Here is a 72,089-nt window from a genome sequence, read left to right on the forward strand (position 1 = left end):
ATCTTCATCTCTAGGATGTAAGATGCTTCTCCCAAATCCTTCATGGCAAATTGAGATGATAGCCAAACCTTTATTCCTTGTAATGCAGGAATGTCATTCCCGATTAAAAGAATGTCATCCACATACAAAACAAGAAATATGATAACTGAACCATTTGCCCATCTATAAATCCAAGGTTCCTCTTCATTCTTAATGAAGCCATATGATTTGATCACCTTATCAAATCGTATGTTCCAACTCCGTGAAGCTTGCTTTAATCCATAAATGAATTTTTGAAGCTTGCACACCTTAGACTCATCTGCAGATATAAAACCTTCAGGTTGCATCATATACACCTCCTCTTCTAAATCTCCATTTAGAAAAGCGATTTTAACATCTATCTGCCAGATCTCATAATCTAAGTGTACTGCTATCGCAAGCATAATTCGAATGGATTTGAGCATTGCCACAGGAGAAAACGTCTCGTTATAGTCAATACCATAACGTTGACGATATCCTTTGGCAACCAGGCGGGCTTTATAAGTCTCTACTTTTCCGTCTGCGCCCCATTTTCTTTTGAAAATCCACTTACACCCTACGGGTTTAATCCCTTCGGGTGGGTCAACTAATGTCCATACATCATTGACCTTCATGGATTTCATTTCGGATTGCATGGCTCCAAGCCATGCATTAGAGTCATGCCTCTGCATAGCATCCATATAGGTGATCAGATCCTCATCATTTTCATCAAGTTCGACAGGATCCCCGTCCCGGACCAAGAAACCGTAGTATCTGTCCGGCTGACGTGGTACTCTACCTGATCGTCTTAATGGTGCATCTAAGATGGGTTCTGGATCTGATCTAATCAAATCCGACTCAATTGGTTCAGTGGATGGTGTCAGGTCTTCTACATGTTGAACTTTTCTAAGCTCAATATTAGAGTTTTTAGTTTCTTCACTAAGGAATTCTTTCTCTAAGAAAACAGCTCTATTGCTTACGAACAACTTTTGTTCTTCAGCAAAGTAGAAGTAATATCCTTTAGTTTCTTTAGGATAACCAACAAAGAAACATCTGTCAGACTTGGGTTCAAGTTTGTCTGTTTTCAAACATTTGACATATGTCGGAAACCCCCAAACCCTAAGGTGAGAGAGCATTGGCTTACGTCCAGTCCACATCTCATGTGGTGTTTTATTTACAGACTTACTTGGAACCTTATTTAGAATGTAGCAGGCTGACTCAAGTGCATATCCCCAAAAGGATATGGGCAGACTCGCAAACCCCATCATGGATCGAACCATGTCTAACAGAGTTAGATTTCTTCTTTCTGATACACCGTTATACTGTGATGTACCAGGAGGAGTCCATTGGGAGAGAATCCCATTCTCTCCTAAATATGTCAAAAACTCATTGGAAAGGTATTCGCCTCCTCGATCTGATCGAAGAGTTTTAATACTCTTTCCAGTTTGTTTTTCTACTTCATTATGATACAATTTGAACATTTCAAATGCTTCAGATTTATGTCTCATTAAATAGACATAACCATACCTAGAAAGGTCGTCTGTAAACGTAATAAAATATGAATACCCACCTCTAGCATCTGTGCTCATTGGCCCACATACATCAGAATGTACAAGGGTCAATAAATCACTGGCTCGTTCACCTTTTCCGGTAAAAGGTGATTTGGTCATCTTACCAAGAAGACATGACTCACAGGTTGTCAATGATTCACAATCATTAACATTGAGGATTTCCTCTTTACTTAACCTGTTCATCCTGTTCTTGTTAATATGACCTAGCCTATGATGCCAAAGGTAGACATCCATGACATTATCTATTCTAGGACGCTTACTTGATATGTACATTATATTAACAGGTTGTGATAATAAGTAGATGCCATTGCTCAATCGTCCATTCATTACAGTAACACCATTCATTATGATATCACAAGAACATTTTTTTATTGAAATTTCATAACCGTTCATGACCAAAAGACCTACGGAAATTACATTCAATAAGAATGTAGGACAATAGTGACAATCACTCAAGACAACTACATGAGAATTGAAAACAAGTTTGAGAGTTTCTAAAGCTAGAACTGGAACAGATCTTCCATCTCCAACATTTAGGAATCTCTCGCTGTTTTCAAATTTCTCATTGACCTGAAGTCCTTGCAATGAATTGCATATATTAAACGGACTTCCAGTATCTAATACCCAGGTCGAATTATCACATATAGAGAAATTACAAGGTGTTATCATATAAATACCTTGATCAGCAACTGATTGCCCTTTTCTCTTGCTTGGCCTGTTCGGGTCAAGTGAGGTAAGGTACCGAGGATAATTCCTCTTCCAATACCCCTGCTTCTTACAATAGAAGCATTCTGCCTGACTTTGGTCATCCTTAATCTTTTTGGTCTGACTATGCTGAGTTTTCAGCTTTCTATACCAATTATTGAAGTTGGGACCAGTCAACTTGTCATTATCCAATAATGAGCGAAGTGACAAACTTGTGGCCATTTCTACATAAAAGAAAATTTGGCTATTAGTATATGAATTGATTAAACACAGTAGACTTGGACTTTAGTCTAAAGATACTTTCACTATTTTATACAAATTGGTAGCTTTTACCTCCAATTCAAAAAATTACTCCTAATTCTTTAGTGGGCACTAGAATCCAATAGATCGCATATAGGCCCGAGTGTGGTTCGGCTAACCCATATGCACCTATTGGTAGGTTCTAAACCAGTTGCTTCACCAAGCAACTTCTAGTGATAATTTTGCCCTAGGTTCTTCGGCAGGCATGTGGCGCCTCCACCGAATACCCTAGTCAGGTCCAACCATTAAATGATAGGGTTAAGTCTAATCAACTAATAAACGACCAAGCCCGAGTGTGGCTCGGCTCACCTGACCGCCTATTGAAGGTACACTTAACTCATCATATATTGAATGACAATTCCAATGCTTAATAAGTATCAGGCGTGAGGCGTGTCGCACCTCCAATAATTATCAAAACATTGGACCCATTATCACCCAACTTAATGGGAGGCTATGACCTAGTTATCTTCATAACCATTTTATTTTAAGGATCTAATAATTTAAGAGGATTTCATAATTAGGATAGATAAGAAGATCCGATTAGTCTAATTTCTCTCACTGACTTCACCAAATCAGATTAGACTCAAACCGGTTAAGGAGGCACCTAAATCAGTTAAACTGATTTTTCTTATAGGCATGGGCTAACTCGAATCATTAAGTGATCCAATCAAAATGTGATTGACCATGTCGGCCAGGTAAGTGAGATCGGTGGAAGGGATATGCCATTAACTCGACAAAGACGAATCAGTGCGAGTAGCTCCCAATTAAAAACCACCGGTCAAAACTGCCAAACTTACCTTAGACACCGACTGGTTAATCAACTTCGATTTGATTACTCAAATGACTCGGACTATACCTCTGAGTCTAAATCAAGTTCCATCTTGGTCTAATCAAAGACATGGACTTGATCCATCTACAACTATTATAAATTGACCTAGAATTTTCTTGACCTAATCTAGTTACTACTTAATTAGATTTGATCAATTAATTCTATTTGTCCATGTATGATTCTAACCTTAGGTCTAACCCAATCCTAGGAACTTGATTCAAGCTAACTCATATGCCCAAAGAATTATGCAATGTCAATTAATTGAGTTACAATTCTATTTCATAACACTTAATTCTCAATTAAGTTTAGACTTATGAAAGTTTTGATCATTGCATATTTCTTTTTAATTACATATTAATTACAATCTTTCAGTTCTTAAAACATATTTTCAGATCTGAGTTTTTGTAATTAATCACATGTAATAAGATTTAATTCATGTTTAAGTCATTATATTTAATGTTCATGCATCATATATACATAACAACATGAATTAATACAAATAACATACATCTTATGTATTTGTTTTTTCACTTTTATTTTCAGATCTGATTTATTCATTAAAATCAGAGATCATATGAATCATAAATTTTATTTAGATCTAATCTAAACAATATTATGATTTCAGACTTATTTATGTTACAAATCTTAACACAAACATGCATCATATGCATTCAAAATTTCAGATCTAGTTAATCATGCATAATCAGCAATTAAATCAATCATAAAAAAATACTTTAGATCTAATCTAAGTATGCTCATGATTTCAGATTTAATTGCAAAAATTAAAACATAAAAGTTTAAACATGAACCTGGCTCTGATACCACTGAAAGAGGGAGTCTCCACTCCGATATGGGTTCGGTCCAATTAAAAATAGGGTGACACCTATGTATACCTATCAGAGCACGCATCTCTATACGCCTCCAGACGGAGAGCCATGCTTCGTCACATGATCACGTGTGAGAGTTTCCGGAGATCGGTCACAACTCTTGGACCTTTGCTCTGATACCACTGTAAGTAAATCCTAGGTTCTTCGGTGTTAAGCATGCTGATTTTTTTTTTTAAACTATGGCTGAACCTGATCGGGTTGCCTACGTACCCCTTCATAAGGAGGATCAAGCCATACGTAGTTCTTTTTAAGTTTCAAAAATGCAGCGGAAAAATGAATCAAACAATTTAATTCATGCATGCTTACAAGATCAAATCTAGAAATCAGCACATTAAGAACACATAGGATTATGCCGAAATCGTTTAAACAATTATGCAAAAACTTTCATGCATAACTAACTATCAGATCTGAAAATTAAAAACTCTATTCCAATTAATCTCCGAATATCCATTGAATGGATTCTGGAGATATCTCCGTGAGGAGCCCCAAAAGAGGGTAAAACCTCGGGGAATCGGACCTAGATCTTGACACCATAATAAAAGATTAATATAGGATTAATACCTTTTATGATGGATGAAACTTGTGGATCTGATCCTCTACTTCGCAACCACGCACACGAATGGCCTCTACGAGAAGTCCACGCGAAGTTTCTGAAGAGATCCAATCCTGCGGAAGTGCTAGCTTGCGCAGAATTTCTTGAGGCTGAAATTTAATCTTCCCAACGCTATCAACTTTTGATCCGTCTTCTTGGAAGAACTTGGAGGAAAGGTTTAAAGGGATTGAAGAGGACTTAGATCTGATCTAAAGACTCTTATCAGAGACCCCTAAAACTAATGGCACGATGGACTTAGAGGAGGAAGAAGTCAGCTAGATTGAATGCAGAATTTTTTTTCATGCATGAACTAGGGTTCCTCTCTTTTCTTTTCCCTTTTTTCTTCTTCTTTTTCTCTCTTTTTTCCTTGAATTCGACCACCAGCTGATGGAGGTCCTTTTAATGTTGCTCTCCTCTCTAACTTCATGCCAACCATCCCATATTTGTGGAGGATTTTGTGGGGTTTTGAATTTTAAATTCAAAATTCAGGTTCATGTGCCATTACATGATGAAGCTTGATCTAATCTAAACCATTCATCATGTTGCCGCTTTCCTCTTTCAATTTTGAAATTCCCATGCTCCCAATCAGATTAGAGGGTCACGTGGTGATTTTGTGGTGATTAAATTCGAAATTCAACCTTAATTAGAAGTGAGATAAAGATAAGGATGATATATGCCATGAAGAGAGAGAATTTGATCTTATTCAATTCTTTTCATGAATTGAACTCTCCATTTCGACCCATCTAATGATGAAAGAGGTCTCTGATGTTGCCAAGTATCCCATGGCACCATTAAATAAATTAAATTAATTTTTAATCATATTAAAATCAATTTATGGCGCCATGCATGGATATGTGACAAGTGGATTTCAAGATTCGAACAGTTTCAGATCAAACCCATTTAATTTAATTAAATCCTAACAATTAGAATGATCCAATTACCATGAGTTGAACCTAATCCAATTAGGTCAATCCCTAATTAAGCACAAATTTAATCTAATTTAATTTGGTCAACCTAAGTCCTCTTGATTCAGACCTAATCTAATCAGGTCAAAAATCCTGATTGAGCCCAGAATTGAATCTAATTCAATTTGGCTCATCCTTAGTCTAATTACTCAATCCAATTAAGTTCATTAGCAATCTAATTACTAATTAATCCTCTGATAATTACTTTAATTATTTTATAAGATAATTTGCCAATCGAATTGACCAAATTACCTCTGAATGATTCTTAATCATTTATCAGCCTTCTTGATCAATCAGGAATCTTCTATGCGTGTGACCTCATAGGTTCGAACCTAAGCTGGTAGTATAGGAACTGTTGGGGACCCACCCATGCCGCTGATATTTCAAAATAAAATCAGATGGCAGCGGAAGAGGCATGTGCGGGATCGACGTTCATCGCATGAACGTGTTTCACGAACCGTTCGTAGATAGATAAGGATTAAAAACTTTTAAACTAATTTGAAGATCAGATCTTCACCTTGTGCGGGTAGATGATCACCGCAAATCTGAGTTCGTGATTTTAGGAAGAGGGTTCGCTTGAAGCCGTTCAAGTGTCCGGCCTCTACGGGTATCCACACGAAGCAGAGATCCGATCAAAGCTCTCTAGTCTTCCCGGGGTGCTAGCTCCCTTGCAAAGACTTCTTTTGATGGCTGATCTCCTCTCTTTCTTTCAACTCTTGAATGTGCTTGAAAGGAGGAAGAAGAAGGAGGGATAGAGGAAGAGGAACGAAGGCCTTGCAGCCTTTCTTTTCTTCCCTGCGTTGGAACCAAGGAAGGAGGCCAAGGAGAGGTGCACGCTGTTGGAATTTGTATCCTAAATGTCAATCGTCAGCATATTGATGATTGAATTTTGTAAATGAATTGACAAATTAATACAGTGTTATTTGGCATTATTCATCATTTCATCTTCAAATGAACTCTTATATGATGAAGTCCTTAGGACTTATGTTATGATAAAGGAGGATTTATCTTTGAGTCCTTAAACTTGTTTGCGACGAAATGATATGTTATTACTAGGACGACAACATTATCGAGATTAGGTCGTTGTGTGACATATACGTTGGTTGTCCTCTTAACCAAGGAGTGTGGAGACACTGGTATGCCACACAAGTGAAGTGTAGAAGTACATTTCACTAAACGTGACCAATTCCGGAACGCTCTACTGTCGAGAGATGTTCCGAGTGGATATGGGTATAAGTTTGGCCCTCTGACTTGAGACCGCAACCTGTGACTAGCAAGCAACTCACTGTACTTTGTTACCGGACTACCTGAATTTCTAATTCAGTGACGGAAGGTCACTGGGTGCAGTCAAGTACTTGCGTAGTCAGTTGTGAGTCATTCAGGGGTAATTTGGTCAATTTGATTGGCAAATTATCTTATAAAATAATTAAAGTAATTATTGAAGGATTAATTAGTAATTAAATTACTAATAAACTCAATTTGATTGAGTAATTGTGCTAAGGATGAGCCAAATTGAATTGGATTCAAGTTTGGGCTCAATCAGGGTTTTGACCTGATTGGATTAGGTCAGAACCAAAAAGGACTTAAGCTGATCAAATTAATTTTAAATTAATTTGTTCTTAATTGGGGATTGACCTAATTGAATTAGGTCCAACACAAAGTAATAATTCAATTTGATTGAGTTTGCATGAGCCAAAATTGAATTGGATTCAATTTGAGCTCAATCAGGGTCTGACCTGATTAGATTGGGTTCAACCAAATTGCTTTGTTTTAATTCGGGTTTGACCAAATTTGATTAGGTGCAACCCAAGGGGATTAGGCTCAGATGATGTGGCAATTATTGGTGACATGGAATTGGATTTCATGAATTTTAAATAAACCAAAATTATTGCATGGCACATGGACCCATTGCTTGACACATGGCGACATTGTTTGTTATTTGAATTTAAATTCAAACATTAAGCAATGTGTTAAATGATTTTAATCACTCAAACCATCAGCCAAGGTGGCGTCTGAGTTTTTGAATGGATTAAATTCGAATTTCAAGAGGTGATTTCGAAATTATGAAGTGTTTTACCTTGCCGCATGGATTTCAAATTCCTTCCCTCTTGCACATGTGTTTAAAATTTGAATTTAAATCAGATTTGGTTGAGATCTGATTTGGCTTGTTCCTATTCCTTTGCATGTGCCAACTAAAAGAGGTTTTCTGAAAATAAATTTCGAATTTTGAATGAAAATTCGGAGGCCATTAAAAGGGGTCAAACATGGGCACCAAAAACATATCCATTGCAGCCTTCTTCCTCACCCGCCTCCTCCTCCTCTTCTTCTCCATTTTAGATAGGGTTTTCAGGGTGAATATCTAGAAGATTCAAGATCAGATCTGAGTCCTCTACTTTTCTTACAAACCTCATCTCTATCTGCTTCAAGACGATTGATCAAGAGTTGATTGAATCCCGGCGGGCAGATTTCAGCTTTCAAGTGTTCTGCAGCTGCTAGCACTGTTGCGGAAGAAGATCCTTCAGAACTTCGCGTGTACTTCTCGTAGAGGCCATTCGTATGCGTGGCTGCGAAGTCAAGAATCAGATTCACAACTTTCATCCATCATAAAAGGTATTAATCTAGCATTAATCATTTATTATGGTGTCAAGGTCTAGGTCCAATTCTCCGAGGTTTTACCCTCTTTTGGGGCTCCTCACGGAGATATCTCCAGAATCCATTCGATGGATATTCGGAGATTAATTGGAATAGAGTTCTTAAGTTTCAGATCTGATAGTTAATCATGCATAAAAGTTTTAGCATAATTGTTTAAACGATTCCGGCATAATCCTATATGTTCTTAAGGTGCTGATTTCTAGATTTGATCTTGTAAGCATGCATGAATTAAATTGTTTGATTCGGTTTTTCCACTGCGTTTTAAAACTTAAAAAGAACTACATATGGCTTGATCCCCCTTATGAAAGGGTGCAACCCGATCAGGTTCAGCCATGGTTTTCAAAAAAAAAAAATTCAGCATGCTAAACACCGAAGAACCTAGGATTCACTTTCAGTGGTATCAGAGCCAGGTTTATGTTTAAACTTTTATGTTTTAATTCTTGCAATTAAATCTCAAATCATTAACATGTTTAGATTAGATCTAAAGTGCTTTTTATGATTGATTTAATTGCTGATTATGCATGATTAAGTAGATCTGAAATTTTGGATGCATATGATGCATGTTTGTGTTAGGATTAGTAACATGAATAAATCTGAAATCATAATATTGTTTAGATTAGATCTAAATAAAGTTTATGATTCATATGATCTCTGATTTTAATGAATAAATCAGATCTTAAAATAAAAGTGAAAAAACAAATACATAAGATGTATGTTGTTTGTATTAATTCATGTTGTTATGTATATGTGATGCATGAACATAAAACATAATGACTTAAACATGAATTAAATCTGATTACATGTGATTAATTACAAAAACTCAGATCTGAAAATGTGTTTTAAGAACTGAAAGATTGTAATTAATATGTAATTAAAAAGAAATATGCAATGATCAAAACTTTCATAAGTCTAAACTTAATTGAGAATTAAGTGTTATGAAATAGAATTGTAACTCAATTAATTGACATTGTATAATTCTTTGGGCATATGGGTTAGCTTGAATCAAGTTCTTAGGATTGGGTTAGACCTAAGGTTAGAATCAAACATGGTCTAATTAGAGTTAATTGATCAAATTTAATTAAGTAGTAACTAGATTAGGTCAAGGAAACTCTAGGTTAAATACAATAGTTGTAGATTGATCAATTCCATGTCTTTGATTAGACCAAGATGGAACTTGATTTAGGCTCAGAGGTGTAGCCCGAGTCATTTGAGTAATCAAATCGAAATTGATTAACCAGTCGGTATCTAAGGTAAGTTTGGCAGTTTTGACCGGTGGTTTTTAATTGGGAGCTACTCGCACTGATTCGTCTTTGTCGAGTTAATGGCATATCCCTTCCACCGATCTCACTTACCTGGCCGACATGGTCAATCACATTTTGATTGGATCACTTAATGATTCGAGTTAGCCCATGCCTTAAGAAAAATCAGTATGACTGATTTAGGTGTCTCCTTAACCGGTTTGAGTCTAATCTGATTTGGTGAAGTCAGTGGGAGAAATTAGACTAACCGGATCTTCTCATCTATCCTAATTATGAAATCCTCTAAAATTATTAGGTCCTTAAAATGAAATGGTTATGGAGATAACTAGTCATAGCCTCCCATTAAGTTGGATGATAATGGGTCAAATGTTTTGATAATTATTGGAGGCGCCACATGCCTGGTACTTATCAAGCATTGGAATTGTCATTCAATATATGATGAGTTAAGTGTACCTTTAATAGGCGGTCAGGTGAGCCGAGCCACACTCGGGCTTGGTCGTCTATTAGTTGATTAGACTTAACCCTATTATTTAATGGTTGGATCTGACTAGGGTATTCGGTGGAGGCGCCACATGCCTGCCGGAAAACCTAGGACAAAATCATCACTAGAAGTTGCTTGGTGAAGCAATTGGTTAAGAACCTACCAATAGGTGCATATGGGTTGGCCGAGCCACACTCGGGCCTATATGGGATCTATTGGGTTTTAGTGCCCACTAAAGAATTAGGAGTAATTTTTCGAATTAGAGGTAGAGGCTACCAATTTGTATAAAATAGTGGGAATATCTTTAGACTAAAGTCCAAGTCTACTGTGTTTAGTCAATTCATATACTAATAGCCAAATTTTCTTTTTATGCAGAAATGGCCACTAATTTATGACTTCGCTCATTGTTGGACAATGACAAGTTGACTGGTCCAAATTTTAATAATTAGCATAGAAAACTGAAAATAGTGCTAGAGCATGAGAGGATCCTTTATGTGATAACGGATCAAGCACCTGAGTAGCCCGCTGCTAATGCATCAAGATCGGCCAGAGACACTTATCAGAAGTGGCTCAGTGACCGGATCACTGTTCGATGCATCATGTTGGCAGCAATGAGTGATGAGTTTAGTAGGCGTTTTGAGAATACGCAGCCGGAAGATATCATTCAAGTGTTGAATGAATCATTCGGCGTTCCTGACGACGTTGAGAGGCACAAAACTAGTTGTGCCATCTTCAGCGCCCGAATGAAAGATGGGACCTCGGTAACTGATCATGTACTGTACATGATTGAGTTGATCGAGCGTCTAAGCTCTCTTGGCTTTCCCCTTCATGATCAATTGGGGAAGGATGCCATACTAAACTCATTGCCTGGATCATACCGTCCTTTTCTCACTCATTTTCGTATGACGAAACCTGTAGTGAATTATCACCAATTGTTGGGGTTACTACAGACGTTTGAGAATGATCACCAACTTCTTAAGAAGACGGTGAATTTAGTGGGAGGTTCATCCAAGGGTCGCTCCTTTAAGAAAGGGAAAAAGAAAAATAAAATCCAAAAGAAACAGGTGCACCATGCTCAGCCTAGTCAGAAAAAGAATAAAAAGGCTGATCAGAGCAAGGCGGAGTGCTTCTTCTGCAAGAAGCAAGGACATTGGAAGAGGAACTGTCCTCTTTACATTGCATCCCTCGATCCGAACCGGCCTAAGAAAAGTGGGCAATCAGTTGCCAATCAAGGTACTTATATGATAACACCTTGCAATTTTTCTATTTGTGATAATTCGACCTGGGTATTGGATACCGGTAGTCCTTTTAATATTTGCAATTCGTTGCAGGGGCTACAAGTCAGTAAGAGGTTTGAAGAAGGAGAAAGGTTCCTGAATGTTGGAGATGGAAGACCAGTTCCAGTTCTAGCTTTAGGAATTCTTAAACTTGAATTCAGCTCTCATGTAAATGTCCTTAGTGATTGTCACTATTGTCCAAGTTTTCTATTGAATATCATTTCTGTAGGCCTTTTGGCCAAAAATGGTTATGAAATATCAATAAAAAAGGATTATTGCAATGTCATTTGGAATGGTGTTGTTGTAATGAATGGAATTTTGAGTAATGGCATTTACATTTTGTCACAGCCTGTTCATGTAATGTATAAATCCAATAAACGCCCTAGAATAGATAATGTCACGGATGTCTACCTTTGGCATCATAGGCTAGGTCATATTAACAAGAATAGGATGAACAGGTTAAGTAAAGAGGGAATCCTTGATGTTAATGATTGTGAATCATTGACAACCTGTGAATCATGTCTTCTTGGTAAAATGACCAAATCACCTTTTACCGAAAAAGGTGAACGAGCCAGTGATTTATTGACCCTTGTACATTCTGATGTATGTGGGCCAATGAGCACAGATGCTAGAGGTGGGTATTCATATTTCATTACGTTTACAGACGACCTTTCTAGGTATGGTTATGTCTATTTAATGAGACATAAATCTGAATCATTTGAAATGTTCAAATTATATCATAATGAAGTAGAAAAACAAACTGGAAAGAGTATTAAAACTCTTCGATCAGATCGAGGAGGTGAATACCTCTCCAGTGAATTTTTGACATATCTAGAAGAAAATGGGATTCTCTCCCAATGGACTCCTCCTGGTACACCACAATATAATGGTGTGTCAGAAAGGAGAAATCGAACTCTGTTAGACATGGTTCGATCCATGATGGAGTTTGCTAATCTGCCCATATCCTTTTGGGGATATGCTCTTGAGTCAGCCTGCTATATTCTAAATAAGGTTCCAAGTAAGTCTGTAAATAAAACACCACATGAGATGTGGACTGGACGTAAGCCGATGCTCTCTCACCTTAGGATTTGGGGGTGTCCGGCGTACGTCAAACATTTGAAGACAGACAAACTTAAACCCAAGTCTGACAAATGTTTCTTTGTTGGTTATCCTAAAGAAACTAAAGGATATTACTTCTACTTTGCTGAAGAACAAAAGTTGTTCGTAAGCAATAGAGCAATTTTCTTAGAAAAGGAATTCCTTGGTGAAGGAACAAATAGCTCTAATGTTGAGCTTAGAGAAGTTCAACATGTAGAAGATCCGACACCATCTACTGAACCAGTTGAGTCGGATTTGATTAGATCAGATCCAGAACCCATATTAGATGCACCATTAAGGCGATCGGGTAGAGTACCACATCAGTCGGATAGATACTACGGTTTCTTGGTCCGGGATGGGGATCCTATCGAACTTGATGAAAACGATGAGGATCCGATCACATATATGGATGCAATGCAGAGGTATGACTCTGATAAATGGCTTGGAGCCATGCAATCCGAAATGGAATCCATGAAGGTCAATGATGTTTGGACATTAGTTGACCCACCCGATGGAATTAAATCCATAGGGTGTAAGTGGATATTCAAAAGGAAACGGGGCGCAGACGGAAAGGTAGAGACCTATAAAGCCCGTTTGGTTGCCAAGGGTTATCGTCAACGTTATGGTATTGACTATGACGAGACGTTTTCTGCTGTGGCAATGTTCAAGTCCATTCGGATTGTGCTTGCGATAGCAGCACATTTAGACTATGAAATCTGGCAAATGGATGTAAAGACCGCATTTCTAAATGGAGATTTAGAAGAGGAAGTGTATATGATACAACCTGAAGGTTTTACATCTGCAGATGAGTCTAAAGTGTGCAAGCTTCAAAAATCCATTTATGGATTAAAGCAAGCTTCACGGAGTTAGAATATACGTTTTGATAAGGTAATCAAAACATATGGCTTCATTAAGAATGAAGAGGAACCTTGCATTTATAAATGGGCAAATGGTTCAGTTATTATATTCCTTATTTTGTATGTGGATGACATTCTTTTAATCGGGAATGACATTCCTGCATTACAAGGAATAAAGGTTTGGCTATCATCTCAATTTGCCATAAAGGATTTGGGAGAAGCATCTTACATCCTAGGGATGAAGATCTATAGAGATAGATCTAGAAGATTGCTTGGATTATCCCAATCCACATACATTGATACTATACTGAAGAGGTTCAGTATGATTAATTCCAAGAAAGGCTATCTTTCGATGGGCCATGGAATTAACCTCTCTAAAAGGGATTGTCCGACAACCCCTCAAGAAAGAGAGAGTATGGATAGAATTCCATATGCTTCGGCAGTGGGATCTATAATGTATGCCATGACATGTACTAGACCAGACGTGGCATACTCACTAGGAGTAGTGAGCAGATACCAGTCTGATCCAGGTAGCAACCACTGGAAGGTTGTAAAAACCATCCTTAAGTATTTGAGAAATACTAAAGATTAGTGGCTTGTCTATGGTGATTCTGACTTAAAACTTGAGGGATATACTGATTCAAGTTTTCAGTCAGCTCAAGATGATAGCAAGAGCGTGTCAGGATATATCTTCACTCTTAAGGGTGGGGCCATCTGCTGGAAGAGTTCCAAGCAGCATACAGTGGCAGATTCTACATGTGAAGTAGAATATATCGCAGCATCTGATGCCACCAAGGAAGCTGTATGGTTGCGGAAGTTCATTACCGAGCTTGGAGTGACACCCTCCATTGATGGTCCAGTGCCTGTATTTTGTGACAATACTGGGGCCATAGCTCAAGCAAGAGAACCCAAAGCACATTAGCGGACCAAGCATATTCTACGTCGCTACCACCTGGTTCGAGAGATCATCGATCGAGGTGATATTGATCTTCAGAAGATTGACACAAAAGAAAATCTGGCTGACCCATTTACCAAAGTCCTCGGCATTAAAGAGTTCGACGAACGCAAGTCGAAGATGGGTATTAGATACTGTGCCGATTGGCATTAGGCTAAGTGGGAGTTGTTGGAATTTGTATCCTAAATGTCAATCGTCAGCATATTGATGATTGAATTTTGTAAATGAATTGACAAATTAATAAAGTGTTATTTGGCATTATTCATCATTTCATCTTCAAATGAACTCTTATATGATGAAGTCCTTAGGACTTATGTTATGATAAAGGAGGATTTATCTTTGAGTCCTTAAACTTGTTTGCGACGAAATGATATGTTGTTACTAGGATGACAACATTATCGAGATTAGGTCGTTGTGTGACATATACGTTGGTTGTCCTCTTAACCAAGGAGTGTGGAGACACTGGTATGCCACACAAGTGAAGTGTAGAAGTACATTTCACTAAACGTGACCAATTCCGGAACGCTCTACTGTCGAGAGATGTTCCGAGTGGATATGGGTATAAGTTTGGCCCTCTGACCTGAGACCGCAACCTGTGACTAGCAAGCAACTCACTGTACTTTGGTACCGGACTACCTGAATTTCTAATTCAGTGACGAAAGGTCACTGGGTGCAGTCAAGTACTTGCGTAGTCAGTTGTGAGTCAAGATGGAATTCACCCCTCCTGAAAACAGGAGATAATGTCTTGTGATTAATTTAGCAAAACCTTGGCCAGGGTAATCCCAGTGAGGAGTCACGGGATATCTAAAGTTAATCACATAATGGATGTACTAATTATAGGGTTGACAGTGAGCTCTAAGTCATCCTGGCATTAGGAGTCAAAGGGATTGAATTATACAGTAACCATAGTTCAGGGTTCCAGAATATTTGCTTCGCATATATTCGACCTATCCGGACGTCGGGTACCATTGCTAGATGGTCACATCGATTAGTGTAGAAAATTGTTCCTATACTACCGGCTTAGGTTCGAACCTATGAGGTCACACGAATAGAAGATTCCTGATTGATCAAGAAAGCTGATGAATGATTAAGAATCATTCAGGAATAATTTGGTCAATTTGATTGGCAAATTATCTTATAAAATAATTAAAGTAATTATTGAAGGATTAATTAGTAATTAAATTACTAATAAACTCAATTTGATTGAGTAATTGTGCTAAGGATGAGCCAAATTGAATTGGATTCAAGTTTGGGCTCAATCAGGGTTTTGAGAAAGACGCAGGATTTCAGGAATATCCTGAGAAAGTATAGTATAACGCCCGAACCTAACTAGAGAGTCTTAGTTGACCCAAAGTCAACCAATGGGACTTCAAAAAAAAATGTTTTTTGACCTGATTGGATTAGGTCAGAACCAAAAAGGACTTAAGCTGATCAAATTAATTTTAAATTAATTTGTTCTTAATTGGGGATTGACCTAATTGAATTAGGTCCAACACAAAGTAATAATTCAATTTGATTGAGTTTGCATGAGCCAAAATTGAATTGGATTCAATTTGAGCTCAATCAGGGTCTGACCTGATTAGATTGGGTTCAACCAAATTGCTTTGTTTTAATTCGGGTTTGACCAAATTTGATTAGGTGCAACCCAAGGGGATTAGGCTCAGATGATGTGGCAATTATTGGTGACATGGAATTGGATTTCATGAATTTTAAATAAACCAAAATTATTGCATGGCACATGGACCCATTGCTTGACACATGGCGACATTGTTTGTTATTTGAATTTAAATTCAAACATTAAGCAATGTGTTAAATGATTTTAATCACTCAAACCATCAGCCAAGGTGGCGTCTGAGTTTTTGAATGGATTAAATTCAAATTTCAAGAGGTGATTTCGAAATTATGAAGTGTTTTACCTTGCCGCATGGATTTCAAATTCCTTCCCTCTTGCACATGTGTTTAAAATTTGAATTTAAATCAGATTTGGTTGAGATCTGATTTGAGTTGTTCCTATTCCTTTGCATGTGCCAACTAAAAGAGGTTTTCTGAAAATAAATTTTGAATTTTGAATGAAAATTCGGAGGCCATTAAAAGGGGTCAAACATGGGCACCAAAAACATATCCATTGCAGCCTTCTTCCTCACCCGCCTCCTCCTCCTCTTCTTCTCCATTTTAGATAGGGTTTTCAGGGTGAATATCTAGAAGATTCAAGATCAGATCTGAGTCCTCTACTTTTCTTACAAACCTCATCTCTATCTGCTTCAAGACGATTGATCAAGAGTTGATTGAATCCCGGCGGGCAGATTTCAGCTTTCAAGTGTTCTGCAGCTGCTAGCACTGTTGCGGAAGAAGATCCTTCAGGACTTCGCGTGTACTTCTCGTAGAGGCCATTCGTGTGCGTGGCTGCGAAGTCAAGAATTAGATTCACAATTTTCATCCATTATAAAAGGTATTAATCTAGCATTAATCATTTATTATGGTGTCAAGGTCTAGGTCCAATTCTCCGAAGTTTTATCCTCTTTTGGGGCTCCTCACGGAGATATCTCCAGAATCCATTCGATGGATATTCGGAGATTAATTGGAATAGAGTTCTTAAGTTTCAGATCTGATAGTTAATCATGCATAAAAGTTTTAGCATAATTGTTTAAACGATTCCGGCATAATCCTATATATTCTTAAGGTGCTGATTTCTAGATTTGATCTTGTAAGCATGCATGAATTAAATTGTTTGATTCGGTTTTTTCGCTGCGTTTTAAAACTTAAAAAGAACTACGTATGGCTTGATCCCCCTTATGAAGGGGTACGTAGGCAACCCGATCAGGTTCAGCCATGGTTTTCAAAAAAAAAAAATTCAGCATGCTAAACACCGAAGAACCTAGGATTCACTTTCACACGCCTCTTCTTCTTTTCCCTTTGCTGATGGCGGCTGAACCAAGGAAGGGAGAGGGGTGGCCACGGCTTGGAGGAGGAGGAATTCACTTCTACTTAGGGCGCCGGCCCTTGCTCCCCTTTTAAAGCCATCTAGGGCTCCTACAATCTAGGAGCCCTAGAGTTATTTCCTAAGAGGGGGCGCCGGCCCCCTCTCTTCATCCCTCACCACATGGAAAGGGGAGGGGCGTACGCCCCTCCTCATGGTAAACTCTAATCCACATTAAGTAGGGTTTGCAATGCCCTAATGTGGTCAAGTCCTAATCCAATTAGGCTTAGCCCAAGGGTGAACCAATTTGGATCCAATCTAGGTAAGTCCTAATCCAATTAGAACTTAAATCAATTTTGACTCAATTGAACTCTTCAATCCTAATCCAATTAGGAGTCTTATTGATTCATTAGATTAATAATTAATTGTGACTTAAGAAACCCTAATCCAAATTAGGACATATTTAATTTTAGTCCTAATCCAATTAGGACTCTAATTGAATCCGAAGTCCTAATCCAATTAGGATTTCTAGGAATCCTATTCTAAGTAGGAATCCAAAAATGAATTCAAAATCCTAATCTAATTAGGATTGTAGGAATTCTACTCCAAGTAGGAATCCCAGTCCTACTCCAAATAGGATTTCCAGTCCTAATCCAATTAGGACTCTAGGAATCCTACTCTAAGTAGGATTTGTGTTTTAAGTCCAATTAATCAATTTCCATTGTTCCTTCTTCAACTTATTATCAATCGAATTGATTACTCGTGATTCATAATTACTTTTCAACCATCGGATCGGTCAATACTTCTAGTGTGTGTGACCCCATAGGTTCTATTCTGACTGGTAGTGAGATATATTGTGATTTCTATCACAATATCATTGAAAACTCCTTTCAATGGATTGGAACGATTCCAACTCTACTTATTAGGGTTTATCGATCATCAAGATAATCCCTATGAGTCCCACCATCCACCAGTGACACCTAGCAGCATGTAGTGGCTACCCAGTTTATATTATAGTTGTCACATATTGTACTACTATATGTGATAGGATGATGTGTTCAATCATCAGAATAGAGATTCTTAGTAAATATGTGGGTATTTGTAAGATGACAAATACTGAACAAAAAAACCAAATATTAGAACACTCTTGGATCATAAAATATGTTAGAATGAAAGAGTGGTTCTAGTCACATATTCATAATTCCTTAACGATCTAAGGATGTTATATAATCTAATGTGGAGTTTATGTAGCTTTGATATTATCAACCGTTGATGTGAAGTAAAAGACTATATACAGACATGTTGGGTTGCATAAAAATATGGAGATTTGTGAAGAGTCATGAACATCAAAAAGGGGATTCAAAATTTCTTAGGAAGGAAAGAATATTCAAGACTGTGTTCCTTAGAATTGAATTTGAAACCCGACTGGTATAATTTTGAGAAATTGTCTTATTCAAATTAAATAAAAGAACACACATGTGAATTACTAATAGACAGTCTCGTGGTGGTCCATATCAATTCAGTAGTTCATATGGAATATTAATTGATGAAGAGAATTATGTGGACATATAATGTGATAAAGGGATACTCACTACATGTTCTATTTTTTGGGTGAGACTGTAGTTTGCAAATAGGCATAATTGCAGTTGCCAAACCAAATTAGATTTTGGCTTACCAGAGAAAAGAATATCCCTAATGGGTCCCACGCAATATGTTCATTCTCTTACTAATTGGCATCCAAAAGGTCGTAATATGAACGATCATATTACGAATAGTTTATTACTATTCATTAGATGAATGTTACTAAATTTGATTAATTTTTCATTCATTATAATGGAATGAATATGGTAGACTAAACGTTGGTATATGAAGAGACATGAATAAGAGAGGTTTCATTATAATGAATGTCAGTGAATGAGATTTCTATTATGAATAGTCTATTACTATTCATTAGATGAATGTTACTAATTTTTCATTCATTACAATGAAATGAATATAATAGACTAAACGTTAATATATAAAGAGACATGAATAAGAGAGGTTTCATTATAATGAATGTCATTGAATGAGATTTCAATATGCCTCCTCTATAAAAGGAGAGAGAAAGTATGATGAAATACGAGAAATTTTTCTCACCAAAAAAAAGGGATAGCCAAAGTTGTAGAAGAGGCATCGCGTGTGAACTTAGGAGGACTTTGCATTTGTGAAGTCTTTTGTGAGTAATATCATCACTAAGGTATGTCCGATGACATGAATCTATGTACATCAAACAATGATCTAGACTTCACCAAATTTTCATATTATGAATATGGAGAAATGAAATTATTTTGGAATAAAATTCAAAATTCTGCTGCAATCTTTTAGCCCACACCTCCGGTGCAGCCTCCCCCGCCAATACTACCATCGAAGTTTATCTTGAGAAAGCTAGGAGGTGGGGGCTCCCATGAAACCTGCATGGTCCTGGGCGCTGCATGAGCAAGAGGGGAGCCCCAAATTTTCCCGGCCAACCCTAGGGACGACAGCATAGCGCAGTGGATAATCTCCTCTATATGAAGAAGAGCTCTCTTCGCTGTTGACCTCAGGTGCACACTACTGTCCTTGAAAATCCGAACATTCTTTTCTATCCAACAGTGGTAAGCTAGGTAGGCAGCCCTAATCCCAGGACCCTCCAGGCCTGACCTCCTCCCTGAAGTTTCCTAAAAGAGCATGAAGTCCTCGGCCGTCGACCATCCCAGCCATGGATCATAGGGACCCCAAGTGCACCCCAAGATTTGGGCAGCCCTTGAGCATCCTCTAATGACATGAAAAATAGACTCCCTTGTCTCCGAGCATTCTAGGCACACCGGAGAAATCTGCATCCCTCACTAGGTCAACATACCTCTAGTAGGTAAGCACCCCCAAGCCACATTCCAGCGATTTGTAGGTGAATGCAGTGCCTCCAGATCCAACCCCCTTCCATCTAACGAGCTAGAAACATCCTGATCGCCTGGACTAAATCCTGAGCCCTCACCTCAAGCCTTCTGGTCGTGCTCCACACCCTTCTATCCGTAGCCTCCATAGCCGGAATCAGTAGAGATAGGACACGCTCGGCTAGCCACTCTTCGAAAGCCCATCGCACTAGATACTCGTTCTATGCCCACCCACTAGAGATGAACAGGTCATAGACTCTACGCCCCTCCACGCATCCAGCATCGATCAAGGTGGTTCAGCCATGGAGAGGCCTCTTAAAGAGCCAGTTGTCCTCCATAACATCGATAGCCCGACCGTCTCCGATTTTCCATCTAATCTCCGATAGGATTACCAGTACGCGAGCACAGATCTTCCTTCATATAAAGAAACTGCGGTGGCCAGTACGGAAGACGGCTGGGTCAGCTGGATCTCCATACTAAGCCTCATCAGGGTGCCTTAAAGAGAACTCAGTTCCAAGATAAATCTAACTGCTAATTTGGTTGCGAGAATCTTCTGTCGCTCAACCAGACCCCAATCTACCACTCCTGATCAGCTGACAAATGGTCTCCTAGGCCAACAGATGTACTCCGCTCCTCACCCGCCCCCACAAGGAGTTGCTGAACTGTCGCTCCGGGATGACTCTGCCCATGGTGGATAAGGCGATGGCTTGCGAACTTTCTAGTCTGCGCTCTTCTGCCGGGACCTCTAGATAAACTAATGAGCCATTTCTTGTTACGTGGTCGGAAATTCTTTGTATCCTTCTATTCCTCTTCGAAGCTGACCCATCTAATTCATTTTGTTAAAATACGTGAGCAGATCTGCTACGAAAATGGCATGCCGGGCGATCGAGAGCTGGACCTTGTGCTCTCTGGTGGGTTCCTACCTCGATCTCGCCCTCGCCTACCTTTTCCTCTGCGCCTCCACCCTCGCCTTTCTTGCCTCCAAGTTCTTGTCTGTGTTCGGGCTCGCGCTGCCCTGCTCCTGCAACGGTCTCTTCGGGCGGCAGCCCCGGTGCCTTCAGGGCCTTCTCATCGACTACCCTGCCAACAAAATCGCGGCCGTCCACATGTCCCTGCGCAGCCGATTTCCCTTTGATTGCCTCCGCAGACCCAGCAGCTGCCTTCGCTACGATGTCAAGTTCATGACCGATGACGGCGGCGGCGGCGGCGGCGGGGGACAGCGCCTCTCGGAGATGGGCGGAGGGGAGGAGGAGTCGTGGGCCTCCGCCTCTTATGATCCTCGCAGCTCCAAGGATTTGAGCCTGCTAAGCCCTACGCCGGCGGGTGGACTGGAGTCGGTGCCCTCTCCGAGAAGAGCCTCCCTGGATGTCAAGGGTAAAGGGGTCCTCCTCGGGAAGAGGCCACCGTTCGTCACCCGCCGGCGTTGCCGCCGGAGACCTCCTCCCAGTCGCCGAGGGAAGTCCCCATCCGCCGCGTCCCCTTCTCCGCCTCTGCAGTTGTGTTGGAAAGGGGAGGGCACTCCCCGCACGCCCTTCAACATCAACGGCCAAGTGCAGATGTTTGAAGAAAAAGGAGATGGTCGTTACCTTTTTGGTGGGTATTTAAACATGTATTCTTTTTTTCAACTTCCATATACGGTCACTGCAGAATTTCCATAACAAAAGCCGATAACTTGCTGTGATTTTGTCTACAAGTTTGGAATAAGAAGGCCATACGGCACAGTTTAAATGTATTATGTCAAAAAGTCAAGTATTCCTTGATATAAATGCCATGACAGTTGGTATTTTGTTATGTACTATTATTTCAGATGAATGCCTTGGATTGGTTGAAGGAGCTGCTTCTGCTAATGAATGTAATTTTATGGAGAAGAATGTATCAGCTAGTGCTAAAGAGGTTGGCGGATCTGAGGAAAATGTCACTAGTGTTATAAGAAATTTGCAGCGGGCACTTAAAGAAGAGCAGTCCACTCACGTGGCTCTCTCTCTTGAATTGGAGAAAGAGAGGAATGCTGCTGCTACTGCTGCTGATGAAGCCATGGCGATGATACTACGTCTCCAGAGGGAGAAGGCAAAGATTGAGATGGAAGCTCGGCAGTACCGAAATATTGTTGAAGAGAAGTCTGCATATTATGAAGAAGAGATGATGATTCTAAAGGAGATCATTGTTAGGCGGGAAAGAGAGAAACATGTCTTGGAGAAAGAAGTTAAAGCTTATTGGCAAATGATGCTTGATGGTGGCGAGCAGCAATCTGACAGCGATCTGCATGATATGACACAGCTGATGGGTCAGAGGTCTTGTTCTTCATTTGATCCACTTGATGACCCTATCCCGATATTACAACAGATCTATGAATCCATTGAAAAGAAGGAAAAGGTGAACACTATGTTCCAACAAGTTGGTGATAGTGGGCCTTTAGTTGCTGAGAGACATAGTTGTGCTACTGGTTTTGGCAGTGAATCAGTGTTACTGTCCTTGGATGAAAATGCTGGCTATTCAATTCATGGGTATGTTAAGAAGGATGATAGTATTGAGAGGCATCAGGAAGAAGTTTCAAATATTGAAGGTGAAGGGAACATCCAGTTTCAGGAGAAGGGCATGGTCACAATGCAAAACCTATGTAAGCTAAATAGATCCCAAGAGTGTGGATCTGATGAAGTTACCTCACATTTGATTGATGAAGATTGTACAAGGGTCAGCGAAATTGAGATGAGTCTTCCTTTGGATAAATCATATAGGGCCGGTGGTCAAACATCCGATCAAAGAGATGATGGTTTATCTCAGTTTGAGACTGAAGAACGCACATATGATGTACATGTCATTGATGACAAAATTAATTGGGATGGTGAGGGAGATGAAAAGGAAATAGACCTTTCTAAGAAAGGATGTGCTTCAGGCACATTTGGGGATAGTAATATGAAAAATAAATTATATGGAGCTAACTCAGTTTACTGTACAACTAGTAATTCAGTTTCAAGATGGACAAATGGGGAACTAAACATTCACAGAAGTTGCTCAGACATGACAAATGGGGGGAAATTGATGGGCAGTTCATTTGACAAAGCTTCATGGTTTGATTTGAGGAGGCATTCGGTGTCTGCAGCTGACTATGAAAGGTATATACTAGAAAATGAAGTTGAGCGATTAAGGAAAAGACTAAAGATCATTCAACAAGGAAGAGAACAGTTGAGTTCTTCTGTAGAGCGCAAGGAGAAGGAATCTGACAGCTTGCTGCTCTTAGAGGAAATATCACATCAACTTCAAGAGATCAGGCAAGTAACAGAACCTGAGAAAAATGTTCACCAGGCCTCTTTGATACCTATATCATCCAAGGTATGGCACTACAATTCAAGCTGGATTTTTCTGAAGATTCATTTGAATAATTTGCGACAACTGCATTTATTTTGATGGTTTCTTTCGTCTATCTTTTTGTATTTGGTGTTATTCTGGCAACATCTATGTACATGCTATCTTTTGTCTTGGCTTATTAGTAAGGGATTATCATATGTTGATAGTTGATGCAGCTAATTAACATAAGATCTCTTTAAAATAGAAACCTTTGCTGTGTTTGTCCGTTTTGAACCATCCATCTAAGCATCACTGCCATTTAAGAGCTGTTCATGTGGCTTTTGAATTTCATGATATTTGGCACAATGTGTGCCTGTTCAATTGGTAAAGTATTCATATAGTGCTTGCCCTTCATGGTCATCCTTTTATGTAGGGCTCCGAATTAAGCAAGCTGTTCATGAAGATCTCATGTTTGGCTTACGGTGGGCATGATTAGGACTTGTTTCAGCCTGAGATATTGGAATAATAAAATTTTTAGCTGAACATGTAAATTGGCTAGCTCATAGTTTTGAGCTGAGCTTGCAAGTTGCCTAGTTCACTCATGTTTGGCTCAATAAGGCTTAGAATTTGCCTTTACACATACGTGCACATGTTTGTGGGGCCATGTAGGTAAATGTATAAACCTCTATAAATTTTTATACATACATACATACATATATATATATATATATATATATATATATATATATATATATATATATATATATATATATATATATATATATATATATATATATGTCCATACTGGAATATAAGGATTTTTGTTTCTGGTTGTATGTTTTCATATATGTGTATGTATGCATATAATAGGTAGTTGTGCATAATGTAAGGTTGAAATTAATAAGCAAGATCAAGCTGCATTTGAGGATCCACCAATAAGAAAAACAAACGTAAACTGCATTCAGTTTATAAAAATTTGTATTGGCTTGGGTTAGGCTTGAGAATCAGCTTGCTTGAATAGCTCAAGAGCCTAGACTGAAAAGCTCTAATGGAGCTCAAGTCAAGCTCAATCAGCTCTCTGATGTATGACTGAGCTGAGTCCTTAAAGCCCAAGGAGTTGGCTTTATTTTGTTTTCTGAAGCACGAACAAATATGTCTGTTGGCGCATTTAGTTATGTATTTACCACAAGCACCTTGCTGTGAATGAGGCCACTTGTACACCTCCTTGCATGGTTGTCAAATAGACTAGGCAACCCTAGGCAACAGACCCTCCTATAGCCTAGGTGATTGGGCGATCTCCTATGCGATAGAATTTGTACAATAATTTATACCTTCAATTATTCTACTAGTGATTCAAACTTGCTTTGTTCTAACTTTTCTATTTATGACCCATTAACTAAGGAAAACAAGAAAATTTGTAAAAACCAAAGCACCTAACCACTTCCTAAACTGAAATAAATTGAAATAATGAGTTAAATACTAAAAGTGGCCCATCAAACTCTTGGAAAATCTTGGACTGCTGCAATTTTTAGAATCTGAGAAGAATATGTACTTGGATGAAGCTTGGAGCTTTGATGCATGTTGATTTTCCATCCATGGTTGAAAAGACCAAACTAAAGGTACCCTTCTTTGATTTTTATGCTCCCAATTGACTGCAATGATATTTTAAATATTTGTGTCCTTCTATCTGTTGATCCACCTTTAGGCTTTAGAAGACTTTCTTCAATAGTGATATTATTGGTTCCCTACCTTTCATGAGGATGCTACATGTTGAAGAGAAAAAGTACTAGCTATCTTTTAGAGCTTCATCATCGGCAAATCTCAAGCAAGTACATACTGCATCAAGAGTTGTCCATGTTGAAGAGATTAAGTGTTGGTTTGGCCATGAATTTTGTACTTAATGACAAAAAAATCTATAGCCATCCAATAATACGTGACACATTCGCAGGCTGCTATACTGTATCCAAAAAAATCTATGGGTTCAATTGATTAGGTAATGTGTCGCTTCCTCTAGGTTCAAATGGTCCAGACAACTCTTCATATACCTCTATCACTTGACTGGGTGCACCATGAATGTTAGGATTGTTCATTTCATAAAGTTGGAAATTTTTATCAATTTGAACCCTACTTGGAAAGTCATTCTCCAAGAATGTGACATCTCGTGTTTTATTTTTAATCACACTGCCATTTGCATGTTTACCAATGAATACATATCTTTTAGATCATAGTCGGTGGAACCGTTCCGAATCGGACGGTTCGGAGAGTACTGAGCCGTACCGGTGGCAGATCGGGATGTTTCCCACAATTGAAACAAAAAGCCATTGGAGGGGAAGGAGAAGGAAAGAGAGGAAAAGAGAGCGAGCGGGGGGGGGGGAGGGAGGGAGAGAGAGAGTGAGGATGATAGTGGTATTTTGATGATTAACTCAACCATTGAAGGAATATCTAATTAAATTTTACAAGGTAATATGATGCATCATTACTAAGTTCGTCACTCTCGGTACATTAGTAGAATGAGATCAAGATGTATTTCAATGATTAATAATAAGATAAAATTTGCTTGAAGAATGATAGTGAATTCTAAATTCTAATTCGGCAAAGTTTCAAGTAAAACGTACTCTCAAGGAGATGATAGTAATTTTCATTGTTAAGAGTATATAGCACCACCATGACATATATTCAAAATTGCTTGAAGAATATTTCATTGATTATATGGATGAATTTAACCCTAAGTTGCAGCAAAGTGTGGAATGAGTCGACCCCGGCACATCAAGAAACCATCTGGCACACTTCTGCAAAAATGGCACGGATGAACAGTACTTGGGTCGACCCAAGTAAAGGCTGAGTCGACCCCATCTTCAAGCCTCAAGAAAACAGTTCTCTGGAATCCCTGAGAGGGTCGACCCAAATGGAATTTGAGTCGACCCAACTTTGAGTCGACCCCAACTGAACATGAGTCGACCCAAAGGCTATGTCATTCAAAAATCGGTTCTCTGGAATCCCTGAGAGGGTCGACCCAAGTGGAAATTGAGTCGACCCAACTGATTCTGGACTCGACCCAAAAAGAGTTGAGTCGACCCAAGTGAAGGAAGGCTGAAATACAAGGTTCTGTGTTTCCTGAGAGGGTCGACCCCAATATTGCATGAGTCGACCCAAGTGAAAGTTGGGTCGACCCCAGTGAAAGTTGAGTCGACCCCAAGTCTGATGAACAGTGGTTTGAGTCGACCCCAGAAAAGTTTGGGTCGACCCAAGCACGGGCAGAAGCATAACGGCTAGTTCTGCAGAAGTACCTTTTGTCCTCCCAACAGCAAGTAACTCTGTAATTGGAAATAAAGCTTGACTTGTAGCTAGGGGATACAATCAAGAAGAAGGGATAGATTTTGAGGAAACATTTGCTCCCGTGGCTAGATTAGAAGCAATTAGATTACTTCTAGCTTTTGCATGTTTCATGGATTTCAAATTGTATCAAATGGATGTAAAAAGTGCCTTCTTAAACGGTTTTATAGAGGAAGAAGTATATATAAAGCAACCTCCTGGTTTTGAGAATCATGAATTGCCAAATCATGTGTTTAGATTACATAAGGCATTATATGGATTAAAACAAGCACCTAGGGCTTGGTATAATCGACTAAGCAAATTTCTACTGAATAATGATTTCAGTAGAGGAAATGTAGATAAAATACTTTTTCTCAAAAGGAAAGACAAAAATCTGCTAGTGGTACAAATATATGTAGATGACATAATCTTTGGTGCTACAAATGATAATCTTTGCAAAGAGTTTGCTAATCTAATGCAAGGAAAATTCGAGATGACTATGATGGGAGAACTAAACTTCTTTCTTGGATTACAAATCAAGCAAACTAAGGAAGGTATCTTCATTTATCAAACTAAATACACAAAGAAAATATTAAAGAAGTTTGGGAATGAAAATCACAAGGGAATAGGCACCCCAATGAATCCCACTAATAAACTAGACAAAGATGAAAAAGGGAAAAGTATAGATATGAAGCTTTATAGAGGCTTAATTGGATCCTTGCTTTACCTTACTGCTAGTAGGCCAGACATAGTGTTTAGTGTGTGAATTTGTGCCAGATACCAATCAGATCCTAAGGAGTCACATCTAAGTGCTCTTAAAAGAATCCTTAGATATTTGAGAGAAACTGCAAACATAGGATTATGGTACTCGAGAGACTCATGTTTAGATTTGCTTGCATATTCTGATGCAGATTTTGCTGGTTGCAAATTAAATAGGAAGAGCACTAGGGGAACATGTCAATTTTTAGGAAATAACTTAGTATCTTAGTTTAGCAAAAAGCAGAATTCAGTAGCATTGTCAACAGCTGAAGCCGAATATATAGCTGCCGGCAGTTGCTGTGCTCAAGTAATTTGGCTCAAGCAACAACTAGAGGACTATAGACTTAAACTAGATAACATTCCTATAAAGTGGGATAACACTAGTGCCATTAACCTTACCAAGAATCCAGTTCAGCACTTTAAAGCCAAACATATTGAAATAAGGTATCATTTTATTAGAGATCATTGTTCAAAATGGAAATATATGTATTGAGCATGTGTGTACCGAGAAATAATTGGCTGACATATTCACAAAACCTTTGAGTGAAGACAGATTTTGCATGCTTAGGAGGGAATTAGGTATATGTGATCCCTTTGATTGAGGAGATATAAGAAGGAGCAAGTAGTCTCATGATACTCTCCTTCCATTTCGAAAAACCCATGAAACATTAGTCAAACTAGTCATCTATAGATTCCTTACTTATGTATCATTGTCCCAGTAAGAATTTGTAAGGATTGGAGGAAAGGAAGAATTTTAAAAAGAAAAGGAAGAGAAAGAAAATTTTCTGAACTAGGGTCGACCCAAACCAGAATGGGGTCGACCCAACGACGGGACCCCACTTTTAAAAGGGGGACCCGTGAGCGACATTAGGGCACTGTTTCATCTTGTCCTCTTCCTAAAATCCTATTTTCCACTCTCCAATCTCTTCCAATCATCTCCAAACAGTAGAAGGAAGTTTTCCCAAGCCGTTAGATCAAGATCTTGAAGGAATGGGACCCAAGCGAGCCGTAGCCAAGCGATCCGGGAGAGTTTCACGGACCACCCGTGTTGAAAGAATGCTAGAGAGTCTTCTACAGTGCCTCCACAAGGTGAGACACGTGTAGAGCCTCTTCCTCCTCCCTCCCCTTCAGTCCAACTTGCAAAATATGCGGGGAGACCGGTTACCATGGGAAGAAGGATCCACTCCGAGTTCTTAGATCAAGAAGGATTCCGGTGGGTGATTGGATCCGAAGGCAAGGATGAAAGTATCTTTGCTCCCTAGATGTGGTGATCTACCTTGGGTTGGTTCGTGAGTTCTATGCCTTCCTGAAAGTTGGAATGGGAGGGCTTATATCTGAAGTTCGAGGAGTAAGGGTTAGGGTTTCAGAAGAAAGCTTGAGTGAGTTGCTTCATCTCTCTTGCGAAGGAGCTACACCGGAAAAACCTGAAAACAAGTTGAGAGCTCTACAATTGATCCTTGAGAACGATGATTTCGACTATTCCGAAAATGTGATAGCAGGCTCTCTTTCAGCTAAGATGAGGTTGTTGCACAATTTCATAGGTCGGATTTTATTTCCGAAGAGTGGGAGATTTGATCTCATTTCTGAGCGAGACTTGGTCATTATGGAGCACATTATTCAGGGCATTTTCCTAAACCTCCCAGCTATGATGATCAGACAGATGAAAAAGGTTATAATGCAATTCGAGAGTCTCCTTGCCCTATGGTATGATACTCACCCTGGTCTTCCGACAGCATGACATATCAGTAGAGGGAGAGATCTCCAGGCATCTACTATTTACTGACACGTACACTGCACGATCCCTTATTCGCATGGGTTATGAGAAGGTGAACGGGCAGTGGGTGCGTGCAGGAGCTGGGATACATGCACTAGAGGGTGATGCACCAGAGATTGGAGACCCCATCCCTGAGGATGAGGAACCTGCGGATCATCCTACAGCACCTTCAGAGGCTGGACCTTCGTCATCCACACCTACGGAATGTATAGAGGAGTTTTGGAGTAGGATGATTGAGCTTGTATCAGCTCAGGTGAGGACTCTCTCTGATGGGATATGAGCAGGATGGATAGCATGACTGCTGAGATTAGCGATCTCAGAGAGTAGGTAGGAGCATTACGGAGAGAGAGAGAGGCTCATGGTCCATCTGTGCCCCGAGCAGCTAAGTCAGAGGTATTGGCACAGAGTCATCCAGCTCAGCGAGGTCCACGCCAGACTCAGTCCTATCAGGCTCGACCTCCCCTCGCTACTTATGCTAGGAGGATGAGGACTAGATCACAGCCATTAGATACCCCCTAGGCTGATGTTAGCACCTTGATTAGTGCCTAGGATTTATCTAGTTCTCATATGTATTTTGTGTTGATCATGTACTTTGCACTTTGATTGAAAAACATTGTATTTTTGGTGTTAATATACTACAATGTTCCATGTTTGATCAGTAAAATCTGAATGTTTATTATTTTATTTCGGTCGATCGCGTTGGGACACCACCCCGTTGGGGATTGACTGAATGAGTCAAAGGTTTGGAAGACCTCGCCCAAAAGGAGAGTCTCTGCCTTTCTCATCGTTCTCTTGACAAGTCATGACTACGCCCAGGGATGCGTCTGCCTTTGCAAGTGCAGGTGTGGATGAAACGACCCGTGGAAAAAGAGAAAAGGGATCTAAATGTCTTGCTCTTGCCATTGTGAATGTGCGCCCTGCTAACTTAACTCTTATGGTCTCGGCGTCCCGGAATCTAAAGATACTACCAGTCCAGTTCAGATTGTTAGTGATTCGACGAGTTTGATCTTTTCTTTCGAGGGTTGAGGACAAGGGGGAGAAGTAAGGAAAGAAATAAGTTGATAAACAAGATTGAAAATGATAATAGGAAAGATTATACACTTAAGGGGGAGTAATATGTAACAATGAAAAGGTTAAAGTCTCAAATTGAAATCAAATTTCAGAATTTGGCACGTACTTCTCATACCTCGATACATAATCTGAAACTCTTGTTTTATCTCAAATTTTTGAAATTTCATCTTTAACCAAATATAAAAGAAAGGGGGAGTAAATCAAAAAGTTCAAATTGGCAATATTTGAATGAAAAAGGGAGAGACTTCACTCTCAAATTTGAAAAGCTGAAATTCAGCAACTTGAGCTCTTCTAAAAACGGATTTTAACTTAAGTAACAATCTGCTCATACTCAATATTTTGTAATCATCAAAAAGGAGGAGATTGAGGATGATAGTGGTATTTTGATGATTAACTCAACCATTGAAGGAATATCTAATTAAATTTTACAAGGTAATATGATACATCATTACTAAGTTCGTCACTCTCGGTACATTAGTAGAATGAGATCAAGATGTATTTCAATGATTAATAATAAGATAAAATTTGCTTGAAGAATGATAGTGAATTCTAAATTCTAATTCGGCAAAGTTTTAAGTAAAACGTACTCTCAAGGAGATGATAGTAATTTTCATTGTTAAGAGTATATAGCACCACCATGACATATATTCAAAATTGCTTGAAGAATATTTCATTGATTATATGGATGAATCTAAACCTAAGTTGCAGCAAAGTGTGGAATGAGTCGACCTCGGCACATCAAGGAACCATCTGGCACACTTTTGCAAAAATGGCACGGATGAACAGTACTTGGGTCGACCCAAGTAAAGGCTGAGTCGATCCCATCTTCAAGCCTCAAGAAAACAGTTCTCTGGAATCCCTGAGAAGGTCGACCCAAATGGAATTTGAGTCGACCCAACCTTGAGTCGACCCCAACTGAACATGAGTCGACCCAAAGGCTATGTCATTCAAAAATTGGTTCTCTGGAATCCCTGAGGGGGTCGACCAAAGTGGAAATTGAGTCGACCCAACTGATTCTTGAGGCGACCCAAAAAGAGTTGAGTCGATCCAAGTGAAGGAAGGCTGAAATACAAGGTTCTGTGTTTCCTGAGAGGGTCGACCCCAATGTTGCATGAGTCGACCCAAGTGAAAGTTGGGTCGACCCCAGTGAAAGTTGGGTCGACCCCAGTGAAAGTTTGATGAACAGTGGTTTGAGTCGACCCCAGAAAAGTTTAGGTCGACCCAAGCACGGGAGAAGCATAACGGCTAGTTCTGCAGAAGTACCTTTTGTCCTCCCAACAGCAAGTAATGGCTAGTTTTTGAAATCTGACCAATGGGGGGTGTCCAATGGATGAGGAAAACTATTTAAAGGGACACTATTCATCAGAGAAAACATCCTTTTGCAAAATATCAAAGCTTACACAAGAAAGACAAGAGTCCTAATTTTCTTCATCCAAGTGCTTCACTCAAGAGTCAAAAGGAAGTGGTTGAGCAGATTCCAAGAGACATTAAGAGCTCCATCCACCCTTGAAGAGTGAAGCGTTCTTGACAAAGAAGAGAGAAGTCTCATCAAGCGATAACTATATTCTAAACTCTTCTTTGTAGCTTATAATTGTTATATTTGCTCATATAGGAGTTTCAATCTTCTTCTTCTCTTTTAATCACCTTGTAAAGGTTTGTTGGTGAGTCCGTAAAACCAACGGTGTAGGTTTATTAGTGAACCCGTAAAACCAATTGTGAAGGTTCGTTGGTGAGCCCGTAAAACCAACATAGGTTTTTGGTGATCCCGAAAAACCAAAGTGTAAAGGTTTTTGGATTGTGAGCCCGGAAAACAATCCAACTGTAATCCGCGGAATTATAGTGAATTTCCAAGGGGTCGCTTGGGGAGTGGACGTAGGTGCTTAGAAGAGCACCGAACCACTATACTTCTTGTGTATTTGCATTGTGTATTGTTTTAACTTCACTCACTTATTGATTGACTAAATTAAGATAGTAAAAATTTAGAGAAACCAATTCACCCCTCCTTTTGGCTTGTCACCTTGGGCAACAGAGAGGAAGGAAAAGAGGACTGCGGAGGCCGGCGAGTCACGCAGAGGACGCATGGAGGGGCTCCGCCTTTGGTGCGCCTGTTTCGAATGAAATAGGGGACCCGGAGGGGGAGCCCCTCCGCCTTGTTTGTGAGCTCGCCGGCCTCCGCCAGGCCTCCGTCGGCCTTTGCCACCCTTATCTCTCTTCCTCTTCTCTCTCTCTTTTTCTCTCTCCTATTCTTCCCAATGTCTGCCGTTGCTTTCTTGTTTGTACCTTTGCTACCTCAACTTCATGTACAACTGGGGACAAGACCGTAACTTCATCAGGAACGAGGAAGTGAAAGACGGTGGAGGGGCACTAAAGATTCCCCTGAGAATAGATCTCTCATTTGGGCAAAAAGGCTGTGAAAAAGGATTCCAAATCAGGCTTTGACGTGGTGATCAGTTGGACCTTTGATTGAGTAATATTTATTTTTTTTGATTGACCTCCTCCCTGCGGGAGGTCAAATTCAAGTTGCAATTACGACACCCACTTGTCCCCTTTACCTTCCTAGCTTGGCTTGACTAATCGGCGTGGCCTAAAGTGAAGATTGGGGGGAGTAGAGCGAAATCCCCGTCTGGGGTAGTTCCTCACCAGGTCTAGGGCCCTAGACTAGCGGAAGCGGTATTAGTATTAGATCAAGGCATCTAACTTGAATGGAATCTGATCGATCCCCGGGGTGAGAAAGAGAGGGATCTCGACCTTCATTTTTTTTTTTGTACGGAGAGAAAATAAAAGCAAATGAGCTAATGGACATCGAGCTGATGTAGTAGCCAAGACAAGAAGGGCTTCCCAGAGAAAGGTTATGTAATAGAGGCGATAGTGACCAAGACAAGAAGTCACTTGGATGTCTATCCACTCGTCAGTGACTTGCTTGATGTTGCAGTGGTGTGACTGGTTCTTTGACCTGCGGTGTTTCGGCTACTCACAGTAAGGTTATTGTAGTTTGACTGCACGCATACATGGTCTCTAGCCATATGGGTCCATGCAGTATAGATTGGCTGCAGTAGGTTCACTATAGGAGTAGGGTATGCACCTATAAGAAATCTATCAACCTTGATAGATAAGGAGAAGTCTTATGTGATTTATAAGACTAAGTTCGTAAGACCTCGAATGGAACAGTAAAAGAAAAAGAGTTTTCCACTTCCGAACTTAAGTTGAATAAATCTACACATATGACAGACCGTGAAGTTTGACGAGTTATCCATGACCTTAGTCTAGTCGGGACTTATGTATAGAGGGACTGTATCATACGATAACTGCACCTAGAGGTTCATTATTCTATTCTACTGGGTTGCCACTATATACTGCTAGGTGTCACTTGTGGATGTTGGAACTCACGGGCATTTACCTGATGATCGGTAAACCCTAACGAGTAGAACTGAAAGAGTTTCAGTCCACTGAAAGGTGTTTCAGTGATATTGAGATGGAGATCTCAATATGTCTCATTACCAGTCAGATTAGAACCTATGAGGTTACACACATTAAAGGTTCTGATTATTAGGATTGTCGAATTGTGATTTGGAATCACAATGTCAATTGTCAATAAGATTGATGTTCGAAATAACCCACTAAGAGTTAGTGAGTTAAATGGAAGAATTAAATAATTATAATTAGATTATAATTAAGTCTTTTATCCCTCAGAAAGAGGGTTTATTAACGATCCAGTTTCTGCGGGCGCCCAGGTCCAGAGGAGTTAATTCACTATTAAAGAGTCCAGTCTCATGGGGTTGTGAGTTCTTAGGATGGGTTTCTTAGACCAAGGGTTCATCGATTCCAAGATCCGGGTTTCCCCATAGAGAGTAATGAAAGCTTTGAACCAGCGAGTTACGAGGCGACAGCAAAAGACCTTCGGTTCCCAATCTACATGAACAATCCCTAGCACCTTGCCTTTTGCTTGATCGGAATCTATTCTATAATTGAATAGCTGAAGTGCTACTTAACTTAGTAGTAGAAACTCGGAGAGATAGACAGAGAGAGGACTCTCTCATACTTGCAAACTCCTAGGATGAGAAGCCTTGTTTTTAGCAGGAACCAGCAGTAGTACTTCACCTAGAGAGAGAAAGCCAATAAGACCGTGCTAAGTAAGAGACGGAAAGCACTTTAAAAAATGGAATAAAGCCAACAAGATACTCTCCTCCGCCTTCTCTACTGTGTCGGTATAGGCCTGACGTGGAACGGTATGGAGGAGTACCGACCCGTGCCGCCGGGCAACCTGTCCGGGCTTCGGTTCCGACATAGTAGACCTTGCTTTGGAGTATTCAGAGTATCTAATAAAGATGCATTTCTTCCCCCTTGGACTTAACTTTCCATATCTATGAGAAGAATCGTGAATATAAGATGCAGATCCTGAGGTTCGCAAATGGCTTAGGTTAGGTTTTTTACTTATCAACAATTCATGTTGTGTAGAAGTGATTGATTTATAGGGTATTTGGTTGAGATGTCGATAGAAGTTAGCAGTGCATCCCCCTGACATGATCCACCGCTCTGCCAATTCAAGCTCCCATGCTATCTTCCAAAGATTTAACCTTTTAATATTCCGTATATCATGTCTTATAGGTTCCCTCTGAACCGGTAGTGAGGCAAGCAACATACAATAACCATGTCTTTTTTTTGAAACAGCAACACCAGTAACCCTATAATCACATATTATGTTCCATATAGTCCTTATGTGCTTTTGTGTGGTGTGTTTTGGGTTCATTTTATAACTCATGCAATCTTCTTTTATAACCATTTTCACTACATGGATGAACCAAAAATAGTGTACAAATTACTACATGATTCTAACTCAACATAAATTTAAACACAAAAGAATGCATGTAGCCATCATAAACCCATAGATGCAACAATTATAAAAGAATTGTACATTCAGTTTGATTGCATAATTCAAGTTCACTAGAGTAAGGAATGCTGAGCCGGCTCGTACGGAATCGGTACTGGTGCCGATCGGTCTGGTTCGACGTTAAAAAATGGTTCTGGGCCCCAGCGGTATTGGGCCGGAACAAGCCGGAACCGGTTTGGTACTAAATGTGTACCGGACGGAACCGAATGATTCTGTCCGGTATAGCTAGGAGTTGGTATAACCATGGGCAGCGTCCGCGTGCGTGCTATATTATGCAGGCCGGTCCGAATCGGTATTAGCGCCGACCGGTACGCTGACCAGTACCGGTTCGGTGATCCTTGCACTAGAGGGACAGTACAATATCCAAGAGCTCCCACTTGCTCCCATTAGACATCACTTCTCGTAAACAAATTCAATGAACCCCAAACAAAATTTTTAATGAAATTCAAAACTAAAATTTTTCCAACATAAAATTTATGAGAAAAATACTTTCTATAATTCCAATAATTTTCACATAATTAATTCACAAATAAATTTTTAATGAAATAGAAAAATAATTTAAATATATTGAGAAATAGTAAATTCAAAAATACACAAAATGGTGGTTGGAGCATTAAAAATGAAGCCTTTTATAGCCTGCACCATGCTGCTTAGCATGTCTAGGCATCTGCAATGTCGAAAAATCCCATCTATTTTATTTAGTTGAATCAGTTGTAGGAGCTTCACGCACCAGAGGTGATGCAGTAGGCCATGCATTGCCTTTCATGCCTCTGTTTCAGGTCAGACCAGTGGCGCTCAAACTATCTTTGTGAGCTGAGTCTAATGGTGAGGTTTATTCTGCCTAAGGTTTTATCCACATGGTGTGTGTACCTGACATGTGTGCCTTGGGGTATTAGATTTGCTCTGGTCGGCATCTTCTTCAACCTCCAGGCCACGATTTTGCATCAGAGAATCTTAGGTTCCGAACCGTTTTCAAACCCTTTTTTCTCTCTCTACAAACCATAAAACTTGGCATATGATATTTGGTTTTAAAGCTTGTAAAAGAACTTTCAAACCATACTAATTTTGGAGTCTAAGGAGGTAGTGCATGAAAGATATATGACCACAAATTCATGGTCTTTCTAAGTTTCTTGAAACTTGGTCTTTGTTGAAACACAACATACAAGCCTCTGATTAAGCCCAAATTTTGCAAGCAAGATGTGCACTCATGAAGGGCTATACTATACATAAAGCCGAGCCCTAATGTTGCCTCACGTAAAATTGCCATGAACGCATTTAAAGGTCCGAGAAAATTGCAAAGTGATGAAACAATGTAAACAGAGACGTGCACATGCATTTAAAGGCATGTATATGTCACTCATAAGCCATTGAAACAATCAAAATGCTCTGATACCAATGTAGAATGAAAAATTCAATAAAAATAGAGTTAGACAAACTTACCTTGTTGGGAACAAAACATAGGTAATCCAGGGTCATTTGGATAGTTTTATGTGGGTAAAATTATCACCATGAAGCCAGCAGGTTATGGGTGAAATCAGAGTATGAAGATCACACCTTTTCACCGCCCAAATGCCATGTCTCACATTCATGATAATGGACAATCTATTTTCCAGTGTATAGGACTCACAAACTGCTCTTTTTCATTGTGTTTATTCATTGGAATTGCAAAGAATGTTATGTTGAAGTGAAGTTACAGAAGGAATGTCTATATTGATGGGGAGTTTTCCCATTCTTTAATTTTAAGAAAGGGGGAGGGGTGGTAACTGCCGATAACTACCCCAAAACTGTTCCCCCTTTCTTCTTCTTCTTGTTTTTTTTTTTTTTTTTAAATTCAGCCTGAGAGGGTTTGGGCCCAAAACCCAACATGCTGATATTGGAAGAAGCTCTGCAACAAAAAATTTTATTCCATCTAACATCTTGTACCATGAAGAAGCTCTCAATACTGTGCAACCACTAAAGAAATCTATCCAGATCATGTTCTCCAGAAAAATCAGCAACTTCAAGCCTAGCTCCTCACTCAATTTTAACAAATTCACTGTTTATTGAGCTGTCAGATTTGATTTTGTGGAGGGATGTGATGTTGTACATGGAAAGATTGAAGGCTGATAAAGTGGAACCCATGTCTGACTTTTCTGTTGTATTGCTTTTGCAGCTGAGAACTGCTGCAGCAATTGCATCCAAAGTTGTCTTGATCGGCCATTAGTGTCTCCAGAGGGGCAACCCAATCATTTATTTATCTATTGAATGGTTTTCTTCCTTCATAATCTTGGGTCAAGGTGTCAAGTTGAGAATTAAGTTCTGCATTGATAACCATTATAAAGGAAAGAAATAATATTAAGAGGAAGAAATCAAGGAAAAAGACAGGAAAAGAGGATTAAAAGATGGGTAGGAAGTTGGCTTTGATACCAAACTGATGTCGGACCACCAAGGGTTGCCCTACGATACATAAAGTGGATTATGTGAGATAAGGGTTTTAAGTAATCCAGTTTCTTGCTATCCAAACCAAGCTATGCGTTACCAGTGTCGGCATCCATATCAATTGGTTGGTGGTACAGTACCATATGGTACTGTGCCAGGCCATTTCAGTGCATACCGACAAAGGAAAACTAGAGAGGGAGGGGAAGAGGGGGAAGGAGAGAGTGGTGCGGACATCAGTGCCAGGTAGGCTCGTTAGCGAGCCGAGCTGCTTGGGCTCGGCTCGGGCTCGGCCCGGTAAAAGCTCGACTTGAGCTCGGCTCGTTAGTCAAACGAGCCCGAGCCTGAGCTCAAAATGCCGTTCGTTTAAATCCGAGCTCGAGCCCAAGCTTGAGCCCGAGCAGCTCACGAGCCTGTTTGGGCTCGTGACTTAACCCTGCCTGGGCCCATCGAAACTTCAATCGGGTCAATAGACCAAATAAATCGGGTAGGGATATCAAAAGATCCTCTTATTGTCCCCCAACTCGGCGACGTCCAGATGAGCTGCAAACCATCCTCGTCCGTGTCCGGCGGCGCCAATCTGGACAGGTTCTTCGAGGACGTGGAGGTGATCAAGGACGAGCTCAAGGAGGTGGAGCGCATCCATCGCCGGCTTGACGAGTAGAACGAGGCCTCCAAGACCCTCCATGTCGCCTCCGCTGTCCGCAACTTCTGCGCCCGCATGGACGGCGACGTCGCCACCACCCTGAAGAAGGCCAAGCTCATCAAGCTCTGCCTCGAGTCCCTCGACTGCGCCAACGCCGCCAATTGCTCCCTTCCTAGCTACGGCACCGGCACCTCCACGGACCGCACCCGCACCTCTGTCACCGGCCTCCGCAAGAAGCCGAAGGACTCAAAGCCGATTATTGGGAGTCCGTCGAGCGGCGCTACTACACGGTGACCGGGAAGAAGCCCGACTAGCAGACGGTGGAGGCCTTGGTGGCGACGGGAGAAGGCGAGAGGTTCCTGCAGAGGGCAATAGAGGAACAAGGGGGCAGGGTCCTGGATGTGATAGTCGAGATCCAGGAGAGGCACGGGGCGGCGGCGGATCTCGAGAAGAGCCTGCTCGAGCTGCACCAGGTGTTCATGGACATGTCCGTGCTGGTGGCAGCACAGGGGGAGCAGCTGGACGACATCAAGAGCCAGGTCGGGCGAGCCCAGTCCTTGTTATCGAGCTCGAGCTTGAGCTTGGGCTCATGCTCGGGCTTGAGCTCATAATTGAAACGAGCTTTACGAGCTCAAGCCCGAGCCTTTACTTTGCAAGCAAGACTGAGTTCGAGCCCAATACAGAGCTCGGTATCGAGCCCGAGCCCGAGCTTCTGTGAAACGAGCCGAGCCTGAGCCTGGGAGGCTCGGGCTCGGCTCGGCTCGTTAACAGGCCTAGTGCCAGGTCAGCCATCACGAGTCCCAGGCTCGGGCTCGGCTCGGCTTGTTAACAGGCCTAGTCCCAAGTCAGCCATCATCGTGTCCTCGGTCGCCACAGGGTCCAGCTAGTTCAACCAGTTTGATTTTATTTTGGATTGATTTATTTTAGTTGGGTTTATGTTATGTTGATTGGGTTTATTTGCATATTGTCATTTTAGGGCGTTTTTCGGATTGTTTTCTTTGTAGGGGCTTATTTGTTATTTTGTGACCCTATATATATGGGTCCATGCTCATGTTTAGGGTTTGATAAATGATGAATGAAACTTAGCCTTCTTTTCTTCTTCCTCCTCCTCCTCCCTTCTCTTCTTCTTCTTCCTCTTCTCTTCTTCCTCTCCTCTCCTTCTCTCTTTCTCCCTCCGCTGCTGCTGGGCCTAACGCTATTCCCAACCGTCGTGGAGTTCCCAAAAAGGCATACGCCCTTGAGACTTAAGATAGATGGGAGCTCCCCTCCCCTTGAAACGTTTTCCCTGCTGTCCTGCATCAGAGAGAGGAAGAGAGAGAGGAGGGAGGGAGGGGGAGGAAGAGGAATGGAGAGAGAGGGAGAGGGAGAGGGAGGAGGAGAGGAAGAGAGTGGCCGAGAGAGGTAGAGGAGGGCCAGAAGCTCTCGTCGGCCCTCCATGTGCAGTTCTCCTATTTTGAACAACATAGAGGGGTCTTTTTTTTTATTTTCACAATTTAAACTGAAGTTGGCAAGGCCCCCCCCCCCCAACCCACCCAAATGTTTGGGTAATCTATACCAATTCTTAATAGGCAATTAACAAGAAGAATAAGACTCAATGATTCCCTAAGTTGACTTACCACAACTTGGCTAACCACGTTATTAGTCCGTCTGAGATTTTCTGCTACAATTTCAGCATGGCTGCTCAACTCCTATCTTGTCTAGCCCAATGCTAGGGCATCAAGGTAAGGTTAAGTACAACGTACAAGTGTCATGGTGTCTTGGCATTAGCATGGCAAACACCAAAAGCCATGCCATTGCTTGGCACAAATTAGCATGCTGCAGTCATGTAGACAGTTTTGATTTGTCTTAGTTTAAACTTAAGACACTTTAGTTGCATGAACTAAAAACATTGAAGACAATAAATAGTATCATACAATCCAAATTACTCCATGTATTAATTCACGTGAGGAGCCCATATCATGACATGTCAATGCTATAGTTGAAGCTAGATCCAGAGGGTACGAATGTCTAGAAAAAAATCGGTGATAGATTCTAGGTGCATAGGGATTTGGTACAAGGTCCATACCATGTTGAACCTCTCAGACACCAAAATTGTGAGTAATCATATGTCAGACCCTTGTGTTACAATTTATGAAGCACAAATACTTCAGCTTGCATGATGGGCTCGTATCAAATACATATCAGGTACTGATATCTGTTGGATACTTATTGGATATGCCCTTGCTTCATAGGTCACAAGTGTAAATGAGCGCTTAAGTTTTATAGTTCTAGTCGAGAAGAACATGCCTTATGTTTGCTGCCTTGAGAGCACCAAAACTCATTAGGTTGATTTTTGGGTTTGTTGTTGGTTTGGTGGCTCCTAGGATGCTTTTGATCTTTTATCTTTTATACTCTTTCAAATATTTCCTTCAGTACTTATACTGCAAGTTCTTTGCAATGTATTTCATCATTGCATTAGTGCTAAATCGAAAATGGAGCCTTTGGTTAAGTTATTGCTCATTCAAATACAATTTTCTAGATATTTTAGGACCTTTTAATGAAATAGTGAAATTTATGAATTGTTGTCTTAGTAAATAATGATTAATTAATAAACACTCCCGCATTGTCCAAAAATCATCTTCTAATTTTTTATGATCAATTAATATCAATAATATTGACATGATGCTTTTATGACACTGTAAATTGGCCTGTGCTTACTATGTAAGAAACAAATAAACTAACTGCAGTCAAGTGTGCTTGTTTGGGGCCAAACACAAATGTCCCTGAAATTAAGCCAAATCATATGCAATTAAGGTAGCATATGCACATTTATAGTGCAAGCATGCTACCATAATGCATTTTCAAAGGTTATTCTTTCATAATGTTGTTATTTATTTTCAGAAAATTATATTCAGTTAGAATATCTTTTGGTAGGGCTGTAGATTCGGCTCTATCCAACAAAATATCTATGAGCCAACTTAGTGAATGTCCTTCTCTCAAATTAGTTTCAAAATTGTGGTGTATCTAGAAAGGATTTTCGGTGGATTGCAAACTCTCCAAAATCAGTTGATTTGATCCTTGATTTATGCTCTTGTGCATGAACCTGACATGATATAGGAGCAATTGGAGATGTCCTACAAAGGCATCCGTGGACCTAAGGAACTAGATAAGGGTTTAGGTTGAGAGCAGCTGCCTTGGTACAGAAGAAAGGAAAAAGTGTTTTTTTTTCTTGGCATTTGTAAAATCCAGGGAGTAAAAGGTTTCTGCTTTAGGTCTTTGCTTTAGGTCTTTAAATGAGGTATAGATCTAAATAACATCTTTCTGAAGTAGAATTGTGAATTCATAATGGTTCGTAGGAATCCAATTACAGAAATGCAGATGATAGAGTTTATGCAAAAATCAATAGTAAAATAAGGTTTAGAAGACCAAACACAGATGAAAGCAAAGGGAGAGGGGGGTCAGGATAGAGATAATAATGGCCAAACCGGGCCTCGAAATTTCTTTCATTCAGAACAGAAAACACATAATGCTTTTTGAAGCCATTTTTTTTTTTTAAATTTTGTGTGACTTAATTTACAATTAAACTAGAACTCTTAAATCTTAATTGTCAAGCAACTGATCTCCAAAACCTTTCCTGGATTTCTGAATTCAGAATAACCTGTCAATGGACACCTAAAACAACCATAAGTCAAACTGTAAAAACTCTCACTTATTCAACTTAACATATACTTGAAGTGGAGTTTTCATAGATCAATCCCGCTTAAAGGATGCTAAACTCTACTTAAAAAATAGAGAGATAAGTTTTTTGAAAATACAGTAAAAATTTAAAATGAACTAATTTTTATTTACCATCATGATGTTGGATTGACCAAGAAAAGGTTTTTTACATAAAAATTTTGGGGAAAAAACTATGCGCTATGTTAAATGAAACTTAAAATAAATAAGTGGACGAGACCGATCACCTTATTAGCTATAGAATGGTGGCTTTGATTAACGTAGGGCTCCTATCGGGCTCCGAGCTCTCCAAAGCACCTCCAACATCTGAATATTCAGTAAACATTGGAGGCCTTAATGCTCAAAGTCAGCAGGGCGAGTTTTGGTCGGCGTTGACCAGCATGAGCTGGCCCCTCAATCCTTGACTTCTTGTTAATCTACATTTTGGTTTCTTATTGGTTATCAAACCGCTGGAATGTTCTGATGTCGTTCTTCATAGTACTTATGTATAATGCTGTGACTTCATTCATAAATATTTACTTAAATAAAGAGCTTCTTTCCCTGTAGAATCCTGTGATTAGGGTATGCAAAATTAATCGTTCGCTTCTGATTCTGGGCTTAGTTGGCATTGCTCTACATTTTTATCAGATGATTAGGGTCAGAACCAGTCCATCACTTATATGAAGTCTACTAAGAAAATTTCTACTTGTGTTTCTCAACTATTGTTGATGGAATTAGTATTTGCCTGATGTTGTGCTTAACAGAATTCTCAAAATATCAAAATATTCATCAATTTATGTTATCAATCCAATTTTGTCCTGCTGATCATGGCTGCGATTTGCAAGACAACCTTGGGTTGGTGGCACCATGACATGAATATCTTGTGAAAGGAAAACAGATCAATCGTATGGGTTGGTTGTTGGCCAAAAATTTCTTTACTATCATTCCCTGCAAAATAAAATAATATCATTAAAAAAATTACATATTTAATTCTGCACAGAAATGAGACAGTTTGTTTTAAGTATACTCTTTTTTGCAGGATTGTTGATGCCGTTTTATGATGAAATGAAATTTGAAGATGTTAAGAGGTTAATAGTGAGACCAGAAAAACTAAGGGTGAAAATTTCTGTACTTATAAGCATGTCAATTTATTTAGAAAATTCATTGTTCATGATGTACATCTGTAGGAGTGAGAAGACTGGTTGGTTAGGTATCTTGAATCTGACCTTGTAAGGAAATGATGATTGTGATCTTATAATTGACCTATTAACTGGAAGTCAATGCAGAATCTTGCTCATGATAAACAAATGTTTGGAAAGTAATGATATTTATTGGTGATGTTGGACAAAACATTTAGTGGTCTGGAAGTCTGAGGTTATCACAAAAAATGATCATGACCAGATAAATTGACATGTGCCTGAAGTTATGACAGAGCTGTCTTGACCAGGAAATTTCAATTTCAACATTTCGTAAAGAACTTGAGGATCCCAAATGTTATGATGTGGAATGAGTAACATATTTAAATTTTTTTAGTGAATGTATAAGATGTATGATAAATGACATGCAGGATTACAAGACATTAAGAGCAGTAGAGAATTTTGTGAAGGAATTTATGCAATATGAGTGAAAATTTCGTCCTGATGTTCTGAGTGGTATGGTGCAAAGTTTCTTTGAACCGGGGGTAGCAAAAAATTGGTTTTAGTTTTACTAGGTTGTCCTTGAGCAGCTATAAGAAGCTTATGCACAGATTTCAGGAAACTGTTACTGTAACTAGCTGGCCAGTGGAACAAATGATAAACTACTCAAATTTGTTGAGAGTTAGGTTGCATTATTTGGTGTCTTTTGGTGAGTAGACACTTCCAAGGAAGTAAGAGGTCATGCTGATTTGTTACGTTGTGTGATGATGGCAGGGGATGCATACGCACGGTACCTCCTATTAGCCCTTATTGCAAAAAGTAAAATGCCATCTTATTTTTTTTTTCCTGAAAAAGGGATGCCTAGTGCATGCGGCTCCTGCCGCTACGAGGTGTAGGACAGGTCAGATGTACGCGGTCTTATGAGAAATTGTCTTCGTGTTTTAAACCCGTGATACTTAAGTCATAATGGAGCAACCCTACTGTTGCATCAAAGTTCACCCTCTATTTTTTTTTTCTTAATACCATAACGTTTAAAATGTCGCGTGGTTATTTAGTTTGGAATTATATGCTTTTACTTCTACTTTGTATCTCCTATATGATATTAATTTATTGCTCACTTTTTTAGGCTAATTTGAAAAAAAGGCGTTGTTGCTGTGTTTCTCGGGGACTGAATGATAGCACATAATTTGCAAAAGGTTAAAAATGACATGCTGGATCAGAGCTGACGCTTGAACTGCTACAGATTGGACAAGGATGATTTTGTTTGCTTGAAGTTGTGGCGATGCTATGTGTTTGATAATTCTTGTTAATACTACGGTGTTTCCAAGATAATCTAACAAATGTGGGGCTTAACTGAGCTCAATCGTTATATTCAAGAACTACCTTGAAGATGATCGTAGGGGGAACGCATATAACCAGTTTGGTATGAACATATACTGACCTCACGTGTGAGCAAGACATGAATTATCTCCTAGAAGTATGGTGTTTGTCTTGGGACTTCCTGATTTTGTACAGCTTTGCATTAAGGTTTGGTAAGTGCTATTTGTGTTGTATAAGTGAAAAAAGCTAGGGATTAATGTCAGCTTTATTGTTGTTGTTACATTTTTGTACCTCTGCAAACAGTATTGGCTATAATTTAATTAATGAAGTTTAATAAACAAATTTTCTATCTAGCTGAAACATTTTGAAATGTGTTTTATAGAAACTATAGTACTTGATCAGTTATTTCAAAAAGGGTAGCCAGAGTGGAATGTAAAAAAGGTTCATGTAGCCAGTTCAAACTAATTTAGAATTAAGGCCGAGTTGAGTTGAGTGCTTGGTCACATCTAAGAATGGTACTATGTATATTTTTTTTTTCAGATTCATGAAGACTTTGATTAACGAAAAGAACTATTCTGGCACTATCTTGACAATTTAGGAAGCTGAATGTTCTCTCTTAGCTTGACCTCCCAACCTCCTTATTTATTCTTTCTGTTCAAGTCAGATTGCAGGGTACACAGGTCAGCTTTGATTATGGTCAGAAGTGACCCAACTGATGGTAGTTTAAGGCCCTCTTTGATGTGGTTGTGGTTTTCCATTTTCAACGTTTTAAAAGACACAAAAAATCGAGGTAGGGTAGGTGTTTGGTAAGCTGATATTTATTTTATTTTTTTTAAACCTTTATTTCAGTTTCTAAAACTTGTATGCGCTGAAAAGTTTAATTTTTAAAAGTTTTTGAAGTTAAAACCACCCGCGACCACTACTGCCGTATCCGGGTTTCCGAGGCTTTGCAAGTTGCAGCATAAATGAAGGACAACCATCTTAGGAAATTTACCTTCAAGCCCTAGAAGATTGGGCTTTAAGCTTGCTGTCAAGGGAGATGCAAAGAAGAGTGGAGGAGAGAAGAGAGAGGAGAGAGGAGAGAGGAGATAGTGACGGTAGCAATAGGGAGAGTGAAATGGAAATGGTCATAGGGATGATATTTTTGGATAATATACAGGAGAGTGAAGATGGGAGCAATGATTGTCACACCCCGAAGCAAAAGCATAACAGGCACCATATGCCTGCAACGCGTTCTATACAAGCATGCAAGATTACTAATCAAATCATAATAATTTTCAGAGCAATAATAATAATAATTCTTCAACTATCAAAAAAATAAAATTTAATAACCATCTAATCAAATCATTTACATAAATAAACATTTCCAAAATAACAAGAGTCATTATATTACAATCAGTTATTATTATTCAAATCAAATAAAAATATAAAGAAAACTAACCAAACAAAAATAAAGATATTCAAGGGACCTAGCGTACTCCTCTAAGTCTAGCTCTTGATTAGGCTTGAATGCTCTTCACCAACTCCTATAGTAATGGAGGATGTGATCTTTTAGCTCTTAATGAATACACTTGAATATTTTTCTTTTTGAAGCTCTTTTCTTTTTCTTGGTTATTCAATTCATTCTCTTTACCATCTTTGATCTTTTTTTGGCGTTCCCGTGTATTTATAGCACTGAAGAATGGTTGGAAGACACTTCTAGCTATTAGACAGTTCTAAAGAGCCATTTCGAGACAAAAAATAGCCATTTTGATTTACAGAAAAAACTAACCATTACTGTTGTTAGGCGCAGACGGGTTGACTCATGAACTTCAGAAGTCGACTCGTGATCTTTAGGAGTCGACTTGAACTAGATATTGTTTTTGTTGCACTCTGTCTTTCTCTTGTGATCATTGTGGGGTCGACTCTCTAATAGACTGAATTTTATGATCCTCTATCTATTGTCTATGATCATTTAGGGATCGATTCATTTACTTTTAGGGTCGACTCTTATCTGACTGAAGTCAGCTCGTGATCTTTATAGGTTGACTCACCAATATAGTGAATTTTATAGCTCTTTGTCTTTTATCTAAGGTCATTTAGGGGTTAACTCGTTTGCTTCTAGGGTTGAGTCTTGTCTAACTGGAGTTGGCTTGTGATCTTAATGGGTCGACTAGCTAGTAAGCTGAATTTTTCTGCTTCGTGTGTGTCTTCTGAGACTGTTTTGGGATTGACTTTTGTTCTTTTAAGGTCAACTTGTGAATGCGTATCAATCTGCAGTAGTATGCCGGGGTCGACTTGTAATTTAGGAGTCGACTATTGAGATGGCCTAAGTTGAAATTCACTATTATTGCATGTGAGCATTCAAGGAGAACCTCAAAGTATTTTTGGAGTCAAATATATTTGTGTAGAGCTTTGGATAAAAAGACTTCATTTCTCTATGTATAGTATTGCCGAAAGATTTCTTCTTGGCTTTCTACAAACATTCAAGTGTACTCCAACCAACTGATGATTGAACTTTTAACTCAAATATTTTTGCATCATCAAAATCAAACCTTTTGGATCAACAATAATGGTGGAACCTATTCTTGGCTATTTCAAGATGCCACAACTAGAGACAGATGACAGGACCATGGACATATTTGATGACCTAGAGAGATTCAAAGCTCTTATGATGCTCTAGGCAGCCACCGATGCGGTACTGTGTCAAAACTTTCCTGTCACATTGCAGAATGCAATCCAACATCAGGCTAGAGCCAAACACCATCCATTCATTTGAGTAGTCTGGCAAGATGTTTCCTGCCCACTTTATGAGTAGTAGGAGGCGAGGGAAGAGTTTCGGCATGAGGATGATAGTGGTATTTTGATGATTAATACAATGATTAAGAGTATGTTACAAGTTAATTCGATACATCATTAATAAGTCCGTCACTCTCGATACATTAGTATAATGAGATTAAGATGTATTTCAATGATTATTAATGAGATAAAATTTGCGATAGGAAAGGGATAGTGAATTCTAAATTCTAATTCGGCAAAGTTTCAAGTGAAACATACTCTTAAGTGGACAATAGTAATTTTCATTGTTTGGAGTATGTAGCACTACCATGACATATATTCAAAATTGTTTAAAGTTTATTTCATTGATTATATGGATGAATCTAACCTTAAGTTGCAGGAAAGTGTGGATTGAGTTGACCCCAAGATTGATTGAGTCGACCCCAAGATTGATTGAGTCGACCCCAGCACATCAAGAAACCATCTAGCACACTTCTGCAAAAATGACACGGATGAACAGTACTTGGGTCGACCCAAGCAAAGGATGAGTCGACCCAATCCTTAAGCCTCAAGAAAACAGTTCTCTGGAAACCCTGAGAAGGTCGACCCAAATGAAACTTGAGTCGACCCCAAGTTAACATGAGTCAACCCAAAGGCAATGACATTCAAAAATAGGTTCTCTGGAAACCCTGAGAGGGTCGACCCAAGTGGAAGTTGAGTCGACCCAACTGAACCTTGAGTCGACCCAAAAAGTGTTGAGTCGACCCAAGTGAAGGAAGGCTGAAATACAAGGTTATGTGGTTTCTGAGAGGGTCGACCCCATTGATGCTTGAGTCGACCCAAGTGAAAGTTGGGTCGACCCCAGTAAAAGTTGAGTCGACCCAAGCACGGGCAGAAGCATAACGGCTAGTTCTGCAGAAGTACTTTCAGACCTTCCAACAGTGAGTAACGGCTAGTTTTTGAATTCTAACCATTGGGGCTTGTCCAATGGATGAAGAAAACTATTTAAAGTGACACTATTCATCAGAGAAAACATCCTTTTGCAAAATATTAAAGCTTACACAAGAAAGACAAGTGCCCTAATCTTCTTCATCCAAGTGCTTCATTCAAGAGTCCAAAGGAAGTGGTTGAGCAGATTCCAAGAGATATTAAGAGCTCCATCTACCTTTGAAGAGTGAAGCATTCCTGACAAAGAAGAGAGAAGTTTCATCAAGCGATAACTATTCTCTAAACTCTTCTTTGGAGCTTATAAATGTTATATTTACTCATCTAGGAGTTTCAACATTCTTCTTTCTTTTTAATCATCTTGTAAAGGTTTGTTGGTGAGCCCGTAAAACCAACGGTGTAGGTTTATTGGTGAACCCGTAAAACCAATTGTGAAGGTTCGTTGGTGAGCCCGTAAAACCAACATAGGTTCTTGGTGATTCCGGAAAACCAAAGTGTAAAGGTTTTTGGATTGTGAGCCCGGAAAACAATCCAACTGTAATCCGCGGGATTATAGTGAATTCCCAAGGGGTCGCTTGGGGAGTGGACGTAGGTGCTTAGGAGAGCACCGAATCACTATACTTCTTGTGTGTTTGTATTGTGCATTGTTCTAATTTTACTCACTCATCAATTGACTAAAGTAAGATAGTAAAAATTAAGAGAAACCAATTCACCCCCCCCTCTTGGCTTGTCACCTTGGGCAACAAGTGGTATCAGAGCGAGGTGCTCATATAGTATTTGTTGATCTCACAATCAAAAGACAAAGATCATGACAACCCAAGTGGGATATTCTATGAGTGAGGGGCAATCCACAAATAGACCTCCTCTATTTAATGGCTCTAATTACACATACTGAAAAGCTAGGATGAGGATATTCATTCAAGCTCTAGACTATGAATTGTGGTATATTATAACTAGAGGACCTCACACACCCACAATTAGTATAGAGGGCACTATCATTTCCCAACCAAAAATGGATTGGAATGAGAATGATAGAAGACTAGCACAATTAAATGCTAAAGCAATAAATGTACTTTACTGTTCACTAGATGTAAGTGAATTCAATAGAATATCTACATGCATCTCTGCAAAAGAAATTTGGGATAAACTTGAGGTCACACATGAAGGAACTAATCAAGTTAAGGAGTCAAAAATAAACATATTAGTACATAAGTATGAGTTGTTTAAAATGGAATCCGCTGAGTCCATAACTGAAATGTTTACTCGTTTCACGGAAATCATAAATGGGCTAAAGAGTCTAGGAAAGTCTTATACTAACTCTGAATTGGTGCGAAAAATTCTCAGGTCTCTACCAAGAGTTTGGGAGGCAAAGATAACCGCAATTCAGAAAGCAAAGGACCTCAATACACTGCAATTGGAGGAACTTCTAGGATCACTCATGGCCCATGAGTTGACCATGAGGCAAAATTCAGAAGATGAGGTCAAGAGAAGAAAGACCATTGCCCTAAAGTCTACCACTCCAAAATAAGAAACTGAATCGGAAGAATCTGATGATGATGATGAATTTGATGAAGAAGGAGTGGCTATGCTTGGAAAAAAATTCAGAAAATTTATGAGAGATAAGAAGGGATTTCATAAAAAGAAACCCTTCTTCAAAGATAGCTCAAGCAAAGAAAAGGGTAAGGACAAAGAGAAAGAAAAGAAAACACCAATTTGTTATGAGTGTAACAAGCCCGGGCATTTCAAGATAGATTGCCCAGAATTAAAGTGGATGGCAAGAAAACTTAAGAAGAAGAACTTCATGGCTGAATGGAGTGAAAGTAAGAAGTCAAGTTTGGAAGAGGAAGATCATCAAGAGACGACCCAAATCTGCCATATGGCCAATGACGATGAGGTAGATTCTGAACTTGAATGTGATTTTACTGTTGATGAATTACATGATGCATTTTTAGAACTCATGGAAGAACACAAAAAACTGATCAATAAAAATAAAGTTCTAAAAGAAAAAAATCAATCTCTTATCAAAGATAAGCTGAAACTATCTAATAACTATAAAACATTAAGTAGGAGACTCACAAATGAAACCAAAAATCTAATTGCTGAAAATTTCAAGTTAAAAGAAGATGCTGAAAAATATAAATCCTTAGTAGACAAGTTTACACTTAGCTCAACCAAATTAAATATAATTCTTGATAGTCAAAAAGCTGTATATGATAAAGCTGGATTAGGATATAAAACAAATAGAAAACAAAAATACTTAAAGAACATATTGTTAGATGTATGCCCTAGAAGCCAATCTGGCTGACACATTGTTAATTCTAGGGAAATAATTTTGTACTTGACTATTTATTATTGAATAAATAAAAGGCATCTTTTCATTCATATTATTTATGTGTCTATGAATCGTCCAAGAAATTAATAAGATAATGATACATATTCTCAAGAGTTGAAAATTTGAGCCATGTATCATTAGTGATTAATTTCTAAATGCTCCTGATCAATGGATCATCACGAGGACGGTGATCGATCCGATCAGTGCACAGGTCACTTTCCTTCTGGATGGACGAGACTTGAGTCCACAATGTAGGGACACTGAAGTGATAGTGCAGGTGCTTGTTAGAGAATAAGGGTACTGAGCGTGACCAAGACAAGAAGTTACTTGGACGTCTATCCACTCGTCAGTGACTTGCTTGATGTTGCAGTAGTATGACTGGTCCTTTGACCTGCGGTGCTTCGGCTACTCACAGTGAGGTTATTGTAGTTTGACTACACGTATACATGGTCTCTAGTCATATGAGTCCTTGTAGTGTAGATTGGTTGTAGTAAGTTCACTGTAGGAGTAGGGTATGCACTTACATGGAATCTATCGACCTTGATAGAAGAGGAGTGATCCTATGTGATTTGTTAGACTGAGTTCTAAAGACCTTGGCCAGGGCAGTAATATAAAGTGGAGAAAGAGTTTTCCACTATCGAACTCGAGTCAAATAAATCTTGACATATGACAGACGAAGGGGTTTGACGAGTTATCCATGACCTCTGTCCTATAGGGATCCACGATAGAAGGACTATATCACATGATAACTGCACCTAGAGGTTCATCATTCTATTCTGCTGGGTAGCCACTACATGCTGCTAGGTGTCACTGGTGGATGGTGGGACTCATAGGGATTATCTCGATGATCGATAAGCCCTAATGAGTAGAGTTGGAATCGTTCTGACCCATTGAAAGGAGTTTTCAATGATATTGTGATAGAGATCACAATATATCTCACTACCAGTCAGAGTAGAACCTATGGGGTCACACACACTAGAGGCATTGACCGATCCGATGGTTGAATCGTGATTAGGAATCACAAGTAATCAATTCGATTGATAATAAGCTGAAGAAGGAGCAAAGAGAATTAATTAATTGGACTTAAAACAAGAGTCCTACTTGGAGTAGGATTCCTAGAGTCCTAATTGGATTAGGACTAGGAATCCTACTTGGACTAAGATTCCGACTTGGACTGGGAATCCTATTTGGAGTAGGACTGGGATTCCTACTTGGAGTAGGATTCCTACAATCCTAATTAGATTAGGAGTTTTGAATTAAATTTGGATTCCTACTTGGAGTAGGATTCCTAGAGTCCTAATCGGATTAGGACTTCGAATTCAAATTAGAGTCGTAATTGGATTAGGACTAGAATTAAACAAGTCCTAATTGGATTAGGATTTCTTAAGTCCTAATTAATTATTAATCTAATGAATCAACATGACTCCTAATTGGATTAGGATTGAAGAGTTCAATTGAGTCATGGTTCATTCAAGTTCTAATTGGATTAGGACTAGCATAGATTGAACCCAATTGATTCATGATTTGGACTAAACCAAATAGGAGCCCTAGATGCCTTTATAAGGCTTTGAAAGGAGGTGCCCTAATGATAAGTGAAGCCCTCCTCCTCTCCATCACGTGGCCACCCTCCTCTCCTCTCTTTTCAGCCACCAACAACAAAGGGAAGAAAAGGATCTTGGTGGCCTCCTTCTTCCTCCACCGTTTGGTTCCAACGCAAGGAAGAAAAAGAAGGCTGCAGGGCTTCGTTCCTCTTCTTCTCTTCATCCTTCTTCTTCCTCCTCCCAAGCACAATCAAGGATTGATTGAAAGGGAGGATATCAGCCATCAAAGTTATCTCTGCAAGGGAGCTAGCACCCCGGGGAGATAGAAAGCTTGGATCGGTTTTCTGCTTCGTGTGGATACCCGTAGAGGCCGGAGGCCGGGCACTTGAACGGCTTCAAGCGAACCTTCATCCTAAACCACGATCATCAGTTTGCGGTGATCATCTACCCGCACAAAGGTGAAGATCTGATCTTCTAATGCTATTTAAAAGTTTTTAATCCTTATCTATCTACGAACGGTTTTTAAACAACGTTCATGCGATGAACGGTTGATCCCGCACATGCCTCTTCCGCTGCATCTGAATTTTTTAAATTTTCTGCGGCATGGGCGGGTTACCAATAGTGGTATCAGAGCTTAGGCTTCGTAGATTAAGGTAAGGATTAATTATTAATAGGCTTATTAGAACTGAAAATTGAAAGATTATGCATGCTGAAAATTTTCTGCATGCAGATTTTTTCCTAGGATGCTGATTTTTGCATGCTGATTTTTATATGATAAGATGATGATTCTAATTGCATTGTTAATGAGATTACAAAGTTTAGAATCATGATTAGCATGATCAGCAACCTATGTCATGAGATAATCAGTTAGTTTTCAGATCTGAAAATTATAATTGCCGCATGTGGTGATGATCATAGGATTCAAACCCTTTTGGTATTAAATGTAAAGACCTGCGATGTGATCTGCAATGTCATGTAATTTTTCAGATGCTTGCATGCATCTTATTTGATGTTTTGAGAGGCCTGCGTGCCTCCTAAAAGAAGATGTAATTTATTATTATTTTTATTTTATATCTGGTTGTATTTCTGTGATGTGATGTACGTCAACGGTCAAGTTGAAGACAAGGCATGAGATGAACAGGGGTCTAAGCGGTTGATAGCGATTGGATCAAGAGTTGCTCAAGGATCGAATCAAGGAGGCTTGGAACCAATTCAAGAGTTGAAGACCAATTGATCGATTGACGTGCATGTGCTTGTAATACGACCTAATTAGAATCCATGATCATCACCTATTTAATGTTTAGATTTATTTTGATGCTGCGATTATAACTGCCTGTGATGTGCCGTTTGCATGTGATGTGAATGAGAGCGGGGTAGATAGATTTACATGTGATGTAACAAACCCAATTGAGACCTAAATTAAAACCTCCTCAATCAAGTCGAGAGTGAACCAACATGAGCAAGTCATATTAGACTAATTGATATAATTGGTGTCTAGGAAAGCATGAAAGGTGGTTACTTAATTAGGACCTTACTCTCTGAGTAAGGGGAGCCTCCCACCTGCTTACCTGGCCAATTGTTCGATTACCTCTTATAAAGAGCTCAAGTTGCAAACACTAAGACCTGATTAAGCAATATTAGGTCAATAGGTCTTCCACTGTAGTAGAGCTGCTAAGGCCTTTCTGATGTTGATTTGTCTCGGCTGGATACAGTGGTCAAGTTGCATCGGAGGGCTGGACCTCTCTATAGACATGAGATGTTGTAGGGTAAAGGTGGGGTTGGGCACCAATAACTGTTAGGTGAGGACCCAATGACGACTTTATTCCTACGGTTATACGGTGGGTCTGACTTAACTAAGAAATGGGACCAATAACTGTTAGGTGAGGTCTTCATGGCTTAGAGACCAAGTAGCACTGCAACATGCTTGAGAAGCATTGTACAAGAGTTGTACATTCATCAATCTATGTGTCACCAATAACTGTTAGGTGAGGTGGCATGTAAATCGGTGGGACCACAGTACCCACTAGAAATCCTAGTCGTGTGGAATTTCCGTTTTCCTACCAGGAGAGTGTGAGGAATTTGAGAAAATAGTGGGAGTTACATTTGTTCTAAAAGACCTTAGAACAGATTAGGATCAAGTACAAAAGTCTAACTAGAATCTTTACTCTCTGAGGATTATAAAGTCAGCTTCTAGACTCTTAACTCATAGAACAACCGTTTGACCAAACCCAATTATAAAGATTGGCTCAACAAATTTCAAAAAAATATTTTTGAATTGTGAGAAATACGGGTATATGCTAGACCATGGAATCCCCATGTTACCAATCCGTCCGATCACTGATCAGCGTAAGACGCTTGTTAAGTGGACGAACAATGACAATAAAGTTAGGTGCTGCACAATGGCATCCATGTCCAATGCATTACAATGCCAGCATGAGAACATGAAGACTGCCAGGGACATATTAAATCACCTGCAAGAGTTGTATGGTGATCAGAGTCACGCAGCTCGGTTTGAAGTGTCCAAGAGGCTCTTCAAAGCTAAGATGCATGATGGGCAGTATGTCCATGATCATGGTTTGACCATGATAAAGGACTTAGAGAAGCATGAGAAGCTTGGCATGACCATGCACAAGGAATTGCAAACGGATTTGATCCCGCAATTCCTTCGAGCTTCATATGAATAGTTTATAGTAAACTACCATATGAACAAGGTTGTATGCAATAAAATAGAATTGTTAAAAAATTGGTAACTACCTTAGGGACCTTGAAGAAGTTCAAGAGGCATCATTTTCGCTGTCAAGTTGGTTTCTACTTTCAAGAGAGAGTCTATTTGGAAGAAGAAGAAGCCTGCGAAGAAGCAGAAGACTAAGAAAACACCAAGTAAGGAAGTTCCAAGAAAAAGGCCAATTGCAAGGAAAAGTGTTTCCATTGCATCATGGACGGCCATTGGAAGAGGAACTGTCCTACATACATGGGAAGCATAAAGAACATGAAGGGTGACAGACCTTCAGAAGGTATGTCAGATATGCTCAGGATACTTAGGGACTGTTACCTATTGCTAACAGAAATTTGATTTCTGTATTTTATTTAGCATAGAAAGATTTTTTATTTGAAAAAATAAATTGATTCAACATGGTTTTATGATTGACAGTCTCTATCACATACATATGGATGTATCTGTGAATATACCTGAGCAAACAGTGAATACCATAGGATCTAATAGATCCAAAAATGAGATAAATCTAAAGTATTTGTGGCACCTCAGGCTTGGCCATATAGGAGAAGACAGAATAAACAAATTGGAGAAACATGAGCTTTTGGGCTCATTGACTTCCGAGTCATATTTGATTTGTGAATTCTGCCTTCAAGAAAAGATGGCCAAATTATCCTTTGTAGGACACAGGGAGGTCCACTGAAATACTTACCCTAGTACACACTGATGTGTGTGGCCCATTCGATGTGCAGGCTAGGGGTTGTAATTTTTACTTCATTTACCGATGATTACTCACGGTATGGATATGTGTATGAGACACAAATATGAAACTTTTGAAAGGTTCAAAAAGCTTAGATATGAAGTAGAAAAATAAGCACAAAAACTCATTAAGGTTCTTCGATCAGATCGAGGAAGTGAATACCTTAATGGAGAGTTCCGTGATTATCTCAAGAAGAATGGTATAGTTTCATAATGGACTCCTCCTGGTACACCTCAGCTCAATGGAGTGTCAGAGAGGAGAAATCGGACTCTATTGATATGGTCCAGCCCATGATGAGCTTCACTGATTTACCCTTGTTTCTTTAGATAGATGCCCTATTTTCAGCTATTTACTTGTTGAATAGAATTACCTCTAAAAGTCCATTCCTACCACACCATATGAGATATGACATGGTAAGAAGCCGAGTCTTGGTCATCTCAAGATTTGGGGATGTCTGGCCCCCGTCAAGCGACAACAGGCGGACAAGTTAGAGGATAGGACAATTAATGCTCGTTTTATTGAATATCCTGAAAGAGTTATTAGGATACAATTTTTTATCCCAAAGGATCACAAAGTGTTTGTGAGACGCCATGCTATCTTCATGAAAATAGTTTATCCTTGATAGAGACAGTGGGAGGAAAATTGAGCTTGAAGAGAAAGTCTCTGAAAAGCAACGAGTCATGGATCCTATCGAACCCATTCATACAGAGCCAGTACACGATGTCCCTCAACCACCTCACAGATCTAGTAGGGTCTCCCATCCTCCCGATAGATACTTAGGTATACTAGAAGAGGATACCGAGGAAATGTTCCTAGTGGGAGATAGGGATCACACGCAGGATCCCAAAACCTACGACGAGGCGATATATGATATCGATTCCGAGAAATGGTTGGAAGCTATTAAATCAGAGTTAGACTCCATGCATTCCAACCAAGTCTGGACCTTAGTAGATCCACCAGAAGGTATTGTACCTATTGGATGCAAATGGATCTACAAAAGGAAGATAGGTTCGAATGGAGAGGTAGAGACCTATAAAGCAAGGCTTGTGGCGAAAGGGTATAGTCAGCGCGAGGGCATTGACTATCAGGAGACCTTTTCACCTGTAGCCATGCTGAAATCCATCCGAACATAGCTTGCCATTGCAGCATTTCATGATTATGAAATCTGGCAGATGGATGTGAAAACTGCTTTCCTGAATGGATATCTTGATGAAGATATCTATATGGAACAGCCTTTGGGTTTCACTTCCAGTGATGGAGATCACAAGGTCTGCAAGCTGCAAAGGTCCATCTATGGACTAAAGCAAGCATCTCGGAGTTGGAACACTCGTTTCGATGACGCAATCAAAATGTTTGATTTCATCAAAAATGAAGAGAAATCGTGTGTTTACAAAAGGATTAGTGAGAGTGCTGTCGTATTTCTCGTACTGTACGACATCCTCCTGATAGGGAATGATATTCCCATGCTGACCTCGGTCAAGGTCTGGTTGTCAAAAAGGTTCTCCATGAAAGACCTTGGGGAAGCATCCTATATTTTGGGAATAAAGGTCTATAGAGATAGATCTAAAAGGATGCTTGGCCTATCACAGAAGATGTACATAGAAGAAGTGCTGAAAAGGTTCAGCATGAAAAACTCTAAAAGGGGTCTCTTATCCCTAAGACATGGAATTAATCTCTCCAAGAAGATGTGCCCCAACACATCTGAAGAGATTCAACGCATGAGCAAGATCCCCTATGCATCAGCAATAGGGAGCCTCATGTATGCCATGCTATGTACATGACTTGATATAGTACATGCTGTGAATGTCACGAGCATATGTCAATCAGATCCAGGCAAGAAGCACTGGATAGCTGTGAAGAACAGTCTTAAGTACTTGAGAAGAACTAAGGACATATTCTTGGTCTTTGGGAGAAGATCAGAGTTGAAGGTAGAAGGATGCACACATATTGATGATAGAAAGTCTACATCAGAATATGTGCAATGGTGGTTCAGTAAATTGGAAGAGTTCCAAACAATCGATCATTATAGATTCTACCTTAGAAGCTGAATATTAAGCCGTCTCTAAGGGTGCAGTGGAAATCTTTTGGTTTAAAAGGTTCATTGCATAGTTAGGTGTAATGTCATCAGATGTCATAACACTACTGCGATAACAAAGGCACCATAGCACTAGCTAAGGAGCCAAAGGTCTCACCAGAAATTGAAGCACATAGAGCGGCAGTTTAACCTAATAAGCGACTACCTCGAAAGAAAATAAGTAGAGGATCAGAGAGTAGACTCCACAGAAAATGAGGCGGACCCATTCACTAAGCAGCTAAGTCGGCAGAAAACTAAAACGCATCTTGAGAAGATGGCGCTTAGATATATGACTGATTGACTGTATGCCCTAGAAGCCAATCTGGCTGACACATTGTTAATTCTAGGGACATAATTTTGTACTTGACTATTTATTATTAAATAAATAAAAGGCATCTTTTCATTCATATTATTTATGTGTCTATGAATCGTCCAAGAAATTAATAAGATGATGATACATATTCTCAAGAGTTGAGAATTTGAGCCATATATCATTAGCGATTAATTTCTAAATGCTCCTGATCAATGGATCATCACGAGGATGGTGATCGATCCGATCAGTGCACAGATCACTTTCCTTCTGGATGGACGAGACTTGAGTCCACAGTGTAGGGACACTGAAGTGATAGTGCAGGTGCTTGTTAGAGAACAAGGGTACTGAGCGTGACCAAGACAAGAAGTTACTTGGACGTCTATCCACTCGTCAGTGACTTGCTTGATGTTGCAGTAGTATGACTGGTCCTTTGACCTGCGGTGCTTCGGCTACTCACAGTGAGGTTATTGTAGTTTGACTACACGTATACATGGTCTCTAGTCAAATGGGTCCTTGTAGTGTAGATTGGCTGCAGTAAGTTCACTGTAGGAGTAGGGTATGCACTTACATGGAATCTATCGACCTTGATAGAAGAGGAGTGATCCTATGTGATTTGTTAGACTGAGTTCTAAAGACCTTGGCCAGGGCAGTAATATAAAGTGGAGAAAGAGTTTTCCACTATCGAACTCGAGTCAAATAAATCTTGACATATGACAGACGAAGGGGTTTGACGAGTTATCCATGACCTCCGTCCTATAGGGATCCACGATAGAAGGACTGTATCACATGATAACTGCACCTAGAGGTTCATCATTCTATTCTGCTGGGTAGCCACTACATGCTGCTAGGTGTCACTGGTGGATGGTGGGACTCATAGGGATTATCTCGATGATCGATAAGCCCTAATGAGTAGAGTTGGAATCGTTCCGACCCATTGAAAGGAGTTTTCAATGATATTGTGATAGAGATCACAATATATCTCACTACCAGTCAGAGTAGAACCTATGGGGTCACACACACTAGAGGCATTGACCGATCCGATGGTTGAATCGTGATTAGGAATCACAAGTAATCAATTCGATTGATAATAAGCTGAAGAAGGAGCAAAGAGAATTAATTAATTGGACTTAAAACAAGAGTCCTACTTGGAGTAGGATTCCTAGAGTCCTAATTGGATTAGGACTAGGAATCCTACTTGGACTGAGATTCCGACTTGGACTGGGAATCCTATTTGGAGTAGGACTGGGATTCCTACTTGGAGTAGGATTCCTACAATCCTAATTAGATTAGGAGTTTTGAATTAAATTTGGATTCCTACTTGGAGTAGGATTCCTAGAGTCCTAATCGGATTAGGACTTCGAATTCAAATTAGAGTCGTAATTGGATTAGGACTAGAATTAAACAAGTCCTAATTGGATTAGGATTTCTTAAGTCCTAATTAATTATTAATCTAATGAATCAACATGACTCCTAATTGGATTAGGATTGAAGAGTTCAATTGAGTCATGGTTCATTCAAGTTCTAATTGGATTAGGACTAGCATAGATTGAACCCAATTGATTCATGATTTGGACTAAACCAAATAGGAGCCCTAGATGCCTTTATAAGGCTTTGAAAGGAGGTGCCCTAATGATAAGTGAAGCCCTCCTCCTCTCCATCACGTGGCCACCCTCCTCTCCTCTCTTTTCAGCCACCAACAACAAAGGGAAGAAAAGGATCTTGGTGGCCTCCTTCTTCCTCCACCGTTTGGTTCCAACGCAAGGAAGAAAAAGAAGGCTGCAGGGCTTCGTTCCTCTTCTTCTCTTCATCCTTCTTCTTCCTCCTCCCAAGCACAATCAAGGATTGATTGAAAGGGAGGATATCAGCCATCAAAGTTATCTCTGCAAGGGAGCTAGCACCCCGGGGAGATAGAAAGCTTGGATCGGTTTTCTGCTTCGTGTGGATACCCGTAGAGGCCGGGCACTTGAACGGCTTCAAGCGAACCTTCATCCTAAACCACGATCATCAGTTTGCGGTGATCATCTACCCGCACAAAGGTGAAGATCTGATCTTCTAATGCTATTTAAAAGTTTTTAATCCTTATCTATCTACGAACGGTTTTTAAACAACGTTCATGCGATGAACGGTTGATCCCGCACATGCCTCTTCCGCTGCATCTGAATTTTTTGAATTTTCTGCGGCATGGGCGGAAATTAGGACATATTTGTAAAAGCTAAAAATGAAAATATAACTTGTCATTGTTGCAATAAATTAGGACATAAAGCATATGAATGTAACTATAGAAAGTCTAGCCACAACAAATTGAGTAATAATTATAAGCTTAAATCCAAGAAAGTTTGGGTTCCAAAAGGAACATCAAGTACTAACTCTAAAGGACCCAACATAGTTTGGGTACCTAAAGCTCATTCTTGATCTTGATTGCAGGGGTGTCTTGCAGCTAATAAGGTGGATAAACGATGGTATCTAGATAGCGGCTGTTCAAGACACATGACCGGTGACGTAGACCAATTTGTCACCTTGGAGTCTAAGAAGGGTGGAGTAGTAACCTATGGAGACAATGGAAAAGGGTATATCATTGGAAAGGGTAAAATTTTCATTACTCCATCTACCTTCATAGAAAATGTCTTATTAGTTAATGGTTTGAAACATAACCTACTTAGCATAAGTCAATTTTGTGATAAAGGGTTTAAAGTCACATTTGAAGCATCAGTATGCATAATCACAAATTCTAAAGATAATAGCATTGTACTTATAGGACAAAGGCAAAGAAATATTTACATGGTAGATCTTCATGAATTAGGCAAGAAAAATGGATTATGTTTAATTACTAATGAAGAAAAAAAAAATGAAACAAGTTGGCTTTGGCATCGTAGACTAGGACATACTAGTATGGATTTAATATCAAAACTAGTCAAGAAGGAATTAATAAAAGATGTGCCAAAATTGATCTTTGAAAAGGACAAAATTTGTGGACCATGCTCATTAGGAAAACAAACAAAATCATCCTTCAAATCAAAGAATATAGTATCAACAACTAAGCCTTTTGAACTCATACATATGGATCTATTTGGACCCACTAGAACTGCGAGCCTAGGAGAGAAGAAGTATGGACTAGTTATAGTAGATGATTTTTCAAGATATACATGGGTTTCATTTTTGGCACATAAGAATTAAGCATTTTCAGCATTCTTGAAATATTATAATAATATCATAAATGAAAAGAAGCTCACCTTTAGCAATTCGAAGTGATCATGGAACTGAATTTGAAAATCAACACTTTGAAGAATTTTGTAATGAAAATGGTATCTCACATCAATTTTCAGCACCTAGAATGCCTCAACAAAATGGGGTTGTTGAAAGAAAAAATAGGACCTTGGCAGAAATGGCACGCACGATGTTGTGCGAGTCAAATCTTCCAAAGTACTTTTGGGCTGAAGCTATAAGCACTGCTTGCCATATTCTAAATCGGGTTTTAATATGACCTATAACCAAGAAAACTCCTTATGAACTTTGGAAGAATAAGAAACCAACCGCTAAATATCTTAGAGTATTTGGATGTAGATGTTTCATTTTACACAATGGCAAGGAGGATCTAAGTAAATTTGATGCCAAGTCAGATGAAGGTATCTTCTTAGGATACTCCACATCTAGCAGGGCATACAGAGTGTTTAATAAAAGAACTTTTGGAGTCGAAGAGTCAGTTAATATCATATTTGATGAGTCTGATAGTGAGTCTGCTAGGAAAGAAGATATCCTTGATGATGATGCAGAAATTATTAACTTTGAAAAATTGAATCTTGATGACGTGCCAAATCAAGATAAGGAAAATGATCGCGTGCCACCACAATCTCAAGACTTGCCAAAGGAATGAAGGTATGCATATGGACACCCTAAAGACTTAATCATTGGTGATCCATCTCAAGGGGTAAGAACTCGATCCTCTCTTAGAAATTTAAATGATTATCTTGCTTTTGTTTCAAGTTAGAACCTAAGACTTATAAAGAAGCTGAAAAAGATACCAATTGGATAAATGCTATACAAGAAGAATTAAATCAATTCAAAAGAAGTAATGTATGGACATTAACTGAGAGACCAAAATATAACTCGATAATTGGAAAATGGATCTTTAGAAATAAATTAGATGAAAATGTGGTAGTTATAAGAAATAAAGCTAGACTTGTAGCTAAGGAATACAATCAAGAAGAAGGAATAGATTTTGAGAAAACATTTGCTCCTGTAGCTAGATTAGAGGCTATTAGATTACTTCTAGCTTTTTGCATGTTTCATGGATTTCAAATTGTATCAAATGGATGTAAAAAATGCCTTCTTAAACAGTTTTATAGAGGAAGAATTATATGTAGAGCAACCTCCTAATTTTGAGAATCATGAATTGCCAAATCATGTGTTTAGACTACATAAGGCATTATATGGATTGATGCAAGCACCTAGGGCTTGGTATGATCGACTAAGCAAATTTCTACTAAATAATGACTTCAGTAGAGAAAATGTATATAAAACACTTTTTCTCAAAAAAAAAGACAAAAATCTGCTAGTGGTACAAATATATGTAGATGACATAATCTTCTTTGCAAAGAGTTTGCTAATTTAATGCATGGAGAATTCGAGATGAGTTTGATGGGAGAACTAAGTTTCTTTCTCGGATTACAAATCAAGCAAACCAAAGAAGGTATTTTCATTCATCAAACTAAGTATACAAAGGAAATATTAAAGAAGTTTGGAAATGAAAATCACAAGGGAATAGGCACCCCAATGAATCCCACTAGTAAGCTAGACAAAGATGAGAAAGGAAAAAGTATAGATATGAAGCTTTATAGAGGCTTAATTGGATCTTTATTCTACCTTACTGCTAGTAGACCAGACATAGTGTTTAGTGTGGAAATATGTGCTAGATACCAATCAGATCCTAAGGAGTCACATTTAAGTGCTGTTAAAGAAATCCTTAGATATTTAAGAGGAACTACAAACATAGGATTATGGTACTTAAGAGACTCCTGTCTAGATTTGCTTGCCTACTCAGATGCAGATTTTGTTGGATGCAAATTAGATAGGAAGAGCACTAGTGAAACATGTCAATTTTTAGGAAATAACTTAGTATCATGGTTTAGCAAAACGCAGAATTCAGTAGCACTATCAACGGCTGAAGCTGAATATATAGCTGCCGGGAGTTGTTGTGCTCAAGTACTATGGCTTAAGCAACAACTAGAGGACTATGGAGTTAAACTAGATAACATTCCTATAAAGTGTGATAATACTAGTGCCATCAACCTTACTAAAAATCCGGTTCAGCACTCTAAAGCCAAACACATTGAAATAAGATATCATTTTATTAGAGATCATGTTCCAAATGGAAACATATGTATTGAGCATGTATGTACTGAGAAACGATTAGCTGACATATTCACAAAATCTTTGAGTGAAGATAGATTTTGCATGCTTAGGAGGGAATTAGGCATATTTGATCCTTTTGATTGAGGAGATATAAAAAGGAGCAAGCTGTCTCATGATACTCTCCTCCCATTTCTAAAAACCCATGAAACATTAGTCAAACTAGTCATCTATGGATTCCTTACTCATGTATCATTGTCCCAGTAAGAATTTGTAAGGATTGGAAGAAAGAAAAATTTTTAAAAGGGAAAAGGAAGAGAAAGAAAAATTTCTGAACTAGGGTCGACCCAATGATGAGTCGACCTAAGAAAAATCTAGGGTCCACCCAACGACGGGACCCCACTATTAAAAGGAAGACCCGTGAGCAATCTAGGGCACTGTTTTCACTTTGTCCTCTTCCAAAAACCCTATTCCCCACTCTCAAATCTCTTCCAATCATCTCTAAACAGTAGAAGAAAGCTTCCCCAAGCCGTTAGATCAAGATCTTGAAGAAATGGGACCCAAGAAAGCCGTAGCCAAGCGATCCGGGAGGGTTTCACGGACCACCCGTGTTGAAAGAGATGCTACAGAGCCTTCTACAGTGTCTCCACAAGGTGAGACACGTGTAGAGCCTCCTCCTCCTCCCTCCCCTTCAGTCCAACTTGCAAAATTTGCGGGGAGACCGGTTACCACGAGAAGAAGGATCCACTCCGAGTTTTTGGATCAAGAAGGGTTTCGGTTGGGTGATTGGATCCGAAGGCAAGGATGGGAGTATCTTTGCTCCCTAGATGTGGTGATCTACCCAGGATTGGTTCGTGAGTTCTATGCCTTCCTGAAAACTGGAATGGGAGGGCTTATATCTGAAGTCCGAGGAGTAAGGGTTAGGATTTCCGAAGAGAGTTTAAGTGAGTTGCTTCATCTCCCCTGCGAAGGTGCCACTCCAGAAAAGCCCGAAAATAAGTTGAGAGCCTTGCAGTTGATTCTTGAGAATGAAGACTTTGATTATTCAGAAAATGTAATAGCAAGCTCTCTTTCAGCTGAAATGAGGTTGTTGCACAACTTCATAGGTCGGATTTTGTTTCCGAAAAGCGAGAGATTTGATCTCATTTTTGAGCGAGACCTGGTCGTCATGGAGCACATTATTCAGGGCATTCCCCTGAACCTCCCAGCTATGATACTCAGGCAGATGAGAAAGGTCATATGCAATTCGAGAGTCTCCCTGCCTTATGGTATGATACTCATCCTGATCTTCCGACAGCATGACATATCAGTAGAGGAAGAGATTTCCAGGCATCTACTATTTACTGACACATACACTGCACGATCCCTTATTTGCATGGGTTATGAGAAGGTGAACGGGCAGTGGGTACGTGCAGGAGCTGGGATTCAGGGTGATGCACCAGAGGGTGATGCACCAGAGATTGGAGACCCCATCCCTGAGGATGAGGAGCCTACGGATCATCCTACAGCACCTTCAAAGGCTGGACCTTCGTCATCTGTTCTTGCGGGATACACAGATGAGTTTTGGAGTAGGATGACTGAGCTTATGTCAGCTCAGGCGAGGACTATCACTGATGGACTGACGAGCAGATTGGATATTATGACTGCTGAGATTAGCGATCTTAGACAGCAGGTAGGAGCTCTACGGAGAGAGAAAGAGGTTCATGGACCATCTGTGCCTCAGGCAGCTGAGTTAAAGATTTCGGCACAGAGTCATCCAGCTCACCGAGCTCCACGCCAGACTCAGTCCCATCAGGCTCGACCTTCCCTCGCCACTTATGCTAGGAGGATGAGGACTAGATCACAGCTATTAGATACCCCCTAGGCTGATATTAGCTGATCGGTTCTTTTCAATTTCAAAAATAAACCACGCAATAGCACGTATCCTGTAGGATAGTGATTACGGGTGTCAGTCCACAAGGATTGAAGAATAAGTTATTTTTCTTTTAAAAATAAATCAAGAAGAAGGATGTGCTAACTTGATTTAACTAAATTAATCTATGAGTATGAAATGAAATTTATCAAAGTAAATAGATCTAGGGTTTGGAATCCACCACATAGCATTGCATCAAGGATTGTGTTCTTAATTTTTGTCTTTTGGAGAGGCATGCAATTTTGGCTACAAGCCTTTTAAAATAAAAATATAAAGAGAGTTAGAAAGATCCATCTTCGGTGTAGCATGAAGTGTCTACCTAAGTATGCTAATCTAGGGTGCAGTACACCTCATCTTCCTAGGCATGGATCATCTTAGACTACTTTAGCAAACACGAATAGTAAATGGCATGCTCAAAGTTTAAACATCATAAAAGAAATATTTCATTGAAGATAAGAATTTAAACAAGCTCCAAAATAATAAAAAAAATAAGAACCACAATGCCCTGATACATTGCTAGGGATTCATCCAGCCCTAGATTGAATGTTTAGCCAAGCATGGCTTCCGGACGACCTCCCATCTTCAAATGAAATTGATCAACTCCCATTATTCCCAAAATATCAAAACTATTCTCTTTCCTCCCCTTTTTCTCTCTTTTTTTATTTCTTTTTCTGTCTTTTCTTTCGGCTGGTGGCTTCTTTTCTTCACCGAAACAGGGGTCTCCCCTGTTTCTTCTTCTCAACCGAGCTCCCCCTTTTTCTTCCAACTGTGAACCCCTATATAGGACTTCCCCACCCCTTGCAGCCGACTGAGGATCGAAACGGCCGTGGAATCGCTGGGCGCTGATCACGAAAACGGACGAGGCGGAGGCGGGGGAGGCGATGATGCGCTTCCTGGCGGATGGCTGGCTGATTCGGGATGCGAAGGGAAATCACGGGCAACCACGGTGGGTGCTGGGTTCCCTGGAAATGGAAGGAGCTGTGATCGTATCCCGGAATGGTTGCGGCTGCAAATGGATTGGAAGAAGCTGGGAGGATGTGGAGACTCTCTCGGATGCTCGGATGCTTGCAGGAAATTGAGCTTTGAATCGCGGAAGCGGGGGATTGGCTCCGGATGCGTCACGGGCGGAGAGGGAGACGGCTGGATGCTTGATTTCATGGGATGCTGGAAGCGTTGATCATGGAGGAGTGATTTCCGGCTGCTGGGAGGTGGAACGGGCGGCGGATGGCATGCGGTTGATGCGACTGGGAGGATCGCTCCGAATGGCCGTTGTGCGGAGGCGGAGGCGCAGGCGGAGGAACGGAAGGTTGGCTGCACCGCGTGGAGGATTTCTTAGACGACGCCATCTCGTGGCTGGAACGGGAGAATCGACGGGAATCTCGGCCGTGATGCACTGCGGGGGAGGGGGGAAGAAGATAAACAGTGAACTCATTTGTTATTATATATATATATATTTTTTTTAACACTGTTCATATGAACAGTGTTTTTACGGGACACTGTTCATATGAACAGTGAATTCAGTGATTCTTCTCAAAATTATTTTTATTTATTTTATTATATTCATTATTTTCTTTTTTTTGTTTTAAATTTATAAATTTTATATGAAGGCAGGTAAGGAATTGGTTGGGAATTGACTTTGGGTTTGAGGTGGGTCATGATCGTTGATTTGCGTGAACTTGCTCTCAAGCCCAATGTCGTTTAAATTTAATTCTTGCTAAACAACTTCAGACCGGACTCCACAAGGCTAAAAGCAGGACCGTGACTTAATAACAAGGGTTAATCAAATATTTTCCATACAATTATAACTTTCAATCTAATCAGGACCAAAACCTATTTAATCATAGCCTTAGCTTGATTACAACTCCATCAGGTTACTAAACCGGGTCAACACAATCTCCTCCTTATATGTTTTCATGAAAGATACAACCAGGAGAGAGACAAGTTCAAAGTATATTTTGAGAAAAGAATTATTTACCTCTTACCATATTTTAAATTTATTTCAATGTTTATTCAATTTCATGGTAAAGTATGTATTTATTACTTTAAGAATATTGATAAGTGCTATGAAAAGATAACTAAATTATAAATTATTCAGCACTTATCACACCCCCAAACCTATGTTTTGCTAGTCCTCGAGCAAAATAAAACTAGAAAAGAAGAATTTTAACTCACTTTCGCAGGCATCGCGGTTACATTTACCATATGTAACAAGGCTTTAAACTCCTAGGTTATCCTAGTGGACGAGTTGTAGTCTCGTGAGGATTTTTAGTGAAGATACCCACAAACTTCAATAAATCATTTATCATTATTGTTACTATTAATTTCTTTTCTCTCTTTTTTTTTAAATCAATTGATCTAGGAGGTGAAAATCAAATTCCAAATGCATACTAGCTAAGAATTTTCGAAAACTCTCTTTTTTTTATTATTATTATTAAAATCTAATTTAAGATACATAAATGATAAGAATTTCAAAGCACACACGGTTTTATTTACTAAGTCAGCCCAAATTCTAGGTTAGTATGCAATCTAAGTTAAAGTCATTAAGTTTCCGTTTAGGGAGTTGTAAGACTTATTTATACTGGAGTGCTCCGTGAAATCTGGACCGTACACAAGCTAAGGGTTCGGATCTCCAAAATATTGTTAATACTAGTAGTTTCCAAGGATTGGTCGAAAAGACCTGCTCACTGATTCGAAATCATCATATCTGCAGGGTTTCGAGAGTTGTGGATGTTTACTTTAGTACCTCACGGGCTTTATCTGTAATATTCCAGTTTACTCGAATTTTTACAACGACGGCTTTCACACTATTGTCTTTTTCTATAGAACTTTTTTTTTTTTTTGAAAGATGTATAATTGTGTACTTTTACTCTTGTGGTGATTTCTCCGGGTAACGAGCAATCAGTCGACAACTCTCACACTAGTTGGCACAAGGTGTCAGGCATCAAGACTCCCCTACGGACTTATGCTCGGAGTCCTCATCACAAGCCCACTTAACCTTTGACAATAGGTAGCCCTTTTCGATGTTCCTGACTAAATCCATTTTTATTGATGATTTTTTTTTTTTGGATTAGATAAGTATGATTCATCAGGGTCCAAGGTTGCCACTATACTATCAATATAATGTCGAGCCTAGACCTTAGAAGTGTCGGCCAGTGTGTAGTGAAATTCCGAAGTATTAATTAGCTTACAACTCCCTAAGAGAGACTTAATGAAAAGAACTTAAATTTGTATTACTTCCGACTAGTCATTGGGCTTTTTAAATTTTATATACCTTGTGTATTTATCATTCTCGCATAAATTTATAGAAATTAAGTTTTTTTTTATTTTTTTTGAAAGATGTATAATTGTGTACTTTTACTCTTGTGGTGATTTCTCCGGGTAACGAGCAATCAGTCGACAACTCTCACACCAGTTGGCACAAGGTGTCAGGCATCAAGACTCCCCTACGGACTTATGCTCGGAGTCCTCATCATAAGCCCACTTAACCTTTGACAATAGGTAGCCCTTTTTGATGTTCCTGACTAAATCCATTTTTATTGATGATTTTTTTTTTTTGGATTAGATAAGTATGATTCATCAGGGTCCAAGGTTGCCACTATACTATCAATATAATGTCGAGCCTAGACCTTAGAAGTGTCGGCCAGTGTGTAGTGAAATTCTGAAGTATTAATTAGCTTACAACTCCCTAAGAGAGACTTAATGAAAAGAACTTAAATTTGTATTACTTCCGACTAGTCATTGGGCTTTTTAGATTTTATATACCTTGTGTATTTATCATTCTCGCATAAATGTATAGAAATTAGGTTTTTTTTATTATTTTTAAATTTTTTTTATTATTATTATTTATTATTTTATAAAAATGAAAATGAACACAATTTTTTTTTTTTGATGAAAATCAAGATGAATACCCCCAAACCTAAACCTGACATTGTGAAGTGAAAACGAATGCAAGAGATGCAAACAAAACCAAAAATTCTTAAAAATACTCAAAAATACCCCCAAACCTAAACCTAACATTGTCCTCAATGCTAAAGAAATCTAAGAAAATTGGGTTGCCTCCCAACAAGCGCTAAGTTTATTGTCTTCAGCCAGACACAGTGAGGTAGTTTTTGCATCTCCTTCTATGAGGTCATCTATTTGTCTATCATAAACACTCAACTTCCCTCGCGGGTTGGTCGGCCGCATTGAACACATTTAATTTTACCTTCATGATCCCAAATGATATGTTCATTATCCCTGTTCTACAATTGATGCACGCATTGGCTGTTGTTAAAAAGGGGCGCCCAAGGATCACGGGGATTTGTTTCTTAGGATTAGGTTCATGTTCCATATCAAGGACGATGAAATCTACTGGAAAATAAAATTTATCTCCCTTGACAAGAACATCTTCAATTATCCCACGTGGTGTTTTTACAGATCGTTCAGCCAATTGAAGGGATACTGAGGTTGGTTTTAACTCACCTAACCCAAGCTTCTCATAAACTGAGTAAGGTAAAAGGTTGACACTTGCCCCTAGATCTAAGAGTGCTCGATCAATAAATTATTTTCTAAGACACAGGAGATGGTGGGAGCACCAGGATCTTTGAATTTCGGAGGGGTCTTGTGTTGGAGAATAGAACTCACTTGCTCAGTTAGGAAGACCTTTCTAGGCACATGTGTCCTAGATTTTCGCTTTTGGGTGCACAGGTCTTTAAGAAATTTGGCATAGGAGGGAACTTGTCAATAGCATCAAGAAGTGGAAGGTTGATCTTCACTTGTTTGAAAACCTCCATCATCTCCTCTAGTGAAGTTTCCTTTTTGCCAAATGGAGAGGGTGAAGTAAGAGCTTCAGGAAATGGGGCCTTTGGGATGTGAGTTTTGGCAGAAGATGGACTAGCCGAAGAAGAAGAAGAAGGTTTTAGATTTTCATTTGACACATTTCTATCCTCTTCTTCACCTTCCTTATTGTTGTCCTCCCCAATCTTATTGTCTATTATACGTCCACTCCTTAGGGTAGTCAAAGCATTGGCTAGTTCATGATGAATTGCATTTTATTGATTTTCTTGAGCTATGTATTGTCCCCTAGGATTACTTAGCGGTTGGCTTGGAAGCTTTCCTTCCTCTCGCTTGTTCAGTGCATTAGCTAGTTGCCCCATCTGGGATTCTAGCTTGGCGATTGATTGCGTGTGAGAGTGCACCAATTGTGTAATGGTTTCCCAAACCTTGAAGGGCGTTCAACACTTTCTCCTCAAAGGCTGTGTTTCTTTGGGGTGGAGGAGAAGTGTGTTGAAATTAAGTCGAGGGACGGTAGGGATGAATATTTTGTTGGGTTTGAAAATTCTGAGGATTTTGAAAATTTTGGGAATAGGGTTGGGGCTGTGTTCGAAGCTTGCTGCTTCCAAGAAAAGTTTGGATGATTTTGCCATCCTAGGTTATATGTATTGGAAAATGGGTCATTACTCGGTCTGGGCTGTGTTTGAGCAGCATTGATGTGTTCTTGCACGAGTTTGGGGAATTGGGGCGCTGAGGGGCACTCATGAATAGGGTGGGATGGTTTAGAACAAATAGTACATACTTGTGCTTGGGAAGAGTTCATGTAATGCCCACCTATCATCAGCCGAAAATCTTATGGGACAATGCATCTACCTTGCTGGACAGGTCCATAGAATGACTTATTTCACAAATGGTCCCTTTTCTTTGAGAACTCGGGGGTGCTTGACGAGAACATGAAGCATGGTGGAGGGAGTTTTCATTAAGATTTTCAAATAGTTGCCATGCTTCATGCTCATTTCGAAGCATGAAAGTTCCCCCGCATGCAGCATCGATCATCTGACGGTTTCGTTCAGTCAAACCGTCATAAAAATATTGCACTAGCTGCCACTTAGGTATTTGATGATGAGGGCATTTACGGATTAGGTCCCGAAATCTCTCCCAAGTTTCATAAAATTCTTCTCCCTCGGTTTGGGAGAAGCTTGTAATGGCACGTCTAAACTGGTTCGTTCTTCCTATAGGAAAGTATTTTTTAAGGAATTCTTGTTGCATTTGATCCCAAGAACGAATCGAGTTAGCTTCTAAAGAATTCAGCCATTGTTTGGCTCTATCTTTAAGGGAGATGGAAAATAATCTAAGTTTCAGAGTATCATCAGTGAAGTTCTGAATCTTGACAGTGGTGCAAATCTCAAGAAATTCATCTAAATGTTTGTATGGGTCTTCGTTGGTGAGCCCATAAAAAGATGGGAGCATTTGGATCACACTAGACTTTATTTCATATTGTACAGCTGCTACCTCAGGTAATCGAATGCAAGATGGGGAAGTGTAAATAGTGGGAGTAAAGTACTCCCTCAGGAGTTTGGGTTGTTCTTCAGCCATCTTAAGAAGTGGGGATGATCCTAATGTTTTGATCTTAGCTCGAATGTTTCTAAGGGTTCGTTCTATTTCAGGGTCAAAAGGTAATAGGTTTTGTACTCTAGAACGACTACCGTGCATACACTAGTACTCGATCAATCAAGCATGCAATAAAAGAGAAAAGCATATCAATCCTAGTCTTTGTCCTAAAATCACTAGACAGCTCCTAACTGGTTTGAAGAGGGCACCTAAGCCTCCAATCCGGTCTAATGAACCGAGTTGACCAGGTAAGCTCCCAGGTAAGTGGAGGGGTCACGATGCGTTCGCAAAGGTCCCACTTAAAACCCACTTGCCTCGAACAGATGAACTGTCTCCCTTATAGGGACAAAGCTTGCCTAGACATCAACTAAGCCATAGAGCAAAATTGGTGCAACTTTCGGTGATCTTCATTCTTTAGAAAGATCAGTATCTTCACCTTGTGCGGGTAGATGATCACCGCAAACTGAAGTTCGGTGGTCTAGG

General features: G+C 39.5%; 1 protein-coding gene, 1 non-coding gene and 1 pseudogene across 4 annotated transcripts; all 3 read left to right on the top strand.

The window, feature by feature from the left end:
• Nucleotides 1-20,835: 20,835 nt before the first annotated feature.
• LOC103718411 lies at nt 20,836-44,910 on the top strand. 3 transcript variants are annotated; one of them, XM_039131023.1, is made up of 4 exons: nt 20,836-21,030; nt 21,108-21,844; nt 22,059-23,581; nt 44,357-44,910. In XM_039131023.1, exons 2-4 carry the CDS (start codon nt 21,121-21,123, stop codon nt 44,414-44,416), a joined length of 2,307 nt encoding a protein of 768 aa, XP_038986951.1. In that variant the 5' UTR covers nt 20,836-21,030; nt 21,108-21,120; the 3' UTR covers nt 44,417-44,910. The 3 variants fall into 3 exon arrangements, with proteins under 3 accessions (XP_038986951.1, XP_038986952.1, XP_038986950.1); XM_039131024.1 differs by having other exon boundaries at nt 20,836-21,027; XM_039131022.1 differs by having other exon boundaries at nt 20,837-21,022.
• LOC120112201 lies at nt 33,656-39,679 on the top strand (annotated as a pseudogene).
• A 26,199-nt stretch (nt 44,911-71,109) lies between the features above and the next one.
• Nucleotides 71,110-71,215, top strand: LOC120112273. The gene has a single exon (XR_005513749.1). It is a non-coding gene; the product is annotated as a small nucleolar RNA R71 (small nucleolar RNA).
• Nucleotides 71,216-72,089: the final 874 nt, after the last annotated feature.

Source organism: Phoenix dactylifera, chromosome 10 (genome assembly GCF_009389715.1).
Source record: "Phoenix dactylifera cultivar Barhee BC4 chromosome 10, palm_55x_up_171113_PBpolish2nd_filt_p, whole genome shotgun sequence".
Classification (NCBI taxonomy): Eukaryota; Viridiplantae; Streptophyta; class Magnoliopsida; order Arecales; family Arecaceae; genus Phoenix; species Phoenix dactylifera.

Bases quoted from the DNA above. Each gene is read 5' to 3' on its own strand.
- LOC103718411 (XM_039131022.1), top strand. The intron at 21,845-22,058 runs GTGGGTATTTAA...CTATTATTTCAG, and splicing joins AGATGGTCGTTACCTTTTTG to ATGAATGCCTTGGATTGGTT. The intron at 23,582-44,356 runs GTATGGCACTAC...TCACTTTTTTAG, and splicing joins TGATACCTATATCATCCAAG to GCTAATTTGAAAAAAAGGCG.